The following is a 72,089-nucleotide window of genomic DNA, read 5'->3' on the forward strand; positions in this document are numbered from 1 at the left end:
TCTGCAATGGTGCAACCAGAACAAAACATAAGAAGCTTAACAACATCCAAGACAAAGCACTTTTGCTTGATCAGTACTCCAGCCATTGGGCTCAACATCCATACCATCCACCAGTGGCTGCAGTATGTACCGCCTACAACTATTTGCAATCTATATTAACGACTTGGAAGAGGGCACTGAGTGTAAAGTAGCCAAGTTTGCTGACGATAAAAGATGGGAGGAAAAGCAATGTGTGAGGAGGACATAAAGAGGCTGCCAGAGGACATTGACAGGCTAAGTGAGCAGGCAAGAATTTGGCAGATGGAATATAATGTTGGAAAGTGTGAGGTCATGCACTTTAGCAGAAAAAATCAACGAGCAAGTTATTATTTAAATGGAGAAAGATTGCAAAGTGCCGTAGTACAGCAGGACCTGGGGGTACTTGTGCATGAAACACAAAAGGATAGTATGCAGTTACAGCAAGTGATCAGGAAGGCCAATGGTATCTTGGCCTTTATTGCAAAGGGGATGGAGTATAAACGCAGGGAAGTCTTGCTACAGTTATACAGGGTATTGGTGAGGCCACACCTGGAATACTGCGTGCAGTTTTGGTTTCCATATTTACGAAAGAATATACTTGCTGTGGAGGCAGTTCAGAGAAGGTTCACTAGGTTGATCCTGGGAATGAGGGAGTTGACTTATGAGGAAAGGTTGAGTAGGTTGGGCCTCTACTCAAATTCAGAAGAATGAGAGGTGATCTTATGGAAACGTATAAGATTATGAGGGGGCTTGACAAGGTGTATGCAGAGAGGATGTTTCCGCTGGTGGGGGAGACTAGAAATAGAGGGCATGACCTGAGAATAAGGGGCCGCCCATTTAGAACTGAGATGAGGAGAAATTTCTTCTCTCATAGGGTTGTAAATCTGTGGAATTCGCTGCCTCAGAGAGCTGTGGAAGCTGGGACATTGAATAAATTTAAGACAGAAATGGACAGTTTCTTAAACGATAAGGGGTTATGGGGAGCGGGCAGGGAAGTGGAGCTGAGTTCATGATCAGATCAGCCATGATCTTATTGAATGGCGGAGCAGGCTCGAGGGACCTTATGGACTATTCCTGCTCCTATTTCTTATGTTCTTATGTACAGCACCTCACCGACATTACATTGACAGTGCCTCATTCCACCACCAAGAGGGACAAGATCATGGAATGCCATACCCAAGTCATACAGAATCCTAACTTGGACTTCTATCTATATTCTTCATCGTTATTGGGCCAAGATCATAGAATTCCCTGCTGTGGAAGCCTCCTCATCTCAAGGACTGCAGTGGTTTGAGGAGAAAGCCCACCACCATCTTCTCAGGGCAACTAGGCTTGGGCAATAAATGTAACCTTGCAAGCACCATTCACATTCTGAGAGCAAATCTAAAATTAAAATTAAAAAATATATATAAAATGGTATAGGGAAAGAGCAGAGAAATGCAATTCAGTGAATCATTGTTTTGAGGAGCCTGCACAGATGCCATGGGTCAAATGGCATCCTGTCATGTTATAAAATTCTATAATTAATTCTATTTCACATTAGTCAGCAAAATTTATACACTGTACAGAAACAGGACAAAACCAAAGAATGGTCTGCCACCTGAAACGTTATCTTGTCTTCTCACTTTACAGATATTAGCTGACCTGCTGTGTACACCCAGCATTTTTGGATTCTGTTACTATCAATTATCTTTAGTGCACTTGTAAACTCTCCCAACAAGTGTATATACTTTTTAGAGCTTCAGTAAGCTGTTGGGCTGTGGAAAGTGTTGTTTTAATGTTTAGAACCATTTTGTCATTGGTGAATAGCTCTCTGAGATTGCAAAAGCTTTTGTTAATCGAAACTGTACTATGTGTGCTAATCTGATGAAAGGGATCCTGTTCATCCTTCTTTTCAACATTTATTCTGCTGTACTCAACACCGGTTACCTATTGATTTCCTCTATTTTCCGATGTTCTCTCTCTTTCTCCTGAAGACAGTGACTAGTCCAGGGATATGGCAACAATAGAGGCATACAGACATTAACAGTGTGCCAGTGCCAGTGCTTCGCCTAAGCAGCCATTCCTCACATTTTCCACACAATAGATGCATTTCTAAATTATAATTGGAGGATTTTTCTTGTACTGCAGTGCCAAGTCCCTAATAGCATGCTAAGGTTCTTGGGATAATGCTATTACTTTACATTTTGAGACCAAGTTTCTTTAGAGAAAACACTTCTAATTCAGGATCTGTTTTCTGAGATAAATTCACACCCAGTGGGGATTTGGCTGCAAGAACAGGTTGAGTAAAAGTATGCTCAGGGTGCATGAGAATGGGTACAGGAATAAAATCTGTTATTGCTCCAGTGTGTTCCCTTCCACACTCAACGGTGTTGTCAAAATATTAATATTCAGACGTCAACACCATTGAGTTTACTTGTCGTGCTTTCAGAATTTTGCCGGTGTAGAATCTGTCTGAGAAGTATTGAAGCCAACTTTCAACGTGTTTCTGCTGTGTGTGTGTTACACTAGAAGATTGCAGTGCTGGAGTTTTGCCCCAGTAATGTTCATGATATGATCTAGGTGTCTACTGAACAAGGGCCACGTCTCTGAGCCATATAGGAGGGGGGTATCACTGCAGCCCATAAGCCTGATGCCAGATTTGCGGTCCTGGTCTTCAAACATTCTCTTCCTCAGGTGACCGAAGGCTACGCTGGCGCACACTGGACGAGGTGTTGGACCTCATCGCCGATGTCTGCCCTTGCTGATAGTAGAATCCCGAGGTATGGAAATGGTCCACGTTATCCAAGGCCGCGCCGTGGATATTGACGACCAGAGGAGCAGTGCTGTGTGGCGGGGTCAGGTTGGTGGAGGACATTTGTCTTACGGATGTTTAGTGTAAGGCCCATGCTTTCATACGCCTCGGTGAAGATGTTGATGATGGCTTGGAGTTCGGCCTCTGAATGTGCGCAGATGCAAGCATCATCCACGTACTGTAGTTCGATGACAGAGGATTCCTGGAGAAGTACCACCAGCGCTGCCTCCGCAAGATCCTGCAAAGCTATTGGGAGGATAGACGCACCAACATCAGTGTTCTTGATCAGGCCAACAGCCCCAGCATCGAAGCACTGACCACACTCAACCAGCTCCATTGGGCGGGTCACATCGCCCAACACGAGACTCCCAAAGCAAGTGCTCTATTTGGAACTCCTACATGGCAAGCAAGCCCCAGGTGGGCAGAGGAAACGTTTTCAAGGGCACCCTCAAAGCCTCCTTGATACAGTGCAACATCCCCACCAGCACCTGGGAATCCATGGCCAAAGACCACCCAAAATGGAGGAAGAGCATCCGGGGGGGCATTGAGCACCTCAAGTCTCGTCGCTAAGAGCATGCAGAAATCAAGCGCAGATAGCGGAAAGAAGCGTGCGGCAAACCAGACTCTCCACCCACCCTTTCCTTCAACCGCTGTCTGTCCCACCTGTGACAGAGACTGTAATTCCTGTATTGGACTGTACAGTCACCTGAGAACTCACTTTTTGAGTGGAAGCAAGTCTTCCTTGATTTCAAGGGACTGCCTATGATGATGATAATGATCTACCAAACAGGTAAAGCCTGTCTCTAAATAAAGCTCAGTCACAAATTAACAAATCAAAGCACCCGAAATGGTTGGTCCAGCAATTCAGGATGCCCATCTAACTACAGTGGGGCAATTAGCAAAATACTGCAGATGCTAAGAATAAAAAGAGGAAAATGGTGGAACTATTAAGTAAGTCAGGCAGCATCTGTGAAATTCATTAGCGGCTCGTTTGGGGGTGGTAACATCCGGGAGGTGCGAGACTTGGCGGCAGTCCTGCCCCTCTTGAGAAATTCAGGTTACCACCCCCGGAAGGAAGGAGCACTCTAAATCAAGCGCTCCACATCCTTCCTGGGACGCTAACGGGACGGTGCCTCAACAGCGCTGCACACTGGGTCGTGCAATGCTGCGCGTCTGAGGGGCCTTCCCTCACTTAAAGGGAAGGGCCTACGCTGCATAGTGCACACTGGACCATCAGGGGGAGGGGGTGCCACTCGAGCAGAGTGCTGGGCTGAGCGATTGTGGGCAGGACCCTGTGAAGAAAACGGAGCAGCACCGTGAAGACCAAGGTAAGTTGTTTTTCATGTTTGACTCTCCCACCTCACCTTTAATTTTCGCCCCAGTAGTGGCCGACCGCCCGAGATGCATTCCCTGTAGCTGTCGGTGTTTTCGCCCGGCACTGTTGCAGGGGGCGAAAGTGAATTTCGGGGCTAGGACGATGACATCACGCTCTCCGAGCGCAGAAGATCGGGGTGCAATGCCGTTGAACTCCCACCGAATATGGTGGGAATCGTTGCCAGCGTCGTGCCTGGCCGCTAAGGCATGTGGGCCTCCCGGGGGCGCTAACGGGAGATGCAAATGCACCGAATTTCCCGCCCATATTGTAGTGTCCTTACACCTTACTGATAGAATCACATGAGGCATGTACTGCAGACAAGGTCACTACGTGACCTGAACCTTTATTTCCAGGACCAAGAAGTGTTGACCCTGCGTGGGACCTCCCTTTATATACCTGGATGACCAGTTGAGGAGTGTCTCCCACAAGTTCACCCCCTGTGCTCAAGGTGTGCATTACTCAGGTGTATACAGTGTACAGTGTTGTTAAATAAAGGTTACAGTTATGTGAAGATTACAAACATGTCTTTGGGTCAAAGATTGAGTCTTTCAGGTGGTTGACACTCTCTCGTGGAGCGCCGCAGTTGGGCCTTAGCATGCGTCTCTGTCGCCCGAGGTGATTCCGGCCTGTCCAGGCTGGCCACAGGGACTGTGCATGCTGATGAATGTCCTTGTTGCTCGTTCACTGGCAGTGGTGTGGGTGACATCTCATGATCTTCCTCAGGTTCCTCAGTGTCCATGCTGAACCTTTTCTTTACTTGGTCCAGATGTTTGCGGCATATCTGCCCATTGTTAAGTCTGACCACTATGACCCTATTCCCCTCTTTTTCAATTACAGTACCCTCAAGCCAAAGCATGATTGAGAACGAATACAGGGTCATCAATTTCTATGCATCTCCCCACTGAGTTGCGATCATGGCACTCGATTTGGGACTGGCGCATGCCCTCAACAATGTCTGACAGGGCTGGGTGAATGAGGGACAGCCGCATTTTAAGCGAGCGTTTCATGAGTAGTTCCGCGGGCGGGACTCCCGTGAGCGAATGCGGGCGGGACCTATAGGTCAGCAGGAGGCGCGATAGGCGGTACTGAAGGGAGGGTCCTTGAATCTGGAGCATGCCCTGTTTTATGATTTGAACTGTACGTTCTGCCTGGCCATTGGAAGCTGGCTTGAACGGTGCTGTCCTGACGCGTTTGATACCATTACCCGACATTAACTCCAGGAATTCATAGCTAGTGAAACACGGGCCATTATCGCTAACCAGGATATCCGGCAAGCCGTGGGTCGCAAAGACCGTACGCAGACTCTCCACGATGGTGGATGTCATGCATGAATTCAATATGATGCACTCGATCCATTTCGAGTATGCATCGACAACAATCAGGACCATTTTTCCCATGAATGGGCCTGCGTAGTCTACGTGAATACGTGACCATGGCCTGGTGGGCCAGGGCCACAGGCTAAGTGGGGCCTCCCTGGGGGCATTTACCAGATGAGCACACGTCGTGCACCTGCGAATCCAGTGTTCCAGGTCTGTGTCAATTGCCGGCCACCATACATGTGACCGGGCAATGGCCTTCATTAGCACGATGCCTGGGTGCTCGCTGCGGAGTTTCCTGATGAATGCTTCCCTTCCTTTCTGGGGCATGACCACCCAGCTGCTGCATAGCAGGCAGTCGGCTTAGATGGAGAGCTCGTCCATCCATCTGTGAAACGGCCTGACCTCCTCGGGGCACGCTTTGTGTGCGGGCGCCCAATCCCCAGTCAAGACACATTTCTTTATCAGGGATAGAAGGGGATCTCTGTTGGTCCAGATTTTGATCTGGCAGGCTGTGATAGGGTAGCCTGCGGTGTCGAAAGCCTCAACGACCATGACCATCTCCCTGCTTTGCTCGGATGCCCCCTCGGTGGTCGCCAGTGGGAGCCTGCTGAGCGCGTCAGTGCAATTTTCGGTGCCTGGCTGGTGAAGTATGGTGTAGTCATACGCAGCCAGCGTGAGGGCCCACCGCTGTATGCGAGCTGACGCATTGGCATTGACAGCCTTGCTATTAGACAGCAGGGATGTTATCGGCTTGTGGTCCGTTTCTAACTCGAACTTTCTGCCAAAAAGGTACTGGTGCATCTTTTTCACCCCGTAGACACATGCGAATGCTTCCTTTTCAACCATCCCATATTCCCATTCTGCCTGGGAGAGCGACCTGGAGGCATAAGCCACAGTTTGGAGTTGGCCCTCATCATTACTCTGCTGCAACACGCACCCAACCCCATAGGATGATGCATCACACGTTAAAACCAGTTTCTTACAGGGGTTATACAAGGTCAACAGCTTGTTAGAACAAAGCAGATTCCGCGCCCGATTGAAAGCCCGTTCTTGACAGTCCCCCCAAAACCATTCACAATCCTTACGCAGGAGCACGTGCAGTGGCTCCAACAATTTGCTTAAGTTCAGCAGAAAGTTCCCAAAGTAGTTCAATAGTCCCAGAAATGACCGCAACTCCGATGTGTTTCCGGGCCTGGGTGCATGACGGATCACCTCCGTTTTTGATTCGGTGGGCCTGATCCCATCTGCAGCAACCCTCCTGCCCAAAAACTCGACCTCTGGGGCCAAAAACACATACTTGGACTTCTTTAGTCGCAGGCCTACCCGGTCCAGTCGGCGTAGCACCTCCTCCAGGTTGTGGAGGTGTTCCTCGGTGTCTCGACCCGTGATTAGGATGTCACCTTGGAATACGATTGTTCCAGGGATGGATTTAAGCAAGCTTTCCATGTTCCTCTGGAAGGTGACGGCCGCTGGACGAATGCCAAACGGACACCTGTTGTAAACGAATAGCCCCTTGTGCGTAGTGATTGTGGTCAGATGCTTGGATTCTTCATCCAGCTCCTGAGTCATGTAGGCTGAAGTGAGGTCCAACTTGGTGAACAGCTTGCCACCTGCCAACGTGGCAAATAGATCCTCCGCTCTCGGAAGTGGTTATTGGTCCTGTAATGACACTCGATTGATGGTGGCCTTGTAGTCGCTACAAATCCTGACCGAGCCATCCGCTTTAAGGACAGGAATGATGGGGCTTGCCCAGTCACTGAATTCAACAGGCAAAGTTATGCCCTCTCTTAGCAGCCTTTCCAACTCACTCTTAATTCTCTCACGCATCACATACGGCATGGCTCTGGCTTTGTGGTGCACTGGTCTGGCGTCCGGGGTGATGCGTACCACTACTTTGGTGCCCTTAAAGGTTCCGACACCTGGTTGAAAAAGTGGCTCGAATTTCTGTAGGACCTGTGAGCATGAATTTCACTCCACAGATGAAATGGCGTGCACATCCCCCCATTTCCAGTTCATCTCGGCTAGCCAGCTCCTCCCCAAGAGCGCGGGACCATTCCCCGGGACAATCCAGAGTGGCAGCCGGTTCTCCGATCCGTGTGAGCGACCACCAAGTTTGCACTGCCTAGTACTGGGATGATCTCTCTAGTGTACGTCCATAGCTGCGTGTCAATGCGTTCCAGTTTGGGCCTATTAGCTTTGAGTGGCCACAGTTTTTCAAATTGTTGGGCACTCATACGTGACTGGCTGGCTCCTGTGTCCAGCTCCATGCATACCGGGATGCCATTTAATAGAACTTTCATCATCATAGGTGGCGTTTTGGTATACGAGCTATGGAGTCTGCCACATGAACCCGCTGGACTGCAGCGTCCATAGCTTTGCCCCAAGCATCACCCTGCTTTGCAGACCCCTCGTCTGGTTCCTCTGCCTCATAAACTTGCCTCGCTGCGGGCTTTCTGCACATTCTGGCCTGATGTCCACTGAAGTTACAGTTTCTACAGATAAATTGTTGAAACCTACAGGTTTTCACAGCATGTCTGCCACCACAACTCAAACATGAGCTGAGATTATTGTGAACAAGGGAACTGTTAACAGGCATTTCTCTCTGATTGTCACTTTGATTACTCCTGAGCACTCTGCTGCTGAGTGTCAATGGTCCCATCCCGGGACGCATTGTCCCTTGTGATGGCGTGAATTGCCAATCCCTCTGCCATTGTCTCTGTTGCTGGCCCCCCCCTCGAGCCTGTTGCTACCTGGGCGGTGTCGAATTGCCCTTGCCTGCCTGCGGGGTTCTGTGTCTCATTTACAATGTTAACTCCCTGGTCCATCGCCACGTTGGAACCAGGGCTGCGTGCATAAATTATCTTGGTCTCCTCTTCCCCTGCCTTGAAGTTCTGAGCTATCAGCGTTGCCCTTTCCAAAGTCAAGTCCTTGGTCTCAATAAGCTTCCTGAAAATCTCGGCATGACCAATGCCCTCAATGAAGAAATCCCTTAACATCTCCCCGCTGCAGGCGTCTGTGAACTTACAGAGGCTGGCCAAACGCCAAAGGTCCGCAACGAAGTCCAATATGCTTTGTCCCTCCTAATGCCGGTGTATATAGAACCGGTGCCGGGCCATATGTATACTGCTCGCCAGTTTGAGGTGCTCACCGATCAGAGTGCTGAGCTCTTCAAAGGACTTGTCCGCTGGCTTCTCGGGTGCGAGCAGGTCTTTCATCAGCGCATACGTCTTGGATCCACAGCTGGTCAGTTGATGTGCCCTCCGCTTGCCAGCCGCTTCCTCTCCCAGCCAATCCTTCGTGACAAAGCTCTGCTGGAGCCTCTCAATGAAATTGTCCCAGTCCTCACCAACACAGTACCATTCCTCTGTGCTACTGGTGGCCATCCTCGTAGGTCGTTGATTCCCATTTCTCGTCGCCAAATGTAGTGCCCTTACACCTTACTATAGAATGACACGAGGCATGTACTGTAGACAAGGTCACTATGTGACCTGAACCTTTATATCCAGGACCAAGAAGTGCTGACCCTGTGTGGGACCTCCCTTTATATACCTGGATGACCAGGTGAGGAGTGTCTCCCACAAGTTCACCCCCTGCGGTCAAGGTGTGCATTACTCAGGTGTATACAGTGTACAGTGTTGTTACATAAAGGTTACAGTTATTTGAAGGTTACAAACATGACACATATGAGTTCATGTTTGAGGTCAATGACTTTTTGCCAGTACTGCTGAGTGTTTCCAGCATTTATTGTAAATATTCTGGGGCTCTGTGTACGCTCCTTTGTTGAGCCTTCTATCAGAGTTTGAACCTTCATGTTTTAGAGAGCAGTATTGTTCATCAAATAAGGAAGGTCTTGAGATCGGTGTATGAATTTGGACATTTTCATAGATCAGCAGGGTTAAATTGGGCCGAGTAGCGCCCATCTTTTTGGCCTCCTAAGGTGTCAAAATGGCGGCCAGGAAGTGTGCACACACTTCCAGCCAGAAGTGTGCCGCCCGCCATATTGGGAAAATACAAACAAGAGGTGTCCTTTATCCAAGCCTGAAGCGGAGGAGAGGGGACGGAAAGGGACGGCGCGCCTGAATTTAACCCCTGGGGACTTTCCCACTACTGTTTTCGTGCCTGATTCTCAAGATGGCTGCCAGCAATCCATTACCAGGATATCCAGTACCTTATTTTACAAAATTTATTCAAAAAAATTGCAACCCTATCAGCATAAACGGCTCCTCGTACCATTAAGGCGTTTGTAGAAAGTTTTGTAAGAGTGCTTAATCTAAATAAAAAATAATATTCTTCATTTAATATGTAAGGGTTTTAGACTGGGGGCAGTAATATAATGCAGAAGAACCAGGAATGCTGCTTGTTGAGCACTCTACACATCTGTTGCACTCAGATCCAACCTCACACTCTAATACTAGGTTAGTGCATTAGCATATTATCATGGCATTCCCTACAGACAGTGCAAGAGACATTGGGATTGCATCAGGCTCAAGTAGAGTATTGTCTAGTGCCAGCAGTCGTTAAAGAGCTATTGGTTTCCCTTAAAGTTGTTTTGCTACTGAAGAGGGCAGAAATGGTTACAACAAGGGGACATTAGAATGGCTTCATTCAATAAAGCAGCTTTGTAATTCCTGTTAGAATATAAGAACATAGCAATTAGGAACAGGAGTAGGCCATACGGTCCCTCGAGCCCGCTCCACCATTCAATAAGATCATGGCTGATCTTCGAGCTCAATTCCACTTCCCGCCCAGTGCCCAAATCCCTTGATTCCTCCAGAGTCCAAAAATCTATCTCAGCCTTGAATATACTCACTGACTCAGCATCTACAGCCCTCTGGGGTAGAGAATTCCAAAGATTCACAACCCTCTGAGTGAAAAAATTTCTCCTCGTCTCAGTCTTAAATGGCCGACCCCTTATCCTGAGACTATGCCCCCTAGTTCCAGACTCTCCAGCCAGGGGAATCAACCTCTCAGCATCTACCCTGTCAATCCCCCTCAGAATCTTAAATGTTTCAATGAGATCACCTCTTATGCTTCTAAACTCCAGAAAGTATAGGCCCAATCTACTAAATCTCTTCGCAAAGGACAACCCTCTCATCCCAGGGATCAATCGAGTGAACCTTTTTTGCACCGCCTCTGAGGCATGTATGTCCTTTCTCAGATAAAGAGACCAAAGCTGTGCACAGCACTCCAGGTGTGGTCTCACCAAAGCCCTGTACAACTGTAGTAAGACTTCCTTACTCTTGGGACCCGAACTCGGTCAAAGCCAAGGCCCGCCCAAGTGCCGCCCAAAGGACTGCCGATGGCCGCCGAGAGACTGGGCGGTACTTTGCCTGGAACATTCCTCTAAAAGAGATGGCAGTACCACCCGGCAGCCAGACAACAGCTTACGCCATCAATCTGGGCAGGAACGCTCAATCTCGGCAGCAAATGCACTTGCCGCCCAAGTGCCGCCGAGGCTGGACCCAGAGAGGGTGAAAGACCTGAAAATAAAAATCATATAAAAAAAAAACACCAGAACACCTTCAGAGGACCCCATCCAGGTAAGTCACTGTAAAAACAAACACAACCAGGCAGGAGGAAGCAGTTCAAATGGAGTGGAGAATTTGCCAATTCCATCACCGCACCCAACTACCCAACTGCCATTTTAAAATGCAGGCAGTAAAAGGCCACCCATACCAAACCAGCAGTGTCCTCTCGAAAATGCAGATCGGACTCCGATGATGGGATCTTATCTTTTCATTCATTCAATTTCTAATATTCATTATGGATTATAATTTGTAATAACTATTGTCAAAAAATTACTTTCCCATGAGGTCTTAATTTAATCTTTGTTGCCTAATATTAATAAAATAAGCCGCCACCTTCCTGATATAGCCCTATTTAACTCTGCATCCCATTCCTTGCAGGCCTGCCTTTATTCCCATTTCCCTAACTAATGGCTTGTTGAATTTGTCATTCATAGAATCAAAGAAATTTACAGCATTGGAGGCCTTTTCGGCCCATCGTGTCCGCGCCGGCCGACATAGAGCCATCTAGTCTAATCCCACTTTCCAGCTCTTGGTCCGTAGCCCTGTAGGTTACGGCACTTCAAGTGCACATCCAAGTACTTTTTAAGGGCCCAAGTTTGGACGCCCGTTTTTCGCGCCACAAAGTGTGCCTAAAAAAAACTTACAGATTCTCCGGCTCCCTGCTGGTCCTCTGGAGTCGGGCGCGGCGCAGCACGAGCTGTAGGAGGCGGAGCTAGGTCCATGCGCTGAAAACAGTGCCGGGACCTCTGCACATGCGTGCTACAGTGGGCGCGCATGTGCAGTAGCTCCAGGCACCCAAAACTGTGTGGGAGGGGCCCAAAGCACACAGCCCCTAGCCTTGGCTGAATGGCCTCACCGGGGCTGCGTGCATAAGGCGGCTTCCCACGCCCAGCTCCTGCTTCCTCCCGACACCGACCTGACTCCCGCTTCCCCCGCCCCCGCCCCCGGACCAGACCGGACCCGCGCTCACCCCCCCCCACCGGACCTGACCTCCCTCTCCCTCCCTCCCTCCCCGCCCCCCCCGACCCGAACCGAACCGACCTCCCTCCCACCACCCCCCCAACCCGACCCAACCCGACCCAACCTGACCTCCCTCCCCCCGCCCCCGACACGAACCGAGCCGACCCGATCCGCGCTCCCTCCTACCCGAACCAACCCGACCTCCCTCCGCCCCCTCCGACCCGACCCGCGCTCCCGACCCCGACCCGCACTCCCCCCGACCCGACCCGCGCTCCCGACCCCGGACCCCGTACCCGACCCAACCCAACGCCACCTACCTGTAAATCTGATGCTGGGGACAGGCCCTTCCTGAAGTCTTGGGCCCAGCCGGGCCCGACCCGTTCAGCCCCCCTCCCCCTTTTCCCCCCCCTCCTCTTCCCCCCCATTCCCTTCACTTTCCCCTTCTCCTCTCCCCCTTTCCCCTTCTCCTCTCCCCCCCTTCCCCCCTCCCCCCCTTTCCCCCCTCTCCCCTTCTCTTTCCCCTTCTCCTCTCCCCCCTTTCCCCTTCTCCCTCCCTTTCCCCTTCTCCTCCCTTCGCCTTCTCCACCCCCTCCCCCTTCTCCCCCCTTCCCCTTCTCCCCCCTCCCTCCCCCTGCCCCCCTCTCTCCCTCTACCCCCCTCCTCCCCCTCCCCTCACTGTCAGAAACACAGACACTGACAGACAGAGAGTGAGAGACACATACAGACAGACAGACAGAGAGATAGAGACACTGACAGACACACACTGGGGGGGGGGGGGTGGGGGGCATCCCAGCACGCTGTTGGAGGGCTCCCGGTACTGCAGTCGGTAAGTAGAAAATGTTTTATTTATTGATTTAAAAAAAAAATTATTTCTTATTAATTTTTTTTGATTGATTTATTGGTTGATTTATTGATGTTTTTATCATTTATTATTGATGATGGCTCTTTATTTGTAAAACTGAAGTGTTTAATGTTTGTAAACTTCCCTTTAAACCCCCCCCCCACATTCCCTACGCCTGATTTGTAACCTACGTCTGATTTTCTAAAGTGTAGACAAGGTTTTTTCGAGCGTACAAAAATCTTCACTTACTCCATTCTAAGTTAGTTTGGAGTAAGTTTTCACTACAGAAACTTTGAAAACAGGCGTAAGTGGCCGGACACGCCCCCTTTTGAAAAAAAAATTCTGTTCCAAACTGAAACTGATTAGAACTGGAGCAAACTAAATGCCGAGAATTTGAATTTCTAAGATATTCCGTTCTACACCAGTTGCTCCAAAAAATCAGGAGCAACTGAGGCCAAAACTTGGACCCTAAATGTGGTGAGGGTTTCTGCCTCTACCACCTTTCAGGCAGTGAGTTCCAGATCCCCAACACGCTCTGGGTGAAGAAATTTCCCCTCAAATCACCTCTAAACCTTCTACAAATTACTTTAAATCTACGCCCCCTGGTTGTTGACCCCTCTGCTGAGGGAAATAAATCCATCCTATCCACTCTATCAAGGCCCCTCATAATTTTATACACCTCAATAAGGTCTCCCCTCAGCCTCCTCTGTTCCAAAGAAAACAAACCCACCCTATCCTCATAGCTAAAATTCCCCAGTCCAGGCAAATCTCCTCTGTACCCTCTCTCGTGCAATCAGATCTTTCCTGTAATGTGGTGACCAGAACTGCACACAGTGCTCTAGTTGTGGCCTAACTAGTGTTTTATACAGTACAAGCATAACCTCCCTGCTCTTGTATTCTATGCCTCAGCCAATAAAGGCATGTATCCCATATGTTTTCTTAGCCACCTTATCTACCTGGCCTGCTACCTTCAGGGATCTGTGGACATGCACTCCAAGGTCCCGTTGTCTATGATTCTATGATTCTAATTTTCGCCCCGCAAGAGGCCTCGAGCCCTACGCGCCCCACGAAGCTGTCACAGGCATCGCCCGCAGCAGCCTCATGGGGCGCTACTAAATATTCGCTCCAGGACAAAGACGAGTCGCTGAGCAAGGTGATGACATCATCATTGCCAGAGCTGCAGCCCGGGGCGCTACCAGTTGGAGTGGGAGTCGGTAGCGGTGTCATAGAAACATAGAAACATAGAAAATAGGTGCAGGAGTAGGCCATTCAGCCCTTCTAGCCTGCACCGCCATTCAATGAGTTCATGGCTGAACATGAAACTTCAGTACCCCCTTCCTGCTTTCTCGCCATAACCCTTGATCCCCCGAGTAGTAAGGACTTCATCTAACTCCCTTTTGAATATATTTAGTGAATTGGCCTCAACTACTTTCTGTGGTAGAGAATTCCACAGGTTCACCACTCTCTGGGTGAAGAAGTTTCTCCTCATCTCGGTCCTAAATGGCTTACCCCTTATCCTCAGACTGTGACCCCTGATTCTGGACTTCCCCAACATTGGGAACATTCTTTCTGCATCTAACCTGTCTAAACCCGTCAGAATTTTAAACTTTTCTATGAGATCCCCTCTCATTCTTCTGAACTCCAGTGAATACAAGCCCAGTTGATCCAATCTTTCTTGATAGGTCAGTCCCGCCATCCCGGGAATCAGTCTGGTGAACCTTCGCTGCACTCCCTCAATAGCAAGAGTGTCGCGCCCAGGCATTTGCACCCAGCACTAATGGGACGGCATACGACCCAAATTTTCCCCCCCCAAGAGCCGACCACTGAAGCTGTTGAGAAATCTATATACCCACCTATAGGGTTCTTGTGGGTTCAATGCGGCGTGCATTTTCTTTCTCTGTAGAGATCTATGTTATTTAGCTAAATCCAAAGTGCTTAGGTACAGACTGGCAAAGCCGAGGCATAGAAGCCCCAAACTGTGCACAGCATTGCCTCTAAAGGGAATTCCAGCTTTAAAAAGAGACGATAACAGAAATGGTGAGAATTTTGTCTGAATGTAATATGCAAGATATCTCAAGATGGTACTCCATTTTTCAAAGGGGAAAAAAATCCTTTATATTAATTCCGTTTCTTTCCTGTTGTAGCAATTAATTAATGTTGTTACTGCTGGGAAAGAAACTGATAGGTCTTTACTACACAGTATAAATGCACACGAGGCCCATGCTTGAGAGAAGGTCAGTCTGTGACCTGTCCTTTATTCCTTAGCACTCAAGCGATGAAGGTGGGTGGAGCTTCCCCTTTTATACCTGAAGGTCCAGGTTAGGAGTGTCTCCCACCTAGTGGTCAGTGTTCTCACGGTGTACAACTTAGGTCAGTTTATACATGGGAATACAATGCTGGTTGAATACATGACATCACCTCCCCCCCCAAAGTCTTATTGGGATCACAGGTTGAGTCTCTCTGGTGGTTTACGCTCCCTTGTAGAGCGCCTGAGTTGGGGCTCCGGTTGTTGGGCGCTGGCCTGAGTGTCTGCTGTTTGCAGTGCCTCAGGCATGTCTGGACTGCCCACAGTGACTGGGCTCTCCTCCCTTTGGTTCCGGTGTTCGGTCACCTGTGGTGGAGTGAACTCTATATCGTGTTCTTCCTCTGCTTCTTCTATTGGGTTGCTGAACCTCCTTTTTGTTTGATCCACATGTTTGCGGCAAATTTGTCCATTGGTAAGTTTAACTACCAGAATCCTATTTCCCTCTTTGGCAACCACAGTGCCTGCGAGCCATTTGGGCCCTGCCACGTAGTTGAGGACAAAAACAGGATCATTTAGATCAATACATCGCGCCCTCGCATTCCTGTCATGGTAGTGATATTGTGACTGGCGCCTGCTCTCGACAATTTCTTTCATGGTGGGGTGTATAAGGGATAATCGGGTTTTGAGCGTCCTTTTCATTAGTAGCTCTGCGGGTGGAACCCCTGTGAGCGAGTGTGGTCGGGATCTATAGGCCAACAGGAGGCGTGATAAGCGGCTTTGTAGGGAACCCCCTTGGAATCTGAGCATCCCCTGTTTGATTATCTGCACTGCTCGTTCCGCCTGGCCGTTTGAGGCCGGCTTGAACGGTGCCGTTCTAACATGGTTAATTCCATTGCCTGCCATGAAGTCCTGGAATTCAGTGCTTGTGAAGCATGGGCCATTGTCGCTGACCAAGATGTCCGGTAGACCGTGGGCGGCGAACATTGACCGTAGACTTTCTACCGTGGCAGAGGATGTGCTTGAATTTAAAATGTCACACTCGATCCATTTGGAGTAGGCGTCTACTACAACCAAAAACATTTTCCCCATGAAAGGACCTGCGTAGTCCACATGGATACGTGACCAAGGCTTGGCGGGCCATGGCCAGGGGCTAAGGGGGGCTTCCCTGGGCGCATGGCCCAGCTGGGCACACGTGTTGCACCTGCGAACACAAAGTTCCAGATCTGTGTCTATCCCTGGCCACCAAACGTGTGACCTGGCAATTGCCTTCATCGTGACAATGCCCGGGTGCCCATTGTGGAGTTCTCTGATGAACACCTCTCTACCCATCTGGGGCATAACTGCACGGTTTCCCCACAGTAGGCAATCGGCCTGAATCGAGAGTTCATCCTTGTGCCTGTGAAATGGTTTAAATTTCTCAGGGCATGCCCTGTACGTGGCTGCCCAGTCCCCATTCAGGACACATTTCTTGACTAGAGACAATAGCGGGTCTCTATTTGTCCAGACGGGCTGTCATGGGTGAGCCTTCGCTTCCGAAAGCTTCAACAGCCATGACCATCTCAGCACCATGCTCGGTAGCCCCCTCAGTGGTGGCGAGTGGGAGCCTGCTGAGTGCATCGGCGCAGTTTTCGGTGCCCGGTCTGTGCCGAATTGTGTAATCATAGGCAGCTAACGTGAGTGCCCACCTCTGTATGCGGGCCGATGCGTTTGCATTTATGGCCTTGTTGTCGGCCAAAAGGGACGTTAGGGGTTTGTGATCTGTCTCCAGCTCAAATTTCCTGCCAAACAGGTACTGGTGCATTTTCTTTACCGCATTTACACATGCGAGCGCCTCCTTTTCTACCATCCTGTAGCCCCTTTCTGCCTGGGACAGACTCCTGGAGGCATAAGCTACCGGCTGTAACTGACCCTTGGCATTGACATGCTGCAACACACACCCGACACCATAGGACGACGCATCGCACGTTAACACAAGTTTCTTACATGGGTCATATAGCGTTAACAGATTGTTGGAACATAACAAATTGCGTGCTCTATTAAAAGCCCTTTCCTGGCTGTCCCCCCAGACCCATTCGCGACCTTTGCGTAGGAGCACGTGTAGCGGCTCTAGCAGCGTGCTCAATTTGGGAAGAAAGTTACCAAAATAGTTCAGGAGCCCCAGGAACGAACGCAGATCCGTCGTGTTACGGGGTATGGGTGCTCTCTGGATCACTTCCGTCTTGGATGCAGTAGGGCTGATCCCGTCTGCTGCTACCCTCATCCCCAGGAATTGTACCTCTGGAGCTAGGAAGACGCACTTCGTCTTTTTCAGTCGCAGACCTACCCGGTCCAGTCTGCGTAGCACCTCCTCCAGGTTGTGGGGATGTTCTTCAGTATCGTAACCCGTAATGAGGATGTCGTCTTGAAAAACCACCGTCCCTGGAATCGACTTGAGGAGGCTTTCCATATTTCGTTGGAAGATCGCGGCGGCCGAGCGAATCCCGAACGGACATCTGTTGTACTCAAACAACCCCTTGTGTGTCATGATGGTGGTCAGCTTCTTCGACTCACTCGCCAGCTCCTGGGTCATGTAAGCTGAGGTCAGGTCCAATTTTGAAAGAAGTTTGCCACCGGATAGCGTCGCAAAGAGGTCCTCCGCTCTCGGTAGCGGGTACTGGTCTTGGAGTGACACCCGATTGATGGTGGCCTTGTAATCGCCACATATCCTGACCGACCCATCCACCTTGAGCACCGGCACAATCGGGCTCGCCCAGTCACTGAATTCGACTGGCGAGATGATGCCTTCCCTCAACAGGCGGTCCAATTCGCCTTCTATCTTTTCCCGCATCACGTACGGCACCGCCCTGCCTTGTGGTGTACTGGTCTGGCGTCCGGGTTTATGTGAATCACTACCTTGGCCCCCATGAAAGTGCCAATGCCGGGTTGAAATAATGAGTCAAATTTGTCCAGGACCTGTGAGCATGATACTCGCTCCACAGAGGAAATTGCATTGACATCGCCCCATTTCCAGTTCATGACAGCAAGCCAACTCTTCCCCAATAGTGCGGGACTGTCCCCTGGGACAATCCAGAGTGGCAACCTGTTCTCCGAATCTTTGTGGGTCACGACTACCGTGGCGCTGCCTAGCACCGGAATGATCTGCTTTGTCTAAGTCCGTAGCTGTGCGTCAATCAGCGATAATTTTGGCCTCCTGGCCTTGGATGCCCACAACTTTTCGAACTGTTTGATACCCATCAGGAACTGGCTGGCACCTGTGTCTAACTCCATTGATACTGGGATGCCATTGAGGAGCACTTTCATCATTATCGGTGGCATCCTGGTGTATGAACTGTATACGTGCTCCACATGAACTCGCTGAACTTCAGCTTCCAGCGATTTCCCCCAGTGTCCATTTCTGCAATTTCTGCAGGTATTTTGCTCATCTCTGCAAACTCCGGCTGAATGTATGCCTCCACGCCTCCAGCATGAGTTGCGGTTTGAAACAAAAGGTCCCTTGCCAGTCGATCGTCCCTGACTGCCCCTGTTATTGTCCTTGAGTGCACCATTAACAGGTGTTGATGGCCCCATTACTGGCCGCATTGTCCCTTGCAATGGCGTGAATCGCTGTTCAGCTTGCCATTGTCTCTGTCGAACTCCCCTTCTGGGTTTGACTACATGTTGGGGCATGCCTGACTGCCCTTGTCTGCCTGGAGAACTGTGTGCTGTTTTAACAATGTTGAATCTCTGTCCCAACCATTCCTTAACACAGTATCTCTCGTCTGTTCTGCTAGTGGCCATGCTCGCATGGTTTAAATCCCAGTTTCTTGTCGCCATTGATATGTCCTTACTACACAGTATAAATGCACATGAGGCCCATGCTTGAGAGAAGGTCAGTCTGTGACCTGTCCTTTATTCCTTAGCACTCAAGTGATGAAGGTGGGTGGAGCTTCTCCTTTTATACCTGAAGGTCCAGGTTAGGAGTGTCTCCCACCTAGTGGTCAGTGTTCTCACGGTGTACAACTTAGGTCAGTTTATACATGGGTTACAAGGCTGGTTGAATACATGACAGAAACGGGTGCCAGAGAAACCCCACAAAGCCAATGTGCAGCCTGAGGCCTGTTAGCGGTTATTGTGAAGATGGTATTTAATTCGCTCTTGCTTTGGGAGAAGTTGAACAACAAAACAAAATGCAGACTGCAAGATAAGACGGGATCAATTAAATTTTAGGGTGGAATTTAATGTTCATCCTCCCCTAAGGTGTCCTTTTACTGCAGTATACTCACTTTAATCAGTGTGGGCTGTAATAAGTTCCATAAATCAGGTGAAATTCGACTTGTGCATTGTGCAAAATGGACCATATTGAGCATTAAAAGATGCAGTGGTCTCTGGTCCAACCAATTCCTATGGCAAAGCATTCCATACTCCAGAAACCCTTTGGGGTGGAAATTCGGTCGGGCCTCTGATGCAGCATAAATCCAGACGGGTCGGTCAATTTTGCGCCGGGAAATGCTTTGCATCTCCAGCCGCAAAATTCATCAGCTGGGCCCCAGGTATGGAGTGGAGCGCTAAAGGAGGCATTCCACACCTCTTTTAGGGCACTAGGCAACTGGAAATCGTGAGCTAAACAGCCGGCCTAAGAGCGCCCTAAGAGAGGCTTCCGTGGAAAAAAGAAATCTGAAAAGAAAACAACAGAAATGTTCCCAGTACATTACTGACATCACAGCAACATCAATCGCAACAACAACAAAAAAAATCAAAAACAATCCCACTTACCTCAGGTCCACCTTACTTCACTCTCTGCGGCCGGTACAGCTTGAAATGCCAGCTTTGACAGGCGTTCCCAGCAGGATGCTACAGAACGTGCGCGGACCAAATATCGAGACTGTGTCACAACCAGAGGCATTGCACAGCGGCTGGCCTCTCCCGGGCGGTAATGCTCCGCGCCCCCGAAAAACTGGCACCGAATGTCCCAGCGGCGCACTGGAAGATGACCACCTGCCCGGAACTGCTTCCCACTGTTAAGTCCTGACTCTAATGTACTGACTTACACGAGACACATGCTGAAGTCAAGGTCACTCAGGACCTGCACCTTTAATTCATAGCTCTCCAGTGCTGCACTTGCCTGAGACCTCCCTTTATATACCTCAGTGGGACAGGTATGGAGTGTCTCCTGCAAGTGCACCCCAGGTGGTAAAGTATGCATATTGTTACAGGTCATATCCAGTTACAATCATGTATAGCATGGTAAGATACAGTTATATACAGTAATGTGAGATACGTGACATCACCCTCCCCCAAGGTCTTATTGCCTTTATAGATTCAGTCTCTCAGGTGGTCTGCGCTCTCGCGTGGAGCGTCTTAGTTGTGGTTCAGTTGTTTGCCTTGGTGCCTGTTTTTCGATCGTTGTGATTGCTGGTATCTCGCCTGGGCTGTCTGTTGAGACTGCCCTTTCCTCAGGTTGTTCCACCTGTCTGTCCACCAGGTGTGGTGTGAGTTCCACATTGTAGTCTGCCTCTGGTTCTTCAGTGTTATCAGTGAATCTACTTTTTACTTGTTCTACATGCCTCCGGCAGGTTTGGCCATTGTCCATTTGTACAACCAGTAGCCTGTTTCCCTCATTGTCTGTTACTGTCCCTGCAAGCCATTGTCCCCTATCTCATTTCACCCCCCCCTCGAATTTCGGTCATGGTACTCAGTTAGCTTTTGACGCTTAGCCTCAACAATTTCATGCATGTCTGGGAAGATTAACGAGAGCCTGATCTTTAAGGTTTGTTTCATCAATAGTTGCGCGGGGGGAACCCCAGTCAACGAATGCGGATGAGATCTGTATGCCAGCAGCAGTCGCGACAGGCGCCTCTGCAGCGTGGGACCCTGGATTCTGAGCATGCCTTGTTTAATGATCTGCACTGCTCGCTCCGTCTGGCCATTGGAGGCCGGCTTGAAAGGTGCCGTTTTAACGTGATTTATACCGTGGTCAACGATAAAATCATGAAATTCTGCGCTGGTGAAGCACGGACCATTATCACTGACCAATATGTCAAGAATGCCATGCGTTGCGAACATGGTTCTAAGGCTCTCCACAGTGGTGGAGGTGGTGCTCGAGTTTAAAATGGTGCACTCGATCCATTTTGAAAATGCATCAACGACTACGAGGACCATTTTGCCCATGAATGGGCCCGCATAGTCTACATGCACCCGCGACCACGGTTTGGTGGGCCAGGGCCAAGGGCTTAGGGGGGCCTCCCTGGGGGCATTACTGAGTTGGGCACAAATGGTGCACCGACGGACGCAAAGCTCCAAGTCCACGTCAATGCCAGGCCACCAGACATGAGATCTGGCTATGGTCTTCATAAGGACGATCCCCGGGTGCTCGCGATGGAGCTCCCGGACAAACGCCTCTCTGCCTCGTAAGGGCATAACTACTCGGCTGCCCCACATCAGGCAGTCTGCCTGTAGTGAGAGTTCATGCATGCGCCTATGGAAGGGTTTGACCTCCTCGGGGCAGGCATCGCCAGCCTCTGCCCAGTCACCGGTTAAAACACATCTTTTTACTTGAGATAACGTGGGGTCGCTGGTCGTCCAGGCTCTGATTTGGCGAGCCATCATGGGCGAACCTGTGCATTCAAAAGCATTGATTGCCATGACCATCTCACAGTCCTGTTCGTCGGACCCTTCTATGGTCGCGAGGGGTAGCCTGCTAAGCGCGTCAGCACAGTTGTCTGTGCCTGGTCTGTGCCTTATCGTGTAGTCGTAAGCCGCCAGCATGAGCGCCCACCGCTGAATGCGCGCCGAGGTGTTGGCGTTGATTGCCTTGCACTCAGATAGTAGGGACGTGAGGAGTTTGTGGTCAGTTTCTAATGCAAACTTGGCCCCGAAAAGGTATTGGTGCATCTTTTTGACACCGTACACGCACGCGAGCGCCTCCTTCTCAATCATACCGTACCCGTGCTCCGCCCGTGAAAGTGACCTGGAGGCATAAGCAACGGGCTGCAATTTACCCACATCATTGATGTGCTGTAAAACGCACCCGACCCCGTACGCTGACACATCACATGTAAGGACTAACTTTTTACCTGGGTCAAAAAAGGCTAAAACACTCTTGGAACATAGAAGGTTGCGTGCCTTATTGAAGACGCGTTCTTGGGCGTCCCCCCAAAACCAATCGCACCTTTTTCTGAGTAGCATGTGGAGAGGCTCCAGCAGCGTGCTCAAGTTCTGCATAAAGTTTCCAAAGTAATTGAGTAGCCCGAGAAAGGCGCGCAGTTCCGTGACATTCCAGGGCCTGGGGGGGGTGCCATGCGAGTCGCTTCAGTTTTGGATTCGGTTGGGCGGATTCCATCAGCGGCAATCCTTCTGTCCAGAAATTCAACCTCAGGCGCGAGAAACAGACACTTGGATTTCTTAACTCTTAAGCCTACCCAATCCAATCGACTTAGTACTTCCTCAAGATTGCGGAGATGAGAGTCGGTGTCCCTGCCCGTGATGAGTATGTCATCTTGAAACACAACCGTCCCCGGGATGGACTTGAGCAGACTCTCCATGTTGCGCTGGAATATAGCAGCTGCCGACCTGATGCCGACTGGGCATCGATTGTACATGAAAAGGCCTCGATGTGTGTTGATGGTGGTGAGTAGCTTAGACTCTTCGGTCAGTTCTTGCGCCATATACGCAGATGTGAGGTAAAGTTTCGAGAAAAGTTTTCCTCCAGTCAACGTGGCAAATTGGTCCTCCGCTCTGGGCAGCGGGTATTGGTCCTGTAGGGCGACTCTGTTTATGGTAGACTTGTAATCCCCACAGATTCGCACGGATCCATCAGGCTTCATGACGGGGACGATGGAGCTTGCCCAGTCGCTGAATTCCATGGGAGAAATTATGCCTTCCCGCAGAAACCGGTCCAGTTCGTTTTCAATCTTTTCCCTCATCACATAAGGCACAGCTCTAGCCTTGTGATGGACCGGTCTGGCATTCTGTGTGATGTAGATTCTAACTTTAGCCCCTTTGAAGGTGCCCACATCTAGCTGAAAGAGATGTTCAAAATGGCTTAGAACTGTTGAGCAGGAGGTCCGTTCCTCTGATGACATGGCGTGAACATCATCCCATTTCCAATTAAGTTCTGCTAGCCAGCTTCTCCCCAACAGGGCTGGGAGATCCCTGGGGACAATCCACAGGGAAAGTCGGTTCACCGTCCCTTTGTGTGTGACCGAGAGCATGGTGCTGCCAAGGACTGGGACGATTTCTTTAGTATAGGTCCTTAGTTTGGTGTCGATCTTTGTGAGTTTTGGTCTGTTGCTTTTATGCGGCCACAGCTGTTCAAATTGTTGAACGCTCATGAGGAATTGACTGGACCCCGTGTCCAGTTCCATGTTGACGGGTATCCCGTTGCGTAGAACCCTCATCATAATTGGAGGCGTCTTCGTGTAAGAACAGTGGACACTGATCGTGTTAACCCGCTGTACCTCGGCGTCCCGTGCACTGTTCCAACCGTCTTCTCGTCCGCTTTCCGACCTTTCCGATTCGTATACCAGCCGAGCTGCTGTTTTTCTGCACATGCGAGCCAGATGCCCTGTGTAGTTGCAGTTTCTGCAAACGGCATGCTGAAATCGACACACCCTGGTTGAGTGCCTTCCCCCACATCTCCAACACAGGCCGTTTCCATTGTTTCCGAAGGATGAGCTGCGTCTGGCTGATCTCCCTTGAGCTTCTCTCAATCTGTTGTTGATTGCTCGCATTGTGGGTTGATGAGGTGTGATCGGCCGTTCATATGGCCCTTGATTTTGATGGCTTCGGCGCCACTGTCTGCTGTTGAAGGCCTGCTCTCCTGCCTTTGTCTGTGTGTGGGGGTAGCCATTTGTTTCACAATGTGAACCCCTTGTTCCGATGCCTCATTGGTTGTCGTACCCGAAGTATAGATGAGCCTCGTTTATTTTTCACCTGCCAAGAACGTCTGTGCGACCAGTGCTGCTGCCTCTAGAGTCAAGTTCTTAGTCTCTATAAGCTTTCGGAATATGCCTGCGTGGCCTATTCCTTCTATAAAAAAGTCTCTCAGTACTTCTCTCCTTAGTTCATCGGAGAACTCACATGACCTAGCCAGCCTCCGAAGTTCCGCCATGAAGTCGGGTATGCTTTGGCCCACACATCATCTGTAGTTGTAGAACCTGTGTCTGGCCACGTGTAGACTGCTCGCTGGCATCAGGTGATCTCTCACCAGTGTGCTCAACTCCTCAAACGACTTGCTTGCTGGTTTCTCGGGTGCCAGCAGGTCTTTCATTAAAGCGTATGTTTTCGAGCCACAGCTGGTCAAGAGATGGGATCTTCTCTTGTCTGCCTTATCGTTGCCCAGCCAGTCTTTGGTCACAAAGCTTTGCTAGAGCCTTTCTATAAAGTCATCCCAATTGTTTCCAGCATTGTATTTCTCATCTGAGCTGTTGGTTGCCATTCTGTGGATTCTGTGATTCTGTAACTCGTCGTCACTGTTAAGTCCTGACTCTAATGTACTGACTTACATGAGACACATGCTGAAGTCAAAGTCACTCAGGACCTGCACCTTTAATTCACAGCTCTCCAGTGCTGCACTTGCCTGAGACCTCCCTTTATATACCTCAGTGGGACAGGTATGGAGTGTCTCCTGCAAGTGCACCCCTGGTGGTAAGGTATGCATATTGTTACAGGTCATATCCAGTTACAGTCATGTGTAGCATGGTAAGATAGAGTTATATATAGTAATGTGAGATACATGACACCCATCACCATTAGCACCTCTCCAAGACAAAAACAGAGGCAGCAACCAACCGAAAATCCAGCCCATTTGTGTAAAGACATTACTCCTAACCACTTTCCTCTCTGTCTTAGTGATCATTTTGAACTGATCCATTGCCATTGATTCCCAGAGGAAATAGTCTTTCCCAATTCAATCAAAATGCTTCATAATTTTAAAAACCTCCATTAAATCTCCTCTCAGCCTTCTCTCTCCATTGGAAATAGTCCAAGAAGGTTACCTCTGTTACCATAATTGTGGCACTATGTGGGTAAGAAGAATTTCCCCTAAAATCCATGGCTGTTCCAGTGAGCTCGGGCAGGAGCTGAATATGCCAAGTCCCCGCTTTGTGCTGAAGTTTTTACAATGGCCTGTTGTGGGTGGAGCCTCTGCATGCCCCAAACATGGCCTTTAACATAGGTGATGGCAGGGGCCGGGGAACAGACTCTGAATCTGAAAGTTATTCCATCCCGAGCTTCCACTGTGTCCTGGCATATGGTCAGTTGAGGTACGCCAGGTCTGACCACCAGTGGATTTCGGGGCCTATCTGAGGGTCCTGGCAGGGATCATAATCTGGACCCCTGAAGATTGGTAGCAATTGTTTTTTTTTATACAATAAGGACTGCAGGGCACCTAATACATTTCTGAGGAGGCCTGTCCCACCCAAACCCCTCCCCCCCCCCACCCCCCACCCCCAGCTAGGCAGTCTTTGCCAATTTTTCCAGCCTCTTCAATGGGCGGGCACCCCAGATGCAGACTTAGTGGCACAGACATTGGAAAGGAAATAAGGAAGCCGCCTTCCCAACCCAGAAAGTTCAATGTGGGCAGAGGCAGAGGCTCCCAGCAGGCATAATTACCAGGAGCATTGGCGCAAGGATATTCAGGGTCAGCAGGTTTACAGCTTCACTGCACACTGTGAATCGAGGAAATCTTTCCCACAAGTGTCCAAGCTGGACACTTTCGCACGACTGAAGCTAAATACTGCGCTAATGTGAAGTGCTTCACCTGATGATCTGACTACGACTAGGTAATAGGAAGGAAAGACTTGGATTTATATAGTGCCTTTCACAACCACCGGACGTCTCAAAGCACTTTACAGCCAATTTGCACACAACAAGCTCCCACAAACAGCAATGTGATAATGACCAGATAATCTGATTTTTGTTATATTGATTGAGGGATAAATATTGTCCAGGAGACCGGGGATAACTCCCCTGCTCTTCTTCAAAATAGTGCCGTTGAATCTTTTACGTCCACTTCAGAGAGCAGATGGGACCTCAATTTAACTTCTCAACAACAAGGTATACTTTTATAGCATTTACCACATACAGAAGGGCAGCTTCCTCGGGAGGTGGATCGAGAGAGGCACCAAACAATGAGGGGAAAGAGGCAGTAGCAAAAGAATCATCTCAAAGATTGTTCAGATCAGCCATGACCTTATTAAATGGCGGAGCAGGCTCGAGGGGCCAGGTGGCCTAGTCCTGCTCCTATTTCCTATTTCTTTCTTAAAGATTGGAGGCAAGGAGGGAGGTACAATATGGAAATACTGAAACAGGCAGTTTCAGCAGTTAGGCACAGAGTGGCTGAATGATTATCTCCCAGTGATGGATCAGAGAGAGCAAGCACCAATAAGTAGGGAAATGTCTGAAGGACAAAGAGTGAGTACGTGGGCCTGACAAAGCTGAGATTGCAATAGAGATCAGCATACTTGAATTTGCTAGAATCTCATATTGGGAACTGAATGTTCCTGTTGCTACATGAATAGTCCATTCCTCAAGAGGATCCCTCATGAAGCACTGTCAAGGTTAAATGATAAGAAGCAGTGAAATATTTCGAGAAAAATAATGAATTTGATTGCAAACCTACTTAAGTGACTAGAGCTGTTTTGCTTAAGCATTGAGACACACAGGTTATTTTTTTTTACATTGTCATGGTTATAATCGAAAATTGAAAAGTCTGTTGAGGCTTAACAGCCTTTTTAATCTAATAACTGTGGAGCTCAAAATAAAACCAAGACCTCTAGCCAAAGCTTTGCAGTTCAAATGATGTATCTATTCCACTAACTTTATTAAAATAATTACACAAACTTTGCTTCCGGATGATAAATTAAGGAAGATGTTAACACACAAATATAAATGAGCAGCAGGAGATATAATAATTGGAAAACAAACAGGTGGAGCAGAAAGGTGATGCAATGTTTGAAGGGAAATCTGCGAGCAGACAGATTAGCAACATGCCTCAGTGGTGCCGGAGGTCAGAATTGTGCGAGCAGGAGCTGTTAAAATGAAGCAATATTGTAATGTCAACGTGTGGCTAATGCGAGTGAATGAACTGTGTCTGATAAGCCCCAAAGAGAAATGGACCAAGTCTAGACAGCTCAGTCCAAGAACAAGTGAATGTCAGAGCTGGATTTCATGTGGCTGAATTCTCCAGTGTAAATAGCCTCAGGAAGATGGATGAGATTCATGAAGTGTGACCAATTTTGAAACAGAGCCTTCTTGACAAAAAAAAACGAATTTTAGTCCATGGTCAGGTTTCTGTGTAATCGTAAAGTCCCACATCTACTTGTGTTTTACCCCCACCTCGCAACATCCTTAATGTCAACTCATTTCACTTATTGATCAATTTCTAAACGATGCAGTCAATCAGGATTCCTCTGTCAAACAATACTAGTTCAGTATTTATTATGCATCTTATTGCAAATGCAGGAAATCATAGGTTAAATATTTGATAAGGCAGAGGTACTTGCAAGGCTGCAATTGAGTTGAGGGGTCTTGATGATGTCATAAACCACAAGAACAATTTCTCAAAGTCAAAGGAACTTTGTGGATTGAATTACATCCTGCAACTCTCCCATCAATTGCTTTCTTCTAATGAATGATAATGTTTTTATTTTTTAAGTTTATTTTCTATTTTACTTTTGCTCATATGCTGTCCAAGAGACTTGGTGTGACATTGGAGAAGAGGTAAAAAACCTGACCTGGAAGCTTAGACCTTACATCACTGGAGCACTGCCAAGTTTTTTTTCTGACTCCAAGATTATCTGCAAGACTATCCAAGTATTATAAACAAGCCTTATTATTGGCCCTATTTAGTTAAGTAACATAAGCCTACAAATAATTCAGCAAATCAATATAAAGATTTACACTGGTGGAAATTCAGTGGTAAAATTGAGGGCGTGGCAAAGTGCAAGTTTCCTAAGTAGTCCATGCACCATTCCACACTGCTGGCCATGTGAGGGTGCTTCTGTGTACAAAAAGCACATAATGTTGATGGCCGGTCAGTGAAGGTGATTAGTGCCACAAAGGTTATTTCTTTACATTGTCATGGGATATAATTGTGGAGAAAGAAAAAGTCTCTCACTTCACCAGTCCTGGCCCTGTAGCTTCAGGATAAATGCCCCTTCAGTGCTTTACATAGGATTACATCGGATATACAACACAGAAACAAACCTTTCGGCCCAACCAGTCCATGCCGGCGTTTATGCTCCACTCAAGCCTCCTCCTATCTTTCCTCATCTAACTCTATCAGCATAACCCTCTATTCCCGTCTCCCTTATATGCTTGTCTAGCCTCCCCTTAAATGCATCTATACTATTCACTTCAACCACTTCCTGTGGTAACGAGTTCCACATTCTCACCACTCTTTGGGTAAAGAAGTTTCTTCTGAATTCCCTATTGGATTTCTTGGTGACTATCTTATATTGATGGCCTCTAGTTATGCTCTTCCCCACAAGTGGAAACACTCTCTCTGTACACACTCTATCAAGACCTTTCATAATTTTAAAGATCTCTATTTTCAAGAGAAAAGAGACCCCCCGCCTGTTCATTCTTTCCTGATATGTATACCCTCGCATTTCTGGTACCATCTTTGTAAATCTTCTCTGTACCCTCTCCAGTGCCTCTATATCCTTTTTATAGTATGGCGACCAGAACCGTATACAGTACCCTCTCTAAGTATGGTCTAACAATAGTCAATACAGGTTTAGCATAACTTCCTTACTTAACAGTTCTATACCTCTAGAAATAAACCCTTGTGCATGGTTTGCTTTTTTATAGCCTTGCTAACCTGTGTCACAACGTTTAGTGATTTGTGTATTTGTACTCCGAGATCCCTTTGTTCCTCTATCCCACCTTGATTCGCACCCTCCAAGTAATAAGTGACCTCCCTATTCTTCCTACCAAAATGTAATACCTCACATTTATCTGTGTTGAACTTCATTTGCCAAGTTCTGAGTTCTGAATTAGGCTAAGGTTTCCTTCCTTAAATCTATCACTTTTCTGTCTTTCACCAAAAATTCAAAGCTTGTAGCATCTTTTTCATTGGTGAGTTGGAGGGATTGGGTAGCAAAAAATAATAATGATTTGGGCTCAAGCAAAGAAAAAATGAGTCACATACCTGCCCTAAACTTATGCTCATAGTGATTCTTTATGCAAATGCACTAACTGAGTGTTGGGGGAAATGGTAGCATTCATTCACCCTTAATGCCTGTCTGACATAGAATAAACTTGGGAGCAGGTTGACTGCCTTTGCACTTAGTCAATATTAGTGCATGGCTTTGGGAAGAACAAAGAGAGGGGTAGAGAATTAGAGCAAACTTGCAATGATGGAGTAGATGGCTATGCTGTATAGTTTCTGCTGCAAGGTATTTGCATGACATAGCTAAGTGTCACTTTATTTTAAAATTGTAATATTTCAGGCTGACTGACCCATTTCTCCAGGTTATTTAATGAAGAATTAGTTCAAAAGTATTTTTTTCAACATTTTACAAATTCTCCTATCTCGGCTTTTTAACTGAGGTTCGCTAAAAAGTGTCAGTGTTTCCTTGACAACAAACTTTGATGTTGCAAGAGTGTCAAAAACATGAAAGAAATTCATGGCTATATAACCAGAATTATGATCCTTTTGGGACCCATCATCAAACAATGACATTGTGTGAGCACAGGTAATATTTTCCTTCTGTTGAAGGACTTTGTTAAAATATCGCTGAAATGTGTTGAAGTTTTAACAAAGGGTTTTCATGGTTTGCTGAATTAGCAGAATGTTCTGGAGAAAACATTGTTATTTTCCAGTGTCAGCCAGAATATCTTTCCATTGAAAATCAATGGCAAGAATGTATTTATCATTTAAATATGCCTTATCTATTTAGGGGTTGTCAACGGAATTACCCACAATAAGATAGTGGATGGCAAGTAGCAGTGATGGATGGGATGAGCAGGCTGGGAAGGGAGTTGATGAGGTCAGCCACCAGTAGATGCGCTGGGTGGGAAAGTCAGCAAGAGATGAAGATGGGGTAGTTAAGGTTGCTGCCCATAAGGAAGCAGCAATGGGTGCCTCGATGAGGAATGGAGGATTGATGTGGGCTTATTAAAGGAGGATTCAAGCCTGAAGCTGTGGCAGGAAACTAGAAAAACAGGGAAGTAGTGATAGGTTGCGGTAGGGAGGTTAAGGAGTGAAAAATACACAAGAGGGGAGAAAAAAAAGTTGGCATGACTGGGTGAAACGAAGGAAAGGAGACAGGAATGGAGACTGAAGAGAAAGTTCCAAGAGGGCCCAAGAGAAAAAAGGAGATAGAAACTTGGGGCAAGACTTTCCATTAAGTGGCTAAGGCCCCAAAAAATGGGCCATGTTCCAGTGATGTGGGATGTCTCGGGCCCTGCTGATCGCCGGCACAAGGCCCATTTTTTTTTTGCGATTTCCACTCGGCCTTACCCCGACGATGTCAAATGGGTGATGTGATTTTTTGGCAATCTCACGATCACCCACCGAAAACGGAAGTCAAAGAAGAAAAAAAAGCTTCCCTAGCAACGCTATTCTGCGCATGTGTAGGATTTTTTTTGTGGTTGATTTTCTTTGCCGCGTTTTGAGAGGTCAGGCGTCATCACACATGCTCAGAAGCACAGGGAGGGTCAGAGAGAGAGAGAGAGAGAGAGAGAGTGGAAGGAAGAGAGGAGGCTTTTGTGGTTGGTTACAGTGCATCGAGAATTTGAATCTAAAAATAATTAATCTTTAATAACTTAGGCTTATTTTTTTGAACTGAAAATAATTAAAATTATATTTGTTGTTACAATATTGATATATTGAATTATATACCTAAAATCAAAATGGAGGGAGATAGCGAGAGGAAAAGGGCTAAACTCTTGAGCGAGGAGGCCAATGAGGCCCTTGTCAATATTGTCAGTGGAAGGTGGGAGGATTTGACATGGGGTGGGCATGGGAAACCTCCACCCCGTGCATATAGGAGAATCTGGGCCGAGATTGCCGATGTGGTCACATCGGCATCCAATGAAGTGCGCACACCGGACCAGTGCCATAAAAGATGGAACAGCCTGCTGGCAGCAGCCAGAGTAAGTTGCATTTTATTTTTAAAATTATACATAGGTAATATTTATATGATGTATGGAAATTTTAATTTGAATCATCAATGTCATTTCGTTATAGTATAAATTAATTAAATTATGAATTAATTTATGCACCTTAACACTAAGTTGAATCTTATATTATGAAATATTATTCATATGCAATACAATGCTAATTTTTAATCGAATATTTAAATCTATCAGTCTTGAATGTTTATTACCAAGTCCATTAGTTTATGCCATGCAATGTTATCTTATCATTTACAGAAGAAGATATCTATCAACCGCTCCAAGCAAAGGAGGACGGGCGGTGGCTCTGCTACGGTGCAGATTCTAAACGAATACAAGGAGCTTACGGTCGCCTTGGTGGGGCCTGACAGCCGTTCGGTCACGACCCGTGGTGTGGCCGAACCCACCCTTGAGTCTCATGAGTAATGAGAACTGAGCAATGTGTCAAACATTACTAAATACATGCTAAAAATATCTTAGTTACGCATGTAATGTTATGCAATTACAATGCAGTATGATATATAATTTTGATGTACTCTTGATTTACGAATTAGGTCATGTTAGCCCTAGTGAACCCTTGTGCATATGGGGTATTGAAAAGTATTTTAATGTTTTGGGTTATTGAAATATTGGTATGTATTGATATGTATGTTTCCTAATAATGAGTATCATTAATGTCCTTATAAGTTGTTTATAAATGTTATTCATCTTTTTAAGGTCAAGTGTCATTAGAATCAGTGGAGACATCCACTACTCTCGAGCCTTCAAATACCTCGCACGAGGAAAAGGAGAAACTGCTGCCAACTGTGGAGCAATAGCAGGAGGAGGAGGAGGAAGACTAAATTGTTTTTGTGGGGGCGGAGGAGCAGGCCATTCGGCCCTTCGAGCATGCGCCGCCATTCAATAAGATCATGGCTGATCATTCAACCTCAGTACCTCTTTCCTGCTGTCTCTCCATACCCCTTGATCCTGTTGGCCATAAGGGCCATATCTAACTCCCTTTTGAATATATCTAACGAACTGGCCTCAACAACTTTCTGCGGTAGAGAATTCCACAGGTTAACCACTCTCTGAGTGAAGAAGTTTCTTCTCATCTCGGTCCTGAATGGCTTACCCCTTATTCTTAGACTGTGAACCCTGGTTCTGGAACTCCCCGGTAACGAGAACATTCTTCCTGCTTCTAACCTGTCCAATCCCATCAGAATTTTATATGTTTCTATGAGATCCCCTCTCATCCTTCTAAACTCCAGTGAATAAAGACCCAGTCGATCCAGTCTCTTCTCATATGTCAGTCCTGCCATCCCGGGAATCAATCTGCTGAACCTTCGCTGCACTCCCTCAAGAGCAAGAATGTCCTTCCTCAGATTAGGAGACCAAAACTGAACACAATATTCCAGATGTGGCCTCACCAAGGCTCTGTACAACTGCAGTAAGACCTCCCTGCTCCTATACTTAAATCCTCTAGCTATGAAGGGCAACATGCCATTTGCCTTCTTCACCGCCTGCTATACCTGCATGCCAAACTTCAATGATTGATGTACCATGACACCCAAGTCTCGTTGCACCTCTCCTTTTCCTAATCTGTCACCATTCCGATAATATTCTGTCTTCCTGTTTTTGCTACCAAAGTGGATAACCTCACATTTATCCACAATATATTGCATCTGCCATGCATTTGCCCACTCACTTAACCTGTCCAAGTCATCCTACAGCCTCTTAGCATCCTCTTCACAGCTCACACCGCCACCCAGCTAAGTGTCATCTGCAAACTTGGAGATATTACATTCAATTCCTTCATCTAAATCATTGATGTAGATTATAAAGAGCTGGGGTCCCAGCACTGAAACTGCAGCACCCTACTGGTCACTGCCTGCCATTCTGAAAAGGACCCTTTTATTCCAACTCTCTGCTTCGTGTCTGCAAACCAGTTCTCTATCCATGTCAATATCTTACCCCCAATACCATGTGCTTTAATTTTGCACACTAATCTCTTGTGTGGGCCCTTGTCAAAAGCCTTTTGAAAGTCCAAATATTCCACATCCACTGGTTCTCCCTTGTCCACTCTACTAGTTACATCCTCATAAATTTTTGAAGACTTGTCAAGCATGATTTCTCTTTCATAAATCCATGCTGACTTGGACCGATCCTGTCACTGCTTTCCAAATGCGCTGCTATTTCATCCTTAATAATTGATTCAAACATTTTCCCCACCATGGATGTCAGGCTAACCGGTCTATTATTCCCTGTTTTCTCTCTCCCTCCTTTTTAAAAAAGTGGTGTTAGATTAGCTACTCTCCAGTCCATAGGAACTGATCCAGAGTCAATAGAACGTTGGAAAATGATCACCAATGCATCCACTATTTCTAGGGCCACTTCCTTAAGTACTCTGGGATGCAGCCTATCAGGCCCTGGGGGTTTATCTGCCTTCAATCCCATCAATTTCCCTAACACAATTTCCTGACTAATAAGGATTTCCTTCAGTTCCTCCTTTTCGCTAGATCCTCGAACTCCTAGTATTTCTGGAAGGTTATTTGTGTCTTCCTTAGTGAAGACAGATGCAAAATATTTGTTCAATTGGTCTGTCATTTCTTTGTTCCCCATTATAAATTCACTTGATTCTGACTGCAAAGGACCTATTTTGGTCTTCACTAATCTTTTTCTCTTCACATATCTATAGAAGCTTTTGCAGTCAGTTTTTATGTTCCCTGCAAGCTTCCTCTCATACTTTATTTTCCCCCTCCTAATTAGACCCTTTGTCCTCCTCTGCTGAATTCTAAATTTCTGTCAGTCCTCAAGTTTGCTGTTTTTTCTGGCCAATTTATATGCCTCTTCCTTGGATTTAACACTAACCCTAATTTCCCTTGTTAGCCATGGTTGAACTACCTTCTCCTTTTTATTTTTACTTCAGACAGGGATGTACAATTGTTGAAGTTCATCCATGTAATCTATAAATGTCTGCCATTGTCTATCCACCGTCAACCCTTTAAGTTTGATTTGCCAGTCAATCCTAGCCAATTCACGTCTCATACCATCGAAGTTACCTTTCCTTAAGTTCAGGACCCTAGTCTCTGAATTAACACTGCCACTCTCCATCTTAATAAAGAATTCTACCATATTATGGTCACTCTTCCCCAGGGGGCCTCGCATAACAAGATTGCTAATTAGTCCTCTCTCATTACACAACACCCAGTTGGATTGCCAGCTCTCGAGTTGGTTCCTCGACGTATTGGTCTAGAAAGTCATCCCTAATACACTCCAGGAAATCCTCCTCCACTGCATTGCTACCAGCTTGGTTAGCCCAATCTATATGTAGATTAAAGTCACCCATGATAACTGCTGTATCTTTATTGCACGCATCCCTAATTTCTTGTTTGATGCCATCCCCAACCTCACTACTACGGTTTGGTGGTCTGTACACAACTCCCACTAGCGTTTTCTGCCCTTTGGTATTCCGCAGCTCTACCCATACAGGAGGGGGATGGTGGTACCGGTGCTAGATCGCCAGGCTGATTGCGCTCCCCTATGTACTCGCCTGTGTCCTCTTCCGCCTCTTCCTCCTCTTCATCCTCGCCGGCTGGCTCTTCTGTCTTCCCTTCTTCTGGAGGTGGACCTGCAGCCCGATCTGGCATTACTTGTCATCTCTTTATAGCTAGGTTATGCAGCATGCAACACACCACAATAAACTCTGCGACCTGGTCAGGGTGATACTGTAGGCTGCCTCCAGAATGATCCAGACCTCTGTAGGGCTGCTTTAGGACTCCAATTATCTTTTCAACGATGTTGCGAGTCTCTATATGACTTTCATTATACCATTTCTGTGCTTCAGTGATGGGATTACGCAGTGGGGTCATCAGCCAACTGGCAAGGCCATACCCTTTATCCCCCAGCATCCAACCGTGACCTTCTGGCTGCTTGACAAATGGGTCAGGGATAGCACTCTCACGTAAGATGTGCACATCATGGATGCTGCCAGGAAATGTAGCATTCACTGTCATAATTGTTTGATTGTGGTCGACAACAAGCTGCACATTTAGTGAGTAGAACCCCTTTCTGTTATGAAACACCTCCACGTTCTTTAAGGGTGCTTTTAGAGCAATGTGCATGCAGGCTATTGCTCCCTGCATCTTGGGGATGTCTGCTATTCTCGAGAAACCCAAAGCTCTCTTGGTCTGTGCCTCCCTGGTCATTGGGAAGTTTATTAAGTCCATCCTGTAAGTGTAAAGGGCTTCAGTCACCTGTCAAATGCAGCAATGTGTAGCGTGCTGAGAGATACAGCAGATGTCGCCAGCTAAATGTGAGGTCATCCATTTTGGGGGCAAAAACACGAAGGCAGAATATTATCTGTATGGCGGCAGGTTAGGAAAAGGGGAGGTGCAATGAGACCTGGGTGTCATGGTTCATCAGTCACTGAAAATGGGCATGCAGGTACAGCAGGCGGTGAAGAAGGCAAATGGTATATTGGCCTTCATAGCTAGGGGATTTGAGCATAGGAGCAGGGAGGTCTTGCTGTAGTTGTACAGGGCCTTGGTGAGGCCTCACTTGGAATATTGTGTTCAGTTTTGGTCTCCTAATCTGAGGAAGGACGTTCTTGCTATTGAGTGAGTGCAGCGAAGGTTCACCAGACTGATTCCAGGGATGGCTGGACTGCCATATGAGGAGAGACTGGATCAACTGGGCCTTTATTCACTGGAGTTTAGAAGGATGAGAGGAGATCTCATAGAAACGTATAAGATTCTGACGGGACTGGACAGGTTAGATGCGGAAAGAATGTTCCCGATGTTGGGGAAGTCCAGAACCAGGGGACATAGTCTTAGGATAAGGGGTAGGCCATTTAGGACTGAGATGAGGAGAAACTTCTTCACTGAAGAGTTGTTAACCTATGGAATTCCCTGCCGCAGAGAGTTGTTGATGCCAGTTCATTGGATATATTCAAGAGGGAGTTAGATATGGCCCTTATGGCTAACGGGATCAAGGGGTATGGAGAAAAAGCAGGAAAGGGGTACTGAGGGAATGATCAGCCATGATCTTATTGAATGGCGGTGCAGGCTCGAAGGGCCGAATGGCCTACTCCTGCACCTATTTTCTATGTTTCTATGTTTCTATGAAGCCTGAAAAGATCCCAATGTCTAGAAGGCTAGGGCAGCAGTAACCTTCACCTCAACGGACAGTGCGGTTCTGAAGGTGCTGGAAGGCTGCAGATCACCCTTGACGAGTTGACATACCTCATCGATAACCTCCTTCCGGAATCGCAGCCTCCTAAGACAAGCATTTTCAGACAAGTTCAGGTAAGATTGCTTTTCCAAATACCTTCGTTGGCTATACGGTCTCCTACTGTGTCTTCGTATCTGTCTACACATTAGTCTGCCACCTCTTCGATTGATCCTTTCAGTAACCAGTGTGTGAGCAGTTGCAATTAAAGGCAGGGAAAGCAGAGGCCCCATAATCACTATCAATAATTACGTTCACGAATTTTAATACTCTCTCTACTCTATACTCTCTAATCACTGTACTCTGCATTCTCTGTACTCTCCAGACTATATACCAGTCAGTTTGATAGGCCCCAACAATATCAGTAAATAATTTCACTTTGTAAAAGCTATTTACAAAATAATTTCAATATATAAAACCTATTTACCAAAAATAACTTTGATAATACCTATTTATATTCCCTGTCCCAATATTCTGAGTGCAATTAACTTCAAATTAACTCTCTAAATAACTCACAACTAATCCTCCACCCTTCCTCCAAACTTCAAAATGGCGTCCGTAGTGCCCATTTCCTTCTCTTAAGCCCAGTAAAAGCAACTATTTCTCAGCACTCTTTTAGGCCTTGCATCGGCCCAGCGAAGTGCATGCTCGGTGCCGAAATTTGGGATGGGCCTTGTGTGGGCGATCATTTGGGCGATCATCTCAGCAATCAAAGTAGAAACTTAGGCACCTGTTTTTCTGGCAATGTTTTGGGCCTAGTTTCCACTTTTTGCTCAAAATGGGCGATAGAGGTCCATTTTGGGCGATAGATGGGACATAGATGGGCGATGTGAAGTGGAAAGTCTAGCCCTTGAGTCCAGAGCAGCTGCCAAAATGCTCATGCGAATGGACACAGAAGGAATTCAGGTTAATAGGGGCCAACTCTGCTATGTTATTGAAGGGAGAATTCTAGCAAGGTATAGTCATTAGTTTTCATGGATGGTGAGGAATGGAAGTAGAGCGTTTTGATCCATTGTCTGACTGTATCTTCTAAGGGAGTAGGAAGCTCCAGTCTACCCAGTGAAAGGCTTTTTCTGCATTAAGTGTTAACTGAGCTGATGATGATTCTGCCATTTCCATTTGCACCCTATCTAGACTCATCTTTTGTTTCTTAACTTGTCCCATTACCATCTTCTTTTGTTTTGTACTAACATCCCTTTTGTCTCTGAATCTCTTCTGCCTCCCACCCGATCACAGATCTCCCCTTTTGTTCTTTCCTGCCCTCCCCCTTTCCCTGGCCCCACACCTGCTTAAAAACCTGTCACATCTCTAACTTTTTCCAGTTCTGACGAAGAATCATCGACCTGAAACGTTAACTCTGTTTCTCTCTCCCACGGATGCTGCCTGACCTGCTGAGTATTTCCAGCATTTTCTGTTTTTATTTCAGATTTCCAGTATCCGCAGTATGTTGCTTTTATGTTGTTGTAGTCAGCAGTCAGAGGCAGGCAGCTGGGAGGGGTGTCATGTTTCGGGCTTTCTGTCCAGTTTCCCACAAAAAGGATTTGGAAATTAGTTACATTTAAGTACCATCAGCAGGCCCAGGAGAGGCGTGAGTGTGGGGCCCTGAAGAGGCAAGGGCCGAGGGGCAGCACGGGCCAGCCCACACAGCGATATGTGTGCGCACTAGGTCCGTGCAGCAGAGCTGGTCTCCAGTCGTCTTGGTTAATCCTTGCCACTGGATCAAGACCTAGCTCTGTCAAGCCCGTGTGGTGGCTGGTGTGAAATGGCCACCACACATTAAAAAAATACACGCACAGGCATCTTCCACTCTTCAAGATGTAGTTTGGGATCTGGAATATTGGGTCCTTCATTGAAACACCTGTGAACTCATCCCTTTTCAACATGGAAGCAAGTCATCCTCGTTTCGAGGGACTGCCTACGATGATGATGATGACATTTAAGTAGTGTATTTTATAGTAAAGTGGGTTCACATAGATTTAAAATGGTCCTTACAGCCACTGGGACAAAGAAGAATAATATATATGCTAACGAGGCAGGTATTGAAGATCTGTTCACACAACAATTGGAGACAACAGTTAATTTGTTCTCTTTTTTCAGGTTAACTATAGACATCCACAAGTTTTATTATTGGGATGATCCTTTCATTTGAGCCCAGCACGGGCTTTCTGCTGAGTATATTCTCTGAGGAGGGGTGGTAAACATAGAAACATAGAAAATAGGTGCAGGAGTAGGCCAGTCGGCCCTTCTAGCCTGCACCGCCATTCAATGAGTTCATGGCTGAACATGCAACTTCAGTACCCCATTCCTGCTTTCTCGCCATACCCCTTGATCCCCCTAGTAGTAAGGACTACATCTAACTCCTTTTTGAATATATTTAGTGAATTGGCCTCAACAACTTTCTGTGGTAGAGAATTCCACAGGTTCACCACTCTCTGGGTGAAGAAGTTTCTCCTCATCTCGGTCCTAAATGGCTTACCCCTTATCCTTAGACTGTGACCCCTGGTTCTGGACTTCCCCAACATTGGGAACATTCTTCCTGCATCTAACCTGTCTAAACCCGTCAGAATTTTAAACGTTTCTATGAGATCCCCTCTCATTCTTCTGAACTCCAGTGAATACAAGCCCAGTTGATCCAATCTTTCTTGATAGGTCAGTCCCACCATCCCGGGAATCAGACTGGTGAACCTTCGCTGTACTCCCTCAATAGCAAGAATGTCCTTCCTCAGGTTAGGAGACCAAAACTGTACACAATACTCCAGATGTGGCCTCACCAAGGCCCTGTACAACTGTAGCAACACCTCCCTGCCCCTGTACTCAAATCCCCTCACTATGAAGGCCAACATGCCATTTGCTTTCTTAACCGCCTGCTGTACCTGCCTGCCAACCTTCAATGACTGATGTACCATGACACCCAGGTCTCGTTGCACCTCCCGTTTTCCTAATCTGTCACCATTCAGATAATAGTCTGTCTCTCTGTTTTTACCACCAAAGTGAATAACCTCACATTTATCCACATTATACTTCATCTGCCATGCATTTGCCCACTCACCTAACCTATCCAAGTCGCTCTGCAGCCTCATAGCATCCTCCTCACAGCTCACATTGCCACCCAACTTAGTGTCATCCGCAAATTTGGAGATACTACATTTAATCCCCTCGTCCAAATCATTAATGTACAATGTAAACAGCTGGGGCCCCAGCACAGAACCTTGCAGTACCCCACTAGTCACCGCCTGCCATTCTGAAAAGTACCCATTTACTCCTACTCTTTGCTTCCTGTCTGACAACCAGTTCTCAATCCATGTCAGCACACTACCCCCAATCCCATGTGCTTTAACTTTGCACATTAATCTCTTGTGTGGGACCTTGTCGAAAGCCTTCTGAAAGTCCAAATATACCACATCAACTGGTTCTCCCTTGTCCACTCTACTGGAAACATCCTCAAAAAATTCCAGAAGATTTGTCAAGCATGGTTTCCCTTTCACAAATCCATGCTGACTTGGACCTATCATGTCACCTCTTTCCAAATCGCTGCTATGACATCCTTAATAATTGATTCCATCATTTTACCCACTACCGATGTCAGGCTGACCGGTCTATAATTCCCTGTTTTCTCTCTCCCTCCTTTTTTAAAAAGTGGGGTTACATTGGCTACCCTCCACTCGATAGGAACTGATCCAGAGTCAATGGAATGTTGGAAAATGATTGTCAATGCATCCGCTATTTCCAAGGCCACCTCCTTAAGTACTCTGGGATGCAGTCCATCAGGCCCTGGGGATTTATCGGCCTTCAATCCCATCAATTTCCCCAACACAATTTCCCGACTAATTGCACCTATTGATAGTCCGACGGGTGAATTACTGGACAGGGAGAAGTTGGCGGGATGATGTACTCTGCTCGATTTCGGTGATCAGAAATGTGAAAAGCCCATGTTGAACTTTAGTCAGTCAGGATGGTTTGCTCAGAAAAAGGCAAAAATGGCCAATTAGTTCATTGTATGACTAATGCTGACCAAGCCCGTGTAAGCATTGGTCTGTTTCAATATTAAAACAAGTATATTGAGCCCACTAACCGGGTTGGGACAGGACAGCGTGGTTCATTATTATTCCTTATTCTCTATCCTCTGAGGCCCACATTGAACATGTGCAGCCTGCCACCACACTTGATTCTCCCAATCAAAGGGCACTTAGGCATCATAGTAGGATAAGCATCAGAAGCATTACACCTTATAGAATCACCATGGGAAAGCACAGCCATAGGCAACTGAAACATATATTTACCTAAATATCACCTAATAGACTTGGAGGGGCCAAAATTGACCCTTCCCTTAAGGCCTGTTACTGACAGAAATCGGCGGCCACGCTGCGGGGTGCAATGGTCGCCGATTTTTTGTGTAATGGCCGCCATTTTGAAAATTCCGCTCCTGCGTGGACCCGCTCCCCCCACAACCACTCCGCTGCTGTTCTCCGCGCCGCCCCACCCGCCCCCCGATGGTGAAATTACGCCGAAAAATCTAGCTCCCGCCGCGCGGTGCCAAAAGCTGCTTTTTTCTGCCGGTGCAGTGAGGCTGTGGCCTTCTAAAATGGCGGTGCAGCTCCCATTAAAGGGGAGGACCAACTGCCGCTGCCACCATGTTTTTTTGTGTCGGTCGACTGCCATGTCGGGCCGAAAATTATACCCCCGGGTTCGGCCGGGCCGCCAACAGGCAGCCTGGCATCCTCTCTTGGGTGCCAAGTTGCTGGGCTGGCCGAAACCCTCCCTGGTGGCCCAGTGAATCGAACTTAAACAATCGCGCAGGCTCTCCCCTTTAAGTGAAGGGGTGCGACGTGGTGACGCACCAGTGCGATGATGTCATCAGTGCTACGCTGATGAGTGACAGCGGCGGACACTCCACCCGCCCCCAACTTCCGCCCCTCTAGACTGCAAACTTTCGCTTATCGCCTCACATCCGCCCCCATCCACAACACCACAAGCCTCCTCTTCTTACTGCTGCCTAGTGGCTCCTCTTTGAATTGCAAAGTTAAGTAACATGCAGCAGGCAGTGATTATTTGGACACTTTTGCAGGGCTATAGAGAAGCACCCCACTGAGCAGTCCAAACAGTGGAAGCTTTGCTTAAGCACCCCAACACAGTTGCCCGCATTCATTCTGTTTGAGGCACGCAGCTCAAAGTAATTTATTCCAGTGCTATTTGGAGGCTTCTCAGTAGGATCACAAATCTGGGATGCAGAATAGAGCCCTGGTCTCCTGGCAACCAAGTGCCCAATCTATGTGCCACAGCGTGTCACATAATGAGGTCTTCATAGCTGCTTCCTGAATAATGGACATTGCCACCTGCACATTCATTCAATGGAATCCCTTTCTATTAATGTAGGTCAAATGTTGATGTGAGGATCCCTGCATCTCATTTGGCTTCCACGTACCGTGACCTGAACCTTTGGAAATCCTGGTGAAAGTTTTGTCCCCTGCTCAACAGATGCCTTCTTTCCACAGGGAAAGTGATGAATGTGTTGCCCCTGACATAGCATCTGTTAGTTGAATGATGCATCTATGGCTGATCTGGCAGATGCTCCCTGTGGTGACTTGGGAGCATAAAACGTTAATGCGCTGGTAACCTTCACAGCGACAGGAAGAGCCACCCCGATTCCAGAACTGTCTGCGGGTCAGCCCGGAGCAAATGGCGTAGTTTAGTGGCAGCCTGTCTCGTGAAAAGGAGGTGGCAAAGAGCGATCACCTCTTGACAGCGAACATCAATACTGTGGAAACATGTGCGGTAAACAAGGCAATGCCAAGATGCAAAACTGACAGCCTTACAGCAAAAGAAGAGGGGAGCCAAATGCAGCTAAATATTAAGGCTCCTTGCAAAAAGCACAACTATTGATTAAGCTTTGGGAAAACTAGCCAGCTTTACGTATCCAAATCCAGCAGGCCTGCCCAGGTGATTCGTCCTGTGTCCATTTTTGTCAGGATGAGGTGGCATTGCTCAATAATGTGAATTTCAGTGTTGTAGTATTTTTAAATCATAACTCCTCTTTCACAAAGAGGCTGACCTTGACCAACATCTCTTCTCCCACGCACCCACCCCACCCCCCGCCGCCCTCTCCCATTGGCTGCCATGAATTGTGCCGAGCTACACCAATATCTGATGAGATCCTGTGCCGATAACAGAGCCTCATGAATATGGGGCTCTTCTGTGATGTTAGAGATCGATGGTTGTGTGTTTAATTTCTAATTATAATTATTTAGTAAGTGCCTTACAGTATCCATCCAAAGGAAAATCCTGGACGAAAAGAATATTTGCAAAATGACTAATTTCAAGCCAAATGTGGATTCACTACATTCAAAGGGCTTCTTGTAATGCTAAAAGACTATTATCAGAAATAAGAATTTTTTCTTGAGCAAAGACTGATTGTAGTCCCCTTGGTAACTGCCATTGGAAGAGATTAAATGAGGCATATCCATTTATACTGAACCCATTGCGGTTTTGACCCTAGATTTAGTGTGTTGGTTTTAGCACAACCCAATCAATTTCCCTGACACTAATTATCAAAGCCTCGGTCTCAAGTTGAAATATTTTATAACGCGGGCTTTCCAGTGTCACAGTGGGTCCAGAAGTGGCTTCTACTTGATGAATAAGCTCTTGAAGCACAACAGTTATATTCTAGTCCTCAGTACATTATCTTGAATGTTGCTGCAGGGACAATCTGTATTTGGAATAGGAAATCAGGAAGAGTTGGAAAAAAAGCTTTATTACAGATCACAGATGAGAGTTGGAATTCAGAAGAAGCTGGTTCCTTGTGACATTTTATTAGTATTTAATGGAGAAACAACACAAAAGAGAGTAATTACATTATCTGATCTCATTCTTTTGTCAGTTAGCACAGCTAAGAATAATGAGGAGCGGGATGGTTTTCAACTGGCAGCCAAACGTTTCTTGCTTGAAAAACATGTGGCCAGCGATTGAAAATTGCGGAAGGGGTGAGGAGACATCTTGTGTCACTCCATTGACACGTTAGGTCCACCTGAAGCAATTTTCGGGCATTTCTGTAAATGGTCAAGCAGCCTGCCTACGTGAGCCAGGCAAGAGGTTGCATAAATATGCAAACCAGGGCCCAAAGCAAGTTGTAGAATCCCAATTGCAATTTCCAGGCATGTGTCGTGCGTGCTCCGCCCTTTGAATGGGAAAACCAAAAGATCACTGGTGGATGCTCAAAAAACAGCCCAGGAAGTTTTTATATTTGTTTCTTGGTGGGTCCAGGAGGAGCAACAACAACAACAACTTGTATTTATATAACGCCTTTAACGTAGTGCAACATCCCAGGAGTATTATGCAATAAAAATTTGACACTGAACAGCATCAGTAGCAATTAGGGCAGGTGACCAAAAGCTTGGTCAAAGAGATAGGTTTTAAGGACCGTTGTGAAGGAGGAAAGAGAGAGATAGAGAGGTTTAGGGAGGGAGTTCCAGAATTTGGAGCCGAGGCAACAGAAGGCACAGCCACCGATGGTTGAGCGATTATAATCAGGGATGCTCAAGAGGGCAGAATTAGAGGAGCGCAAATATCTCAGGGAGGTTGTGGGGTTGGAGGAGATTATAGAGATAGAGAGGGGTGAGGCCATGGAGGGATTTGAAAATAAGGCTGAGAATTTTGAAATCGAGGCGTTGCTTAATCGGAAGCCAGTGTAAGTCAGCGAGCACAGTGGTGATGGGTGAGCGGGACTTGGTGCGAGTAAGGACACGGGCAGAAGAATACAGGTTGTTTTTGGACCCCTGGGAAGCTTCTAGCCTGGTGACGGCGATTTTGAGACATCCACAGCCCGCACACCTCCCCTCCAGGATTGCTTCCCTGCCCCCAGGCATGAGCTGCCGGTTGACTCAGTATGAGAGCCACACTGCCACAAACCAGCAAGGTGCTTGCTTTCTGCCTGCAGCTTGTCAGTGGCATGTTAATGAGGCTCATGTTTCAAAGAAGCTCGGGGCCCGACTCCAGCAGCACTCAGCGGGCAGCAGAGCCACTCCATCGACTTTGCGTCCATTTTGGGGGGAGGTCTAACGCCCCCTTGCCCCACTACTGGGCCCCCTCCCTCGAGACAGAGCTCAGCGAGCTGTCCCAGTGTACCGCCGCCCCTCCCCTAGTTCTCCCTGAAGCTGGCAGCGGCTGGCAGTGGGGACCTGGGTCCTGGCTCCCTGTTGTCATTTCTATGTAGCTGGATGGTCCAGGCTTGAGCAGGCCACTTCACTGCAGTGGGGCTGTGGAGGGGGAGGGGGGAATCCAGGTCAAAGTGTTTAGAGTGGGGGTGCAGCAGTACGACTCCCTGCTCAATTTTCCTTCAATCGTCGCCACTTTACTGACAGATTTGGGTGATACAGTGGAAGAAAACCCAGTCCTTGATCACCAGAAAGCAGTTGCTATTTAAAGAGCAGCTGAAGCCAGCAACATGCAACTAGAACCTCAATTGAAAATTTTAAAATGGAGATTGATAGATTTCTGTTAGGTAAGAGTGTTATGGGTTCCGGAACCAAGGCGGGTAGAGGAAGTTATGATACAGATCAGCCATGATCTCATTGAACAGGTTCGAGGGGCTAAATGGCCTTCTCTTGGTCCTATGTTCCTATTCTATCTGGCAGGGCTCTAGGTAATGTGAGCGGAGTAGAGAATTCACTTGATGCAGAGAAAAGAAATTCAGTCATACATAGTCCACAACAGATCTCTTGTTGTTAGTCGTGTGGCCAAACTGCTTGCGGAGGAAACCTCTCCAGTGGATGCATTGTGAAAATAAAACTGTTGAGCTAAAATATGCAAAGCGAAACCATCCTCGCCAGACGCGCAGAGAATAAAAAAGAAAGTGGGAAAGCAATCTTATAATTCTGACAGAAGATGGACAGCCGACTAAAGATGAACGACAGAACTGTTTTTGAAGCTAGACATGCGAGCTCAGTGCACAGTCACTTTACAAGAACTAACCACAAAATTGAGCAAGTCTAGGTTGGCTGAAACATCAAGCCAACAGAAATGTGTTCCATGAAGTGTGAATATAAATACAAATACCAAAGTATAGAATTTCAAATATCTGGAACAGTGAGTACAGCCATTCCTTGGGCTTTGAGAACACCAATGGTTAGGTCAAAAGAATTGATGCAGGCATTATGATGCATGCTTAGAGATGTGTGTTGGTGTATTTTGAAGATTTGGGTTGCATTGCAGGAAAGCCGAACAGAGTTACAAATATGAAGAAACTTTTCTCTGAAAGATTGCTCACTAGATTGTTTCTTGCTGGTCACACCACCATTCGGGTTAGAGCCAGTTACTGTCAATTGTTTCTGCAAGCTTCAGAGAATACATATATATATATATTACTATCTGGTATGCTGAATGCCTTAATATACATCTGTTGAACAAAAGATGGGTTAATATGCTGATGTCTATTGAATGCAGTCATTAGTGTCCATTCGATCCAGAAGAATCCCTGATAGCTGTCTGGACAAAGTGTTCGTTTTTAATCCTGCTATAACTGTACAGGGTATTGGTGAGGCCACACCTGGAGTACTGCATGCAGTTTTGGTCTCTGTATGTAAGGAAGGATATACTTGCATTGGAGGCTGTTCAGAGAAGATTCACTAGGTTGATTCTGGAGATAAGGGGATTAACGTATGAGGATAGGTTGAGTAGATTGGGCCTATACACATTGGAGTTCAGAAGAATGAAAGGTGATCTTATTGAAACTTATAAGATAATGAGGGGGCTTGACAAGGTGGATGCAGAGAGGATGTTTCCACTATTGCGGGAGACTAGAACTAGAGGGCATGATCTTAGAATAAGGGGCCGCCCATTTAGAACTGAGATGAGGAGAAATTTCTTCTCTCAGAGGGTTATGAATCTGTGGAATTCACTGCCTCAGAGAGCTGTGGAAGCTGGAACATTGAATAAATTTAAGACAGAAATAGACAGTTTCTTAAACGATAAGGGGATAAGGGGTTATGGGGAGCGGGCAGGGAAGTGGAGCTGAGTCCATGATCAGATCAGCCATGATCTTATTGAATGGCGGAGCATGCTCGAGGGACCAAATGGCCAACTCCTGCTCCTATTTCTTACATTCTTATGTTCTTAAACAAACAAATTTGCATTTATATAGCACCTATCACTACCTGGGGTGCCCCGAATCGCTTTACAGCCAATGAAATAATTTTGAAGTGTCGTCCCTGTTGCAAAGTAGGGAAAGGCAGTAGTTAATTTTCACATAGCAAGATCCCACAAACAGCAATAAGATAATGATCAGTTAAGCTGTTTTAATTATGTTGGTTGAGAAATAAAATTTGGCCAGGACAACGAGAGAACTCCCCTACTCTTCTTCGCAGTGTGCCATGGGATCTTTTAGAACCACCTGAGAGGGCAGACAGAGGTGATTGAAAGTGGGTGAGACAAACATCCTCTATAACTAACAACCTGTAAATGGCTAACCATCCAACATGAGAGGCTCTATTTTTCATGCCCTTTGATCTGGTACATCTGAGGCTGACACTCAACCAGTCAACAATCAGTCTGAGGCATTCAGGGATATGAAACTAATCTGAGCTCTGTGGTAATGTTTCCCCACATTAGGATTGGGCAACTGTGTTCAAGGTTAACATCTTTCTTTTCAATGAGCATGCCTGCCTATCCTCCCTTACCCTGCAAATTTCCATCAGAAGCCCAATCCAGGCCAGGAGGTCACTCTGAATTTTTATTTCGGGCCACCCTCAGAAGATTGAGTGGCCATTCCGAATCAGGACAAGTGCAAAACTCACAACCTACTAATCCTGCATCTGAGATCCTGTGTCAAGATAGCTCCTGGGCTGGAAGCCCCTTCCTGGTCTGCTTTTCTCTTCAACTGTATCTGTGGTCATCCATGGCCATTCTTTGCCCTTTGCTCCCCCAAATCTCCTTTCTTCTATTGCTTATGATACCCTGCCTCTGAGAGTGAAGGCATTTCAGCCCAAACTACAAGTTCAACCTAAAGTTTAAAGCTACAAGTTCAAAGCCTGCAGAGCCCACAGCCCATCCCCCAGTGTGCCTTTGTCCTTTGTTCTCACTGAGCTCGGCAACTGCTGGATCTCTGAAGAAATCTGATTTCCATCACTCGCGAACAGGACTTCGTTGCTCCATGGACTACACTATTTGACTCATCAGCTGTGGCTTTGCTCTGGTTTCAGTCGCTTCAAGTCTTTGCTGTAGAATTCTTTTGGCAAATTGGTTTCCAATCTCCTGGAATTCTCTGGACATCTAGACTACGTTTTTGCTTTGAACTACACTGGATTATACCACAACGTTTCTGCACTGGACTACACTGGATTATACTGTAAGACTTGCCCGCTGTTTCTCAAACTATGCTGATAAAGTTTATTTTTCCTTTTAACTGTATCTGTGTCTCTGCTGAACTGGTTCTACTGTTTTTTCAGCTCCGCTGGCTTCGAGCCAGCAGCTGCCACTTCACTCGTTCTATCGGTTTTCAACTTTGCTGGTTGCTGGCTGTGGTTTTACTTTTTCTCCGCTGCTTTGATTGACGGTGATCTACAAACTTGCGTCAACTTTGCCATCACCTTTCTGCACCGCTACCGACTCTCCTTCCTATGGCACAACAACGAGCTCTCTACACTTCAAATAGCTTCTGGACTTCACTCGCCTGCTATGAACAGAGGTTTGTTGATGCTCCATCCTGCTTATGTTGGCTTTGTCCTTCCATGGGACCTCTAACTTTGATCCTGATCTCTCTATTATTGTATCCCTTTAACTATTACATTTAAACAGGCCTATGTAACCTGAGTCTTTCCCCTGTGTCCATTCCCATGAGCACTTTGGCTGCCGCTCCGGGCCCGAGCCATTCAATAATTTTCCACTTTTTACCCCTCTTTCCTTTTCTCTCTTTCCCTCCCTGACCGCGCTCTCTTTTCATCTCTCCTCTCTCGGATACTCTGTCCTCGCAAATCCCTACGCCAATTCTTCAGTACTCCTCGACCTTCCTACGCTCCTGCCGCCTTACTAGGCTTGACTCCGTCTTAGAAAAGACGACAGCTTCCCTCTGTGCCTCTCTTGGCATCCTCCGAAGGGCCCATCGAGGCACTCATCGCTGCCTCCTTATGAGCAGCAACCTCAACTGTCCCATCCTATTCTCTTGCCGACCTTCTCGCCCAGCATGCCCACTGGGGGCTAATCTTGAAACCTCCTTATTTGCTCTCTCTCACCCTGGCCATTCCCTCTGGTACAACCCGCTCCTTTAAGTCCAAGGGATGTATTGAGACAATCCGTTCAGCCGCCTCTGCCTCTTCCCTTCCTACCCTAGCCCACTGGGCCAAACTTCCTCTAAGGATCCCCCCTGCCCCAGCCCTGACCTCACATCTTTCTCCAGTTTCACTCCAATCTCCCCGCATGACCTCTCTGAGTTCATCTTGTGCATGAGACCCACTTCCTGCTCCCTTGACCCTATTCCCACTAAACTGCTGACCACCCAACTTCCTTTTCTGGCTCCCATATTAGCTGGCATTGTTAACGGTTCTCTCTCCTCAGGTACTGTCCTCAACTTCCTTAAATCTGCCGTCATCACCCCCTCCTCAAAAAACCAACCCTTGACCCTTCCGTCCTTGCAAACTACCGCCCCATCTCCAACCTCCTTTCCTCTCCAAACGGCTCTCATCAAAGTAACAAATGACATCTTTTGTGTCTGTGACAAAGGCAAACTATCCCTCCTTGACCTTCTTGACTTGTCTGCAGCCTTTGACGTGGTTGACCACTCTATCATTCTCCAACGCCTCTCCACCGCTGTCCAGTTGGGTGGGACTACACTCACCTGGTTCCATTCTCATCTGTCTAATCGTAGCCAGAGAATCACCTGCAATGGCTTCTTTTCCCGCTCCCACATCATTACCTCTGGTGTCCCCTAAGGATCTATCCTTGGTCCCCTCCTATTTCTCATCTACATGTTGCCCCTTGGCGACATCATCCGAAAACACAGCGTCAGTTTCCACATGTACGCTGATGACACCCAACTGTACCTCACTACCACTTCTCTCGACCCTTTCATTGGCTCTAAATTGTCAGACTTCTTGTCTGACTTAATAAGCAGAAATTTTCTCCAATTAAATATTGATAAAACCGAAGGCATTGTTTTCGGTCCCCGCCACAAACTCTGTTCCCTAGCCACTGACTCCATTGCTCTCCCGAACTTCTGTCTGAGGCTGAACCAGCTGTTTGCAACCTTGGTGTCATTTTTGACCCTGAAATGAGCTTTAATCCACATATCCACAGCATAATTAAGACCTCCTATTTTCATCTCCGTAACATTGCCCGCCTCTGCCCTTGCCTCAGCTCATCCACTGCTGAAACCCTCATCCATGCTTTTGTTACCTCTAGACTTGACTATTCCAACGCACTCCTGGCTGGCCTCCCACATTCTACCCTATGTAAACTAGAATGATCCAAAACTCAGCTGCCCATGTCCTAACTCACATCAAGTCCCGTTCACCCTTCACCCCTGTGCTTGCTGACCTACATTGGCTCCTGGTTAAACAAAGCCTCGATTTAAAATTCCCAACATTGTTTTCAAATCCCTCTCTATCTCTGTAATCACCTTCCGCCCCACAATCCCCTGTGATATCTGCGCTCCTCTAATTTGCCCTCCTGAGGATCCCTGATTATAATCGCTCAACTATTGGTGGCCGTGCCTTCTGTTGCCTCGGGCCTAAGCTCTGGAATTTCCTGCCTAAACCTCTCCGCCTCTCCACCTCTCTTTCCTCCTTTAAGACGCTCCTTAAAACCGACCTCTTTGACCAAGTTTTTGGTCACCTGCCCTAATTTCTCCTTATGTAGCTCAGTGTCAATTTTTTTGTCTCATAATACTCCTGTGAAGCGCCTTGGGATGTTTTACTACGTTAAAGGCGCTATATAAATACAAGTTGTTGTTGTTGAGCACTGGGACTGGACCTCGACCCCTTAGTACAGGAAACAGCTGCGCAGGTGGATATAAAAGAGTTCATGGCAAAGAAGAGTAGGACACTTTTCCCAGTGGCCTGGCCAATGTTTACTATTCAAACAACATCACTAAAACAGATTACCTGGTCCTTTATCACGTTGCTGTTAGTGAGATATGCTGTATGCAGGTTTCCCGATGTTACATCAGTGACTATACGTCAAAAAAATTACTTCATTGACTGTGAAGCACGTTGGGGTGTCCTGAGGTTGTGTAGGGCACTATATAAATTCAAGTTCTTCCTGAAGCACAAATTCCCACACTCTTGACATGCAACGGCTTGCTTTACTAAACAAGAACAGGATAATTTGGGTCAGGAAATGCTTGAGTCTGATTTATGGAATAGATGAATTCCGACTCATTCCAGATTTCTTGACCTGAATTCAGTCTTGCTGTCCGTTGCAGATTAATGTTATTCTCCCTTTTGTTCTATTTCTGCATCTGAATTCAGTGTTAATTATAACAGTTGTAATCCATTCATGATGAGCTAATAGCAGTACTGTTTTGTCTGCCCTAGGCAGTTGTCTTCTGTATTACAAAGTCTGCTAAGACCAAACCCTAATGCAGAAAAACATACAATAAATACAAATAATAATATGAAACAAAACATTTTTCATTGCTACAGAATACTAAACTTGGCAAATTCCTGTAATGTGAGATTTACATTGCGAAAAAGTCTGACAAGTAGCCACATGAGACATTGGGGCCGAGTTCAAATTCAGCAGAAACTCAAACCATGTGATAGCGCATCGGTGCCCATTACAGAGCGCACCTCATTTTCCTTTCTATTGAAGTCAACGGAAAATAAAATCGGGCAGGTGTATAGTGGGCATTATTAAACCATAACTCATCGGGCCGTAATTTGCGGTCCCTACGGGCACATACGAGGTGTGCACGCACCCGTAGGGGCGGCGCAAGTTCCGGGTTTAGGCGGCACTACGCATGCGATAAAACCAGGACCTTGCGATCTGTCACGAATTCTCTTGACAGATCCAACGCATCCCCGGGAAAAGGGCATTTGCTGGTGGAGAATGGGGCTATTTGCCCAACTTCTGCCCAGCAAATGCCCATGAAATTCCTACGTCTGTTAAACGCATAAGGCCTGCTTTTACCAGTGTAAGAGTTGTAAAAACAGAAAAATAAAATTCTATCAATAAATTAAGACATTTAAAAATCTGTGATATAAGGTTTATTTTTAACCCCTTTAAAACATATAAATTTATTTTTCAAAAAATTACATTTTTTGTTTTAAATATTTAATTAGATGCCATTTAAATTAATTTTAAATATGTAATGTTTTTTAAAATTTATTTGAAGTATAAAGGTATTTTGGGGGTATTCTCATTCATACTTAGGGTTTCCGTACATCCGGAATGCCATTAAGTATGAATGGGGATCCCCTGCTTTCATTCATTGGGCTGGCCCACGTGATCCATGGGGCGCTGCGAACCACCTGCACCCCTGGGCTACGTGGCTCTCTGCCCACACGTACCCGGAGAGCCACACGCCGGCAAATCTCCGTACCTCCCGGACCACCGTGTACGCGGGCATTTTATTTGCTGATCGGAGGCATTTCCCCACGGGAAGCTTCTGACCGCATATTCAGGACCATTATTTTATAAACCTCGATCAAATCACCCCTAAGGTTGCGCATCCCTGTAGAGACCCAGCTTTTGAGCATGTCTGGCTAACTGCAGTGTTTTAAACTGGGAATTAATCTTGTGGCCCTCCTCTGAACCCTTTCCAAATCCTCAATATCCCCTATGAGGAGACCAAAACTGGCCGCAGTGTTCTAACTGAGGCCTAACCATGGTCTTGTACAAGGACAAATTGGAATGCTTTGTTTTATAGTGAATTGTCCTATGCCCAAGGGCCCTATTCACTTCAGCCACAGCTTTACAGCATTTGTCATGGACCTTTAGAGATTGAAGCACTAAAACATGCAGATCTCTTTCTTTCACTACTGGTTGTAATTTTTTCCCCTGTAGGGGGTATATATGTTTAGTATTTGACCTGCCCATGTGCATGATTAGCCAAACACAATCCCAATCCTTCAGCAGAGCTAGATCTGCTCGCTATAGTCAAGCATTCACTACAGTACTGACTCTCACAAATATCTTGGTATTGAAAGAAAAGAAAGACTTGCATTTATATAGCGCCTTTCATGCCGACCGGACGTCTCAGAGCACTTTACAGCAAATTGGCTGCAAAGGTGCAAATCGTTCCCCCAACTCCTGCATCTCAATGATCAATGAAAGTAGTAAATAACAAAGGTCCTAACACCGATCGCTGTGGGACATTACTGGTGACCAATGTCCAAGTAGATCAAAATCCACCAACAATCATTTTCTGCCGACAGGCATTCAGCCAAATCACAATCCACCATAGCAGATTACCACTAATTCTACAAGATTTAATCTTGTCGAGAAGACTCTCATGCGGTAGCTTATCAAGTCCAGGTATGACAATGTCTACTGGGTTACCTTCATCCACTAACTTGGTGACTGCCTCAAAAAATTCCATCAGATCGGTGGGACATGACCTTCTTTTCTGGGAGCTGCGTTGAGTGTCCCTGAAGTGGCCTTCTCTGTCTAAGTAGTGACATAGTGCATCCCCACATAGGTGACAACACTACTCTATCTTGCACAGGACCCACCAAGGTGTGCGTCTCTGCGCTGGTGCTGGGTGCGCTTGGGTCTGCTGACGTTGCATCCTCAGCGGCTGGAGCTTCCTCGGAGGAGTTGTCTTCCTCCTCCGGCTGGACCGGTGGGGGGAAGGGTGGTCACTCGATGGACCTTTGGGAGAGTAAAGAGATGAATTAGACCTCTTCTGATAAGAATGTGTATCATTACTATTATGCACGCGATGACATTTCACTGGCTGCTGACATCAGTCACCATGAGTGACTGTTGTATGCCATGTGGCTGGATGAGATTTAATTCTGTCACCAGGTTGCTGGGGATTTCCCCCCACCTCCATCTCCCACCGCCAGCAACTCGAGAGATCTCCAGAGATTTCAAGCACCTCCGCCTCTGCTGTAGTCAAATTGGTGAATATTGGAGGACCCCCTCCGGTTCTCTGCCTCTCCCTGTTGTTGTGGACTCTCCTCCTGCAAGGAGGGAAAGAAGAGTGAGAGTGGTGGAATGAATGTAAGGAATGGATGGGCTACATCTGTAGAGGGTGACTATGAGGGAGTGGCGTGACATTGCCAAATGGCCTCCTTCTGTGGCGTTACTTCCTCTGGTTGCATTAGGCTGAGGGTGAGTGTCTGTGGTGGTTGTGAGTATAGACATTGAGGGATGAGTGCAGCTACAAGGTATGTTGGTGTGAGGAGTGATGAGCAGCAGTAGGCTTGGGAAGGCAGAGTGATGGGGTTGGGGTGACACGCATATCAGGATGTAAGTGAATGTGGCATAGCATCAACTATGAAATCCCAGCGTGGGTTGCAATGGTGCAGACGGTCTTATTAAAAAATGTTTTTTTATTCTGCTGCAAAAAATCTCCAGATAATGACATTTCCGTGCTTCTTTGCTCCCATTACAATGATGTACAGAACAAAGGAACAACTCATGGGTAGCACCGTCCCCAGTGGTGTGGGGGAAATGAGCGCTTGAAAGTGTTCTGCTTTAATGAGCCTTTAATTAGCATGATAGAAAAGACAAAGGTGTCATAAGAAGCTGCTAATTGTCCAATTAAAGCAGCATTTGTGCCCACTCCAAGTAATCAATGTTCCGTTAAAATTGGTTTGGGAATTGTAACTTTGTCCAAAAAAAGTCCAATAGTCTGCATTATGCTCATCCACCACAACTGGTTCAAACTATCTGAATCATAATCCTTGGTGTAAACAGAACTGTGTCTGCCACAGTGAGCTCTTCCGCCATAAACCTCTCCCACATACCTTTCATATAGTGGCCCGGAATTTGCGGGCCTGATAACGGCGAACTGGCAGCGTTCGCTGTCATTTTGCCTTTGAAACTGACCGCAACTTCGAGATTTAGCGCATGCGCAGCCTAACGCGGAAATCCTGAAGTTAGGGTCTGTCATTCACTGCTCCTCCACAGAGCCGGCAATTAGTGTCATCTCTCAAAACTCTGGGGCCGAAATTGATCAACTCACTGCCCACTGCCGCCAACATTCCTCTGGAAGATCCGCCCATTGCCACTTTCAAGGTGGCCTGGAGCAGGCAGGAGGGGAGAACCGCCGGGAAGCGCCCGCTGATGTCAGCGGACGGCACTGATTCCCGCCCACCGAGCTCCCATATTCATGCGTGCGGGAGTCAGTGCCAGAACGGGGTTGGACCACCGGCTGGAGGCTGGTCTGTCCCTGCCAGTAAATTTCAAGATGCTGAAAAATAAAGTTAGTGAATATTTTATATCTTTTTTTTCCACAGCAACGTACCTGGATGGGATCCCCTGAAGGTCTTCCGATAGTTTAAAATTTTTTTTATTGATGAGTTTTTTTTCAGCTGTTCGACCCTCCGTGGGTCCCGACTCCATCCTCGGCTGCACTTGGGCGGCAAGCGCCTCTGCCCCCCGAGAATGAGAGCTCCCGCCCGCTGCCGCCCAGATTGGCAGCTTATGTCGTCCATTTGCCGCCCACCGATCTTCGAGGGACCTCGGCGATGAATATCCTGCCCAAAGTACCGTCCGGTACCTCGGCGGCCATTGGCGGCACTTTGGGTGGGCGGAAGCCTTGATCAAAATCAACCCCATGGAAACTGACCAAAACTTCCGCTCTTCCGCAGTAATTATGCTGTTAAATATCCCATTAAAAGTTAGACACAAAGAGATTAGGTGTAAGTGGGGTTTTAACAGCCTATTGACTGCTAAACAAAGGTTACGGCCCTGAAAACCCTATTTTAATTTTGTGCAGTGTCAAATTTATCTATTTTAATAAAAATAAAAATTTTTAAGAAATTCTATTTTTTTTTTTAAGTTTGTTCATCTTTATTTCAGGTTTGCCTTTTCCCCATCTTTGTTTTGCTCTCTCTAACATTTTTTAAATTGTACGAGCTTACCCACTTCGCTGAATGTGAGAATTCTGCATTGTGATTGGCTGCTTCGACAGCCTGTTGACGTCGCAGCAGCTCTTTGCTGGGAATCCCCATTAACTTCCGTTGATTTCAATTACGCGTCGGGAAAACCAAGCTCCTCGCCGCAGAGATCGTGTGGTCTTTATGCGAAGCTTACTTCGGGGGTCAGCAGCGAACGTCTTTGCTTTGCCGCTGGCCGCAAATTTCGGGCCAACTTGTGTAAAAGCCTTTTCCTAGGGACTTGTTTCTACCTGCAGAACTTTCTTCCAGACACTTGAGGCTAGATTGTACACTCCTGATATGGAGCTTCGCAAACTGAGATGCACATCGGAAATTCCACCGCGGTGGCCAGCTGACCGCACAAGCTTTTTCCGCTCACGGAAATGAATGACAGTAAAATCCTGCCAGACATGCAACCTCGTCTCCTGAAGACTGAATCTGTACTCCGATGCTCTGTGCCGAGAGCACAAATTTGTCAAATTCCAAATCCCAATTGAATTTGTCCCATGAACCCCAAAAATTTAAATGTAGCGTCGGCCTTCACTCACTGAATCACTGATGTAAGATTAGACTGTTGAACATTAGTTGCCAACCCAGTTAGGTTTATCCAGGTTCAACTAAACTCACAAATTATCAGCATAAAATCCATGGGAACATCTGGGGCTGGACTTTGAGGTCTTCCCTGTTCCATTTTTCATCCCAGAGCGGCGGCAATGGCGGCGATGTGTTTTGGCCGGGTGGTCAGCCTCTAGTGCCCCTCAGCGATCCTCAGGTCCAATATTGCGGCGACGCTGAGCAGCACTGCCCGGAAGAGCTGCGCCCGGTCGGTGTGAAACGACCCTGGTTGCGACACTGGCCCGAGTTTTGGTTTTAGCCCGACCCGTACGTTCCGCAGCGCGCCTCGCACTGACTGGCTGGGAAATCAGGCGGTCCAACGATACCAACAGCGAAGAGGTAAGTAATGGACTTCTAAGGTAAGTGTGATTGTTTATTGTTTTAATTTTTTTGCAATTTGTGTTGTGGTGGTGTGGCCGATGTTTTGGGAATTTTGTTGCGGTGGGGGGGGGGATTTTCGTTTTTTTTATCCCCTCCAGGCGTCTCTCGGAATGCTCCCGGACTGGCTCTTTAGCTCGGGAGTTTCCCATCCTAGCGCCCAAGGGAGGTGTACAACGTCTCCCTTATCGCTGCGCCCCCGGACTCAGGGCCCAGTTGCCCAAACTTACCTTTACAGAGGCACAAACTATTCCCGGGCGCTAACTTTCCTGCCCCACCGCCATTACTGCCTCAAAAACATCAAAGCTGAAAATCCAGCCACTGATTTCAGTACAGTTGTGCCCTAAGAGTGGCGAGAGTGTGGAACATGCTGCCTGGGATGTGCAGGTGACCCTTGGGTCTCCAACAGGTGCGCCCCCTGGTGGCAAGCCTTACACACTAGTAAGGTTTACATACATAACAGGTTTCACTGTACTTGCGGCGGTCCATCTCACAGAGACAGTGCCGACAATCACTGTCCTATACAACCCAGAGTGTTTGAGGTGAACAGCATTTAAGGGACAGCTAGATAGGTACATGAAAGAGAAAGGAATAGAAGGATATGCTGATAGGGTGAGATGAAGTAAGGTGGGAGGAGGCTTGTGTGGCACCTCATCCTGCCATAGGCCTGTTGCACCGAATGGCCGGTATCTGTGCTTTAAAATTCGATGTAATTTATGTATTTCCACGTGGTCACAGCACCTAATATGCAGTCTTCTTGAATAAGTGAACTAAGCTCAAATATCAATCTTAACCGACAGTCCCATTCAGATCTATTGTACAGAATGGGTTTTGGCAATTGTAGCTGGGTTGTATAGGACAGTGATTGTCAGCACCGTCTCTGTGAGATGGACCGCCGCAAGTACGGTGAAACCTGTTATGTATGTAAACCTTACTAGTGTGTAAGACTTGCCACCAGGGAGCGCACCTGTTGGAGACCCAAGGGTCACCTGCACACCCCGGGCAAGCAGGTATAAAAGGCAGTCTACCATGCTGCTTCCTCTCTCTGGAGTTACATTAAAGAGACCAAGGTCACAACAGTTTGAGCTTACAGTACACAGTCTTGTGGAGTTATTCTGAATATAACAATTGGCGACGAATAACAGATCACGAACTTTCACGCGGTCATGGCTGCCGTTGGTATTCTTGAGAGATTTGTTGAGGGTGATGATTGGGAAGCCTTTGTTGAGTGTCTTGACCAGTACTTCGTGGCCAACGAGCTGGATAAGTACAGTAGTGCAATCAAGCACAGGGCAATTCTCCTCACCGTTTGTGGGTCCACGATATATGTCCTCATCAAAAATCTGCTAGCACCGACCAAACCAACAGACAAGACATGTGCAGAGTTGTGCACGCTGGTTTGGGAACACCTCAAACCGAAGGAGAGCATCTTAATGGCCATGCATCGCTTTTATACGCACCATCGCTCCGAGGGCCAGGACGTGGTGAGCTATGTCGCCGACCTAAGCCGCCTTGCAGGACCGTGTGAGTTTGCTGGATTTTGGGGGGAAATGTTGCGGGACTTTTTCGTGCTTGGAATCGGCCTTGAGGTCATTCTTTGCTGTCTGCCGAATCCCTAGATCTGAGCAAGGCCATCACGGTAGCCCAGACTTTCATGTCCATGACGATAACACTGAACAGATATCTTTGCAGCATCGAAGCTCACTGGCAAGTACTGTGCATAAAATAATGCCTTCAGCAGGCAGAACTGTACATGGCAGGGCCTACATGCCTGCAGAGGCCAGACCTAGGATGACTGAAAGTCCGCTGTGGGGCATGAATGCGAATCCATTAACACCATGTTGGCGTGCGGGGGTAATTATCGGGCACATCAATGTCGATTCAAGCACTACATGTGCAAAGGCTGCGGAAAAATGGGGCACCTCCAGTGAATGTGCAAACATGCTACGACTCACCACGTGGCAGAGTCGGCAGAAGATGACCGATCCAGCGTGGATCATGCTGAAAAGGTAAGAGAGGCAACTCACCCGAGGCTGAAGAGGAAGTGTATGGGGTACACACCTTCACCACCAAAAGCCCTCTGATAATGTTAAAAGTCAAATTAAACGGCATTCCAGTTTCCATGGAATTGGACACAGGGCAAATCAGTCAATTATGAGCCAGAAGGCTTTTGAGAAACTGTGGGGCAACAAGGCACAAAGGCCAAAACTAAGCCCGATCCACACCAAGCTGCGCACTTACATCAAAGAGCTCATACCAGTCATTGGCAGTGCGGCAGTGAAGGTATCGTACGATGGAGCTGTGCATGATTTACCACTATGGATTGTACCAGGCGATGGCCCAACGCTGTTTGGCAGAAGCTGGCTAGAAAAGATCCGATGGAACTGGGACCACATCAAAGCACTGTCTTCGGTGGATGACCCCTCGTGCGCCCAAATGCTTAACAAATTCCCGTCGTTATTTGAACCAGGCATCGTCAACTTCACAGGCACCAAAGTGCAGATCCATCTAGTCCCTGATGCACGGCCCGATCATCACAAGGCCCGAGCGGTTCCATATATGATGCCAGAGAAAGTCGAGATCAAGCTGGACAGACTTCAACGAGAGGGAATCATATCGCCAGTCGAGTTCAACAAGTGGGCCAGTCCAATTGTACAGGTTTTGTAAAGTGATGGGACGGTCAGAATCTGCGGGGACTACAAGGTAATGATCAACCAAGTCTCGTTACAGGATCAGTACCCACTGCCCAAAACGAAAACCTGTTCGCAACGCTAGCAGTGGGGACGTCGTTCACCAAGCTGCATCTAACCTCTGCTTACATGACACAAGAGCTGGCTGAACCTTCGAAAAAATTGACATGCATTAACACGCACAAAGGACTGTTCATATACCACAGATGCCCTTTTGGGATTTGCTCGGCTACAGCCATCTTCCAGAGGAACATGGAGAGTCTGCTGAAATCGGTTCCACGCACCGTGGTATTTCAAGACAACATCCTGATCACTGGTCGCAACACCACTGAACACTTGCACAACCTGGAAGAGGTGCTAAAGCGACTGGACAGAGTGGGACTCAGGCTGAAACGCTCCAAGTGTGTTTTCCTGGCGCCAGAGGTCAAATTTTTGGGGAGAAAGATTGCGGCGGATGGCATCAGACCCACGGACTCCAAAACGGAGACCATCAAGAATGTACCCAGACCACAGAATGGGACTCCTCAACTATTTTGGTAACTTTCTACCAGGGTTGAGCACTTTGCTAGAATCTTTGCATATATTGCTACGTAAGGATGACGACTGGGTTTGGGGTAAATCTCAAGGGACAGCCTTTAATAAGGCCAGAAACCAGCTATGTTCGAACAAGTTACTTGTATTGTATGACCTGTGTAAACGTTTACTCCTAGCTTGTGATGCATCTTCGTACGGGGGCGGTTGTGTGTTACAGTAAGCCAATGTGTCAGGCAAACTGCAACCAGTTGCATATGCGTCCAGAAGTTTATCTAAGGCTGAAAGAACCTACAGTATGGTTGAGAAAGAAGCATTAGCATGCGTATACAGGGTTAAGAGAATGCACCAATACATATTTGGACTCCGGTTCGAGCTCGAAACCGACCACAAACAAGCTCATTTCGCTGTTTTCAGAAAGCAAAGGTATTAACACCAATGCTTCGTCCCACGTCCAAAGATGGGCACTAACATTATCTGTGTATGACTATGTAACCCACCACAGACCAGGCACAGAGAACTGTGCTGATGCCCTCAGTCAGCTACAATTGCCCACCACCGCGGTGGAAATGGCGCAACCCGCAGACTTGCTTCTTGTATGGGACGTTTTTGAGTGCGAGGCGTCACCCGTCACTGCTCACCAGATCAGGACCTGGACCAGCCAGGACCCCATGCTATCATTAGTAAAAAGCTGCGTCCTTAATGGGAGCTGGTCGGCTGTTCCTGGGGAAATACAAGATGAAATAAAGCCGTTTTATCGACGCAAGGATGAAATGTCCATCCATTCGGATTGTCTGTTATGGGGTGTATTGTATAGGGTTAATCACATAGGGTTAATTATGATATTCCAACATTTACAGTGTGTTTCTGCTTCATGCCTCGTGGAATGTTGTTGATGCAGAGAGAGAGAGAGAGAGAGAGACCTTGATGCGCACACCATCTTGTTTATGGGACGATCGGCGCCTCGAGATCTCATGCTTTGTGGAAGAACAGCTGGGGCCTTACAGATTAGGAGTTGGCCATAAACCACATGCACCCATGTTTGTTCAATAGTATAAAAGAACGGAACTGTCAGGTAGCTCTTCGAACTTCACCTTGGACCGTGATTCGCGAGCGGCGACGGGACCCCCAAGGCTCCTGACCAGCCGTCGTTGTGGAGTTCCCGACGGGCCGAAGGCTGTGAGCTTTGTTGCATCTTATCATACTTTTCTTTTCTTCGTAAACTGTATTATGTTTCTTTTCTCTCGGTAAACGGTGTTTTATCTTTACTTCATTTGTCTTGTCTCTTATTTAACATTCATCCAGATCCCGAACCTGGATCTATTATTATCGATCCAAAACATGCGGGAATCGCGTGGTTTTGCCAAAAAAAGGCAGGGAAACATTTATACGCGACCTACACAGTTCCCACCCAGGCATAGTCATGGTGAAAGCTATCGCTAGGTCACACGTTTGGTGGCCCGGCATTGACTCCGAATTGGATTCATGCATACACCAATGTAACACTTGCTCACAGTTGAGCAATGCATCAAGGGAGGCCCCACTGAGTCTGTGGTCATAGCCCTCCAAACTGTGGTCCAGGGTCTACGTGGATTTTGCAGGCCCCTTTCTCGGAAAGATGTTTCTAGTAGCAGTGGACACTTACTCTAAATGGATTGAATGTATAATAATGTCATCATGTACATCCACTGCCACCATTGAAAGCCTCCGGGCCATGTTCGCCACCCATGGTTTGCCTGATATCCTTGTTAGTGACAATGGACCATATTTCACCAGCTTAGAATTCAACGAATTCATGACACGTAATGGCATCAAGCATGTCAGGTCTGCCCCGTTTAAGTCGGCATTCAATGGTCAAGTGGAACGGGCAGTCTAAACTATCAAGCAGAGCTTGAAATGAGTGACGAATATTTCCCTGCAGACCCGGTTCTCTCGGGTTCTGCTCAGCTACTGGAAGTGACCCCACTCGTTTACTGGTGTTCCTCCTGCAGAATTCTTATTGAAGAGTGCACTCAAAACCAGGCTCTCCTTAGTCCACCCAGATCTCAATGATCAGGTAGAAACCCGGCGTCACCGGCATAATGTGTGCCACGAGCGCGCGGCTGAATTGCGTGACATTGAGGTTAATGACCAGGTGTTTGTTCTTAATTACGGTCATGGTCCTAAATGGGTTGCTGCCACTGTTTTAGCCAAGGAGGGGAATAGAGTGTTTGTTGTCAAACTTTTGAATGGACAAACATAGAAACATAGAAAATAGGTGCAGGAGTAGGCCATTCTGACCTTCGAGCCTGCACCACCATTTAATAAGATCATGCCTGATCTTTCCCTCAGTACCCCTTTCCTGCTTTCTCTCCATACCCCTTGATCTCTTTAGCCGCAAGGGCCATATCTAACTCCCTCTTGAATATATCCAATGAACTGGCATCAACAACTTTCTGCGGTGGAGAATTCCACAGGTTAACAACTCTCTGATTGAAGAAGTTTCTCCTCATCTCAGTCCTAACTGGCCTACCCCTTATCCTAAGACTATATCCGCTGGTTCTGAACTTCCCCAACATCGGGAACATTCTTCCCACAGCTAACCTGTCCAGTCCCGTCAGAATCTTATACGTTTCTACGAGATCCCCTCTCATCCTTCTAAACTCCAGTGAATAAAGCCCCAGTTGATCCAGTCTCTCCTCATATGTCAGTCCAGCCATCCCTGGAATCAGTCTGGTGAACCTTCGCTGCACTCCCTCAATAGCAAGAACGTCCTTCCTCAGATTAGGAGACCAAAACTGAACACAATACTCCAGGTGAGGCCTCACCAAGGCCCTGTACAACTGCAGTAAGACCTCACTGTTCCTATACTCAAATCCCTTCGCTATGAAGGCCAACATACCATTTGCCTTCTTTACCGCCTGCTGTACCTGCATGCCAACTTTCAATGACTGATGAACCATCACACCCAGGTCTCGCTGCACTTTCCCTTTTCCTAATCTGCCGCCATTCAGATAATATTCTGCCTTCGTGTTTTTGGCCCCAAAATGGATAACCTCACATTTATCCACATTATACTGCATCTGCCATGCATTTGCCCACTCACCTAACCTGTCCAAGTCACCTTGTAGCCTCTTAGCATCCTCCTCACAGCTCACACCGCCAGCCAGTTTAGTGTCATCTGCAAACTTGGAGATATTACACTCAATTCCTTCATCTAAATCATCAATGTATATTGTAAAGAGCTGGGGTCCCAGCACTGAGCCCTGCGGCACTCCACTAGTCACTGCCTGCCATTCTGAAAAGGACCCGTTTATCCCGACTCTCTGCTTCCTGTCTGCCAACCAGTTCTCTATCCATGTCAGTACATTACCCCCAATACCATGTGCTTTGATTTTGCACACCAATCTCTTGTGCGGAACCTTGTCAAAAGCCTTTTGAAAGTCCATATACACCACATCCACTGGTTCTCCCTTGTCCACTCTGCTCGTTACATCCTCAAAAAATTCCAGAAGATTTGTCAAGCATGATTTCCCTTTCATAAATCCATGCTGACTTGGACCGATCCTGTCACTGCTTTCCAAATGCGTTACTATTTCATCCTTAATGATTGATTCCAACATTTTCCCCACTACTGATGACAGGCTACCCAGTCTATAATTACCCATTTTCTCTCTCCCTCCTTTTTTAAAAAGTGCTGTTACATTAGCTATCCTCCAGTCCATAGGAACTGATCCAGAGTCGATAGACTGTTGGAAAATGATCACCAATGCATCCACCATTTCTAGGGCCACTTCCTTAAGTACTCTGGGATGCAGACTATCAGGCCCCAGGGATTTATCGTCCTTCAATCCCATCAATTTCCCAAACACAATTTCCCGCTAAATAAGGATATCCTTCAGTTCCTCCTTCTCACTGGACCCACTGTCTCCTAGTACATCCGGAAGGTTATTTGTGTCTTCCTTCGTGAAGACAGAACTGAAGTATTTGTTCAATTCGTCTGCCATTTCTTTGTTCCCCATTATAAATTCACCTGAATCTGACTGCAAGGGACCTACGTTTGTCTTCACTAATCTTTTTCTCTTCACATATTTATAGAAGCTTTTGCAGTCAGTTTTTATGTTCCCTGCAAGCTTCCTCTCGTACTCTATTTTTCCCCTCTTAGTAAAACCCTTAGTCCTCCTTTGTTGAATTCTAAATGTCTCCCAGTCCTCAGGTTTGTTGCTTTTTCTAGCCAATTTATATGCCTCTTCCTTAGTTTTAACACTATCCTTAATTTCCCTTGTTAGCCACAGCTGAGCCACCTTTCCCGTTTTATTTTTACTCCAGACAGGGATGTACAATTGCTGAAGTTCATCCATGTGATCTTTAAATGTTTGCCATTGCTTATCCACCGTCAACCCTTTAAGTATCCTTTGCCAGTCTATTCCAGCCAATTCACGCCTCATACCGATGAAATTACCTTTCCTTAAGTTCAGGACCCTAGTTTCCGAATTAACTGTGTCACTCTCCATTTAAATAAAGAATTCTAGCATATTATGGTCACTCTTCCCCAAGGGGCCTCGCACAACAAGATTGCTAATTAGTCCCTTCTCATTACACATCACCCAGTCTAGGATGGCCAGCTCTCTAGTTGGTTCCTCGACATATTGGTCTCGAAAACCATCCCTAACACACTCCAGGAAATCCTCCTCCACCCTATTGCTACCAGTTTGGTTAGCCCAATCAATATGTAGATTAAAGTTGCCTATGTAACTGCTGTACCTTTATTGCACATAGCCCTTATTTCTTGTTTTATGCTATCCCCAACCTCACTACTACTGTTTGGTGGTCTGTACACAACTCCCACTTGCATTTTTTGCCCTTTCGAATTCTGCAGCTCCACCCATACCGATTCCACATCATCCAGGCAAATGTCCCTCCTTACTATTGCATTAATTTCCTCTTTAACCAGCAACACCACCCCGCCTCCTTTTCCTCTCTGTCTATCCTTCCTAAATGTTGAATACCCTTGGATGTTAAGTTCCCAGCCTTGGTCACCCTGGAGCCATGTCTCCGTGATGCAAATTACCTCATATCCGCTAACTGCTATCTTCGCGGTTAATTCGTCCACCTTATTCCGAATACTCCTCGCATTGAGGTACAGAGCCTTCAGGCTTGTCTTTTTAACACGTGCAGAAAGCGTTTGGATCAGACCCAACTGCGATTCACTGACAACCAAGAACAGTTTGAAGAGGACATTACCATCATTGATCTGCCAACACACCCACCAGCAATCGACCTCGCTGTCAACCACGAGGATGAACCCACCATGCCCGACAGTCCGATCAGACCAGCCACACCGCAGTGCAGCAATGATCCGACCAACTCACCCATGCCAGGATTTCAACTCAGGCGATCGACCTGGGAACGAAGAGCCCTGGATCGCCTCAACTTTTAAATAACTTGTATCTAAGACTTTGGGGGGAGGTGATATGTATGTAAACCTTACTAGTGCGTAAGACTTGCCATCAGGTGGTGCACCTGTTGGAGACCCAAGGGTCACCTGCACACCCTGGGCAAGCAGGAATAAAAGGCAGTTTGAGCTTACAGTACACAGTCTTGTGGAGTTACTCTGAACGTAACAATACCTATCTTCAAAATCAACTAACAAGAGACCCCTTATCATATGCAACCGCAATATTCTGACTGGAATATCTCTTGCATCATGAAATGTCGCTCCATCGAGGGACCCCCCTGTCTTGAGAGACCGCTTTTTCTTGACAGAACGGATGTTCTTAAAAGACAGGTTTCATTGTACTGACTGGTTTCCAAGGTCCCCCTTTGCTAATTTCTGACAGGGTCCGCTAGTCAAAGGGAAATAGTACCATCATTTCCATCTGTTTATTAGATTACTATAGAGTAACAGGAATAAATCATCAAGTGTAGAAAAGTACAGTAAAAGCATTGGATTTAGAATTCCTGGGACACTCTGCTTGCTGTTCATAGTTTCGGTGGGATAACTATCTGATGATTTCCTGGATCCCCTTCATTGGTACACAGAGTCCAATTTGAAAACCTATGGCCTCGGAGAGGGTAGATAAATATCCTCGACAGGATATAAAGAAAATATCAATTCTGTCACCGTGCCAGCCAATGAGTCACTCTGGATGTAGCTGTGGGCTCATTTCTGTGGTGGAAGAGGGGGAGAGATTGATGGAAAGAATTGTACGAAATGTAAAAATAAAGAAGATGTGTTAATGAAGTGAAGATATTGCCTTGTTGTGGGACCTTAAACAAATCACAGAAGAAGGCTGTCATTCTGAGCCTCACGGCCACAACTGGAACTGTTACTTCAAACCAGAACACGAGAAGTAATTTATCTGAGCTGCCTGCTTTTGTTTTTTTCCTGTAACATAATTGGTGCTTTCTCACTCTGGCTGCGGGGAAACAAATAAAAGACAAAAGATCCCTGTGATATTAAAACCATCGACTATATTTATCTAAAACACCAAAGTTCAAGCGTAACTTCACAATGAACTGTTAACACAGGTTGTGCCTCTCCAGTCCAGGACTCTCTAATCCGGAAACATCTATGGTTCGGCATCAGTCCCGGCGTGGGTGGCGTCCGGTTTCCCGAGCTTCCTGGCTCTCAATATTCAGTGAGGTAAGCGGGCCGGGCAAGGAAAGAAAAGGGCAGGCAGAAGACTGAGGTGCCGAAGCTGGGCCTGAGGGAGAGGAGGGTTTAAAGAAAAAAGAGGACCAAACCAGCATGGAGAGAGAGAGAGCGAGGCTCGAGGTTCGCAGCCTGAGCCAGAGCCGGAGCGTGGCGGTGGCGTTCAGGAGCCCTAGGTACCGGAAAGCCTCGGCTCGGTGTGACCTCCCGTAGTTCGGAAAACTCTCTCTTTCGGCACTGGTCAAGTCCCAAGGGTGCCGGACCAGAGAGCTCCAGCCTGTCATCAATAAGAACATTGCTGAAATCCATCAATGCAGTAAAAAGCTACAGACAGACCCAATGAACAGATTTTCAATTTTCTATTTTCAATCACAATATCTGACTGCAGTATAAATTTTAATCATGTGACTCTTGCTGCATGTGTTTCTATTCATTGCCAAGTTGTTTCTGAACCGGTAAGAACCTCAGAACACAATCCACGTCTTATTTCACAGAGGCTGACATTTGAAATTGGAATTATTGCCCTAATCTTTATATTACTGCTATAAAAATATCACTTTCAGTCAAGTATTTAATAATTATTTCTTTCTGCATTTTTGATGTGCTGCACAGTTTGATAAAAATCTAATCCTTTTTGGCGAATGTAATAAAGTCAGCTGCTCAGTATCTCATAAGCATGCTGAGATTAATGAAGTTTCAGTGTGAATACCTTTATTCCTTGGGACTCTATTCCCCTCCATGTGACAGCGAAAAATACGTAGGTCTTTCTTATCTGCTTCAGAGGTCTACCTGCATCTACTCAAACCCTTTCATGAATCATTGACAGCCCAGGAGTTTAAAATCACATGAGAAATAGCCGGCCATCCACAACTGTCAAGCACTGCCTGGGAGAAGTGGAAAATCCTCTTTTTATCAAGCGCTACAGTTCCACCAACAATAAATCACGTTAGCAGATTGAGGCCTGAAAAATACTGCTGATGTTTCACTGAGGTAAATGACAAAAGTGACTTTGGATTATGAAGGACACGGTGAAACAAGGTGGGAGAAAGATATGCCACATTCATCTTTTTTTTTTGAGGAAGTATTTTTAGGTGTTTGCCAAGAGAAGAAAAATTGGCTTGTTCACTTTCGATCATCTATAAATGTTCCTGACTACAGTCTGTAGTTTGAGGTCATGAACGCCTCATGCTGCTATCGTATATTTGAAACCTTCAAGTGTGGTACACCTGCCATTTTGCACAATAGTGACAAGATGAAAATAATGGCACAGCCAGCCAAGTTTCTTTTCTTTTTGCGGTTATCCATCTGGTGCCGATTAGATATGGTCCACACCACAAAGCTGCCCCACATTTTACATGAAAAGGGGTAGGTAGGCCCTTCCAGATCCCAATTAGATCAAAATTCTGACTTTTAATTGGCACAATTTGAGTCACTCATTCTCTGTTTATTACAGTTGGGTGATCTCAGACGTGTGTAGATAAGTCATTTTACAGACTAGTTACATATTCTGTACTAGTTTTAGTACATAGATAAATCAATAGAAACATATAATTCATTTTTCATGAAGCTCTGTGTAATAAGTTGTTTTGTTTCACAAATGCGGCAGATTTCTCTGATTTGCAAGTTAGCAAGAGGATAGGAAAGACCTATTCCCCTTAGCAGAGGGGCCAATAATCTGGGAGCATAGATTTAATGTGAGTGGTAGGAGGTTTAGAGAATTTGAGAAGAAACTTTTTCACCCAGAGGGTGGTGGGAGTTTGGAACTCACTGCCTGAATGGGTGGCAGAGGCAGAAACCTTCATAGCATTTAAAAAGTACTTGAATATGCACTTGAAATGCTGTAATCTACAAGGCTACGGACCAAAGCTGGAAAGTGGGATTAGGCTGGATAGCTCTTTGTCGGCCGGCGCGGACACGATGGGCCGAATGGCTTCATTCTGTGCTGGAAATTTCTATGATTCTATGATTAAATAATGTTAATCACAGAAATCTGTATTACATACATACATAACCTGTCCTCACTATTCTAAAATTCAGCGATGGGTCGCCGTTAGAATGCCCAAATTGCACGGATTTTCTCTTATATGGTTGAACAATTCAAGGTGTTTTATTTACGACAGCATATTTAGAATATTAATAAAAGCAGTTTTGTCTTATCAAATACTATAGAGAGTTATTTTAAAACTACCCTGCCTCACAGGAAACTGAAAGGATTAGATCGTCTGCCCGTTTTAAACCCAATCCAATTTTATCTTCCATTGGTTTCTGAGGTGGAAATAGACAGTTTCAGTGGATTGGTTTGAGCTTTTAAACCTAGCTCTGGGTTGAGCAGGACACTACACTTAAACACCTTTGGGTTGAGCTTCGGTGAACACCCAGGAAAGGGGGGAATGGGATCGGGGGCTAATGCAAGGAGTTTCCAGCAGGAGCCAAACAGAATGGCTTTTGGTCTTGCCAATGATGAGCTGCAGAAACTCTGGTTCATCAATGACTTGATCCCTATCCCTGTAACCTCCTCCAGCCCCACAATCCTCCGAGATATCTGCGCTCTAATTCTGGCCTCTTGAGCATCCCCGGTTTAAATCGTTCCGCCATTGGTGGCCGTCCCTTCAGCTGCCTAGACCCTCAGTTCTAGAATTCCCTCTCTAAAACTCTCCGCCTCTCTAGCTCTCTTTCCTCCTTTAAGATGTTCCATAAAACCTATATCTTTGGCCAAGCTTTTGGTCACATGCGCTAATATTTTTTTATGTGGCTCAGTGCCAAATGTTGCTTTATACCGCTCCTGTGAAGTGATCAGGTCCGATGGACAGGCCACATTGTCCACATGCCCGATACTAGACTCCCAAAACAAGCGCTCTACTCCAAGCTCTGACACGGCAAGCGAGCCCCAGATGGGCAGAGGAAACGTTTCAAGGACACCGTCAAAGCCTCCTTGAAAAGTGCAACATCCCCATCGACACCTAGGAATCCCTGGCCCAAGACTGCTAAAAGTGGAGGAGAAGCATCCGGGAAGGCGGCGAACACCTTGAGTCTCTTCGTCGTGAGCAAGCGCAAACAGCGGAAGGAGCACACGACAACCCAAGCACCCCACCCACTCGTCCCTTCAACCACCGTTTGCCCCACCTGTGACAGAGACTGCAGGTCCCGCATTGGTCTCATCAGTCACCTGAGAACTCATATTAGTGTGGAAGCAAGTCATCCTCGACTCCGAAGGACTGCCTAGAAAGGAGGTACCTTGGGATGTTTTATTACTTTAAAGGCGCTATACAGATGCAACTTCTTGTTGTTGTCAGACAAGAGGTCAGTCAGCACAGCAACAGTGATGGAATCAAGGATGGTGGTGGAGTGTTAAAGCTAGGTATTGAAGCTGTACCTGTGCTTGCTCATGGCATCACCAAGAGTCAACTTATGAATAGGAATATGAGTGGCCAAAAATGGGAACCTTCAGGCACCTTAGAGGTACATATCCTGTTGTATTGCACAGATTGGTGAGGAAGACCAACATGTTTCTGAGCTAAGAGATTATCTGACATGGTAGAATGACCCGTGATGACTTGAACTCGGGAAAGTGGAGCTTGCCAGGTAGCAACTGGTTCTAGGACCTGAAACAGGCAGTAAACCTCTCCCCTTCTCCTATTTTCTGTGTACTTATTTTGAGTACCGATTCTGAAGGTAGCTCTCTCAGAATCTGAAGGCCTTCACATTGGTCAGTGTGGCACGCAAGTTGCAGAAAGATGTTAATGGCACTTTGTGGAAAGAAATGAAGAGCAGTGCAGCAGAAGATGTGAAATCAGTCAAAGAGTTCAGATCTAAGAGTAAGGCAGACAGAGAGAAGAAATGTAGGAAGCAGAATAAAGCATGGTCCGCACCCCTTATTGCGGGCACATTGGTATTGATGTGATTCGCCCACTATAAACGTTGGATCATAAAACCACTATAGGGTGAAGGAATGAAACATTACTTCCAGTCACCCTCCAGAGGATTCAGGATGGATCATTAAAAGTTACAAAGCTAAAGTACATCCCAGTATGTTAAAGGTAGAAGCATATGACAGATGCTGGAGGCTGAATCAAATAAACGACACAAGAGCGTGCTGACACTTCAGTTGATTTTAACGTATCTGAGTCACCACCTCATTACAGACCATTTGAAACTTTCATGTAAATCTTTGGAAGACATTTCCAAAGGTGGCAGCAGCGGTTCAGCAACTTTCAAATTGACCAGGTCACATCCAAGAGACCAGGTCTCTGCAGCATGTGGTGTTTCTGCAGAAAATAGTTCAAGTTAAGACTCAACAATACCCATTGGGATGCATTTCTCCGCCTCTGCACTTGGCCTCCGGCCTCTCCCATCAACCATTGCTCGCCAGCACAATTTGCAGTCAAAAACCACCTCTGCAGCAGTGGTGGTTTTGTTCGTTCGCCCTGTGACACTGGCATATTCTACCATTCGCCCTGTGACACTGGCATATTCTACCGTTCACCCTGTGACACTGGCATATTCTACCATTCGCCCTGTGACACTGGCATATTCTACCATTCGCCCTGTGACACTGGCATATTCTACCGTTCACCCTGTGACACTGGCATATTCTACCGTTCACCCTGTGACACTGGCATATTCTACCGTTCACCCTGTGACACTGGCATATTCTACCGTTCACCCTGTGACACTGGCATATTCTACCGTTCACCCTGTGACACTGGCATATTCTACCGTTCACCCTGTGACACTGGCATATTCTACCGTTCACCCTGTGACACTGGCATATTCTACCGTTCACCCTGTGACACTGGCATATTCTACCGTTCACCCTGTGACACTGGCATATTCTACCATTCGCCCTGTGACACTGGCATATTCTACCATTCGCCCTGTGACACTGGCATATTCTACCGTTCACCCTGTGACACTGGCATATTCTACCATTCGCCCTGTGACACTGGCATATTCTACCGTTCACCCTGTGACACTGGCATATTCTACCTTTCACCCTGTGACACTGGCATATTCTACCATTCGCCCTGTGACACTGGCATATTCTACCATTCGCCCTGTGACACTGGCATATTCTACCGTTCACCCTGTGACACTGGCATATTCTACCATTCGCCCTATGACACTGGCATATTCTACCGTTCACCCTGTGACACTGGCATATTCTACCATTCGCCCTGTGACACTGGCATATTCTACCGTTCACCCTGTGACACTGGCATATTCTACCATTCGCCCTGTGACACTGGCATATTCTACCGTTCACCCTGTGACACTGGCATATTCTACCGTTCGCCCTGTGACACTGGCATATTCTACCTTTCACCCTGTGACACTGGCATATTCTACCTTTCACCCTGTGACACTGGCATATTCTACCTTTCACCCTGTGACACTGGCGGCTTTGATCATTCACCCTGCAGCACTGGCACTTTTATGGAGAATTGCAGGGGACCAACCTTCGGGGATAGTTTGGGGGTGGGGAGAAATGGGGGGTGGGTGGGAGTCGGCCGATGGTGGGTAGTTTGAATGGTACGGTGGTGGGTCGGGATGGGAAGGGGGAGCCCCTCCTGCTCCACAAGCCGTGCAGTAGAAGCACCTACCTCATGGATCTGGCCCTGCTCGCTTCCTTTCATCTGTCGGGTTTCCTGAGGCCCGGGGAAACCCGCCCTGCAGAAGTTAAAAATACATTAGTTAAAATGGAGGCGCGCAGCCTCCTTAAATTATTTTTGTGACCGACCCGTTGCCTCCTCCACCCACCCAGGGTGGGGTTGAAGTTACCCACCAAAGACATTGCAGCAGAGAGAAGAGTTAAAATGTGACA

The sequence above is a fragment of the Pristiophorus japonicus genome, chromosome 16, assembly GCF_044704955.1.
Source record: "Pristiophorus japonicus isolate sPriJap1 chromosome 16, sPriJap1.hap1, whole genome shotgun sequence".
Classification (NCBI taxonomy): domain Eukaryota; kingdom Metazoa; phylum Chordata; class Chondrichthyes; family Pristiophoridae; genus Pristiophorus; species Pristiophorus japonicus.